The following is a 72,089-nucleotide window of genomic DNA, read 5'->3' as shown; positions in this document are numbered from 1 at the left end:
TTCAACATACAGAAAAAACTGCAGTAGATCAAAGGGTTACAATCAGTAGGACGATACAAATGATTCATTTACAGAATAGTTTTAACAGGGATTGCGATGGTTAATGAGGTAATGTAAAGCTTTTATGCAGATGTTCCAGTCTTCACCCTCCCAGAGTCGTTGCTCTGCGGTCGCTCACCTGGGCACTGTCACCTTTTTTTAAACCATCTACATATTCATCAGAAAGCTCATGAATATTGATGAGTCGGCTGCGGGCGCTGTGGGTGCCCAGTGGCTGCAGGGCATTGTGGGGAATTAGCCGCACCACTAATTGTGATCCACCAACACTCCAGAGTGTCAATCAAAATCAGGAAGGATGATACTTTTGGGGGCACCTGTAGCTCTAATATGCATGAGGAGCCGGAGTGTGTGTGTGTGTGTGTGTGTGTGTGTGTGTGTGTGTGTGTGTGTGTGTGTGTGTGTGTGTGTGTGTGTGTGTGTGTGTGTGTGTGTGTGTGTGCGTACATTCAGGGCCACAAGACCACTACGTTGTCATGGAAACCTCCACCATCAGAGCACACAGGACTACGGCCGTGGATCTCACCGAAGGTGACGGAGGTATGCTGTGAAAGAAACAAACATAGATTGTTTCCATTGCAGAGAAAAGCCAAGGGGGCGGATGATGGCGCTGTTTTATAATCAAGAGAGTCACATATTTTAACACTCAGGGATGGATTAAGAGTAAAAGAGAATATTGTGTGTTGGAATAAACAACATTAATTGACAACTGTTGCATTGTTGGGTGTTGTGTGACGTCTATGGCAACATGATGGTCAGAATATTTGCAGATTTGAAGTTAACTTTACTAACTACAATATTTGCATTTCTGTGCTGGCCCGCGTCGCACTGCATTAGCTTTGCATTAATATTACCATTAGCTAGCATGAGCATTAACATTAGCATTAGATTAGCATAGCATTACCAAAGTTTTAGCATTAGCCTACAGCGTTAGTGAGAGCATTAGCCTAGCATTAGTATTCGCCTAGCAATACCATGAGCCTAGCAATACCATTAGCCTAGCAATACCATTAGCCTAGCATTGGCATTAACCTAGCAATAAGGTTTAAAAAGGTTGAAATGGGTTGAACAAGTTGAAAATGCTGAAATTTCAAATAGAAATGTAATAAGTCAAAAAGTTTAAAAGTTACAAATTATAAAAACTACAGCATAAATCTCGGGAACTTTCTGAATTGTTTGATAGCTTATTTGTCAACCTCGGACACCGAGCGGTGTAGGAGGAGTTAACGCAGACAGAAGAAAAAATGGATAACAATAGTGAGGATGCAGGAGGCAGTGTTTGTCATTTGGTGGCAACACATTAGGAGTAAAAACCAACCTAGGTTTGACATAATGCAATTATATTATAATCCAGTATCATAAGAGCCTGTTGGACCAGTTTAGGAGCAGTGTTTGGAATAACAGCATTTAAAATAATGGCGTTAGGTAATCTAACTAATTTTTTACACCCTCACAACACAACACCGTTAACATTACTGAACGTTAAATGCGGTGCGTTACGTGCATTGATTGAATAAACTGTTATCTGAAAGCATCCCTGGCTTCATACGCAGCTGTAGTGAGGAGGTGGGTTAAAAACAAGGTGAGCGATTATGATTGGCTAAGGCAGGGTCATGTTTCATTGTAGCCAATCAGAGCCAGTGTTTTTACACGTGCCAGCACACGCGCAACACACACAACCACTACAGATTTGATGAAGCAGCAGAGATGGCGAGTGTGGAGCAGTCTGATGAAAAGTTGTCATTTTCAAGGTGGCGATACAAACACTACTTTAAATTAATTGTGGTCAAAGGCAAGAACGTACATGTGAAGTGTACAATATATACAGTGAAGTGAAGATTTTGTCGACATCCGTTGTAAGCAACTCAAGTTTAATGAAGCACCTCACAGCGACACACGCATCTAAAAACATCTGAATTATTTGACATATAGCAACTTTTTTTTTAATGTAACGCAAATAGTTACTTTCCTTGGTAATGACTTACTTTTATTAAAGAGTAATTCAATTACTCACTCACTTTTTGGAACAAGCAGTATAACTATAACTAATTACTTTTTTAAAGTAATGTTCCCAACACTGTTTAGGAGACAAGACTATCTGGAAAAAAGAAGACATTTCCAGTTCCAGCTCAGCCGTACATAATGAATCAGCCCTCTTACGTCGTCAGCTGTGTTTGGTTCAGCTTTGCTTATAGATATTGCAGGCCCAGCGGACAACACCATGTTTGTTTCTACTTTGCTCAGATTTGTCAAGTTTACAGTTACATAAAATAACAGAAAGTTGCATTTAGCTTAAAGTAAAAAAAAGCTCTATTTCAGAAGTGGCAACTTACAGTAGAGGAGCAACATGTGGCTCTATTTGCTCCTAATTGAACCTCTTACAGAAAGATCCTATTAAAGTCTTACCAATCCTCTATAAAGCCTCGGATGTCCCGTCAATAGTTTTGTTTACATCACTATGTTGATAGCAGAAGAAGCAGCTACAATGAATGGCACCAGTGTCCGCTTTGAGCTTCAGAATTCACTTTGCATTTTATTCACATTGATATCGAACAATAGCACAGTTTAATAGGTTTAACATAACTGACCCGCATAATGCATCTGGCTTGCTTTTTACATCTATCGAGTCCGCCATAATGAAGGACAACGGCTTCATTGACTTCCCATCATCCAACTCGGGAGAATCTTTGAGAGTCAACAAAAGTCTGGAGAGGCACAAATGGACGATATCTGAAATTTAGTGTCTACCTGCTAAAGACAGTATCCTCATCACTGGCAAAGCAAGTGTTCCTTTGTGTAACCCGAAATAGCGTTAGCATTTAGCAGCAGGCAGGGTAACGTGGGTAACTAAGGTAATACCAACACTTTTAAATTTACAGAGGAATCATTCCCAAAGATTTAAAGACCCTCAATTGACAGTTAATAAACTTTTAAAACATATTTCTGACAATTTAGTTGCAAAGCATTTTGTCCCAAATATCTAAAAGATAGAAATTGACATGGTAGATAAAGGGGGAAGTGTTAAACCCAGATGCTGAGGGATGAGATGGAAGCAGAAACAAAGTCCTGTAATTGAATAAGCTAAATCCCAGAATGTGCTTAAACATAGAAACAAACTCAAAAATGAAATTAATTACAAATCAAAAATATCCATAAAACAAAAGCATTCACTCAATAAAGTAGTACAAGGAGCACTTCTTCTTCTTCTTCTTCTTCTTCTTCTTCTTCTTCTTCTTCCTCTTCCTTCTTCCTTCTTCTTCTTCTTCTTCTTCTTCTTCTTCTTCTTCTTCTTCTTCTTCTTCTTCTTCTTCTTCTTCTTCTTCTTCTTCTTCTTCTTCTTCTTTTGTTCAATGGCAGGTGGCAACCAGTGTTACAGATGCATTACTGACACCTGGTACTATACTGATATATATTTCCCTTAATCTATAAAACCCCTAAATTCTTTCCTGCAACTCACTTTCTTTTAAAACATTAAACATTGCTTTATATTTACCTTCCTCAATGTTAAACATATTATTAAGATTAAATCATTGTCCATAATGCTTTAATTAGTCTAATAAGCCTTAATAAGTCTAATTTGTCTAATAAGTCTTTCTCTTAATGTTCTTGTTTCTCCCACTTTCTGCTTCATTTTATACAAATGGCATCTTTTAGTTCCTTAATCCCAATATTTCAGCCACTCTTTCATTACATTGGTCCTAATTATTGGTTTAGCTTCGCTTTTACCTCCATTAGCTCGTTCTGTGTGAGAGTGTTTTGCCAGAGCATCTTCCATCTTGTTTCCGTCAATGCCTCTATGAGCTGGGATCCACAAAAATCTAACTTCTGTCCCACTATGTCTGAAAAGTGAATCATGCATTCTATTCAGCATCTCCGGTCTGTTTCGTGATAACATGGTCTGCAATGATAACAGGGATGATAATGAGTCTCAACATACTATAATCACACTAACACCTAATACCTCACAGAAACATTTTCTGCGCTTTAAGGTTGAACCACCCATTTAACTTTATTTTATTTACCTTTATCTAACCAGGTTAATCATTAAGAACCAATTCTCATAATGACAACCTGTGGCAGAAACACCAATAAAATGACTATTAATAATGGCTTAGATTTATATCGTGCTTTTTTTCAAGGAGACTCAATGCACGTTCAGAAAACATTATACATTCATACCAGTCATACCGGTGGTGGTAAGCTACAATGTAGCCACAGCTGCCCTGGGGCATACTATGAAAGAAGTGTGGCTGCCATTTTGCACCTAGGGCCCCACTGACCACCACCAACACATTCATGCACAATTATTACCCATTCATGTGAGGCAATGTGGGTAAAGTGCCTTCCTCAAGAACACGACAATGACAGATCGGGATTCGAACCCCCAGCCCTTTGGTTACTAGATGACCCAATAACCGAAGGGTTTTGTCTGGTTTGACGAAAAATAAAACGTTTTCTACGGAGCATAATATTCCACATATATTGCCAGACTAAGGTTTGTCTAAGATCTTCTGTCAGGTGTGAGTTCACGCTCGGCTGCACTGAAAACTTTCTGAATCCTAAATGAGAACCGGCTGTTTGGCCTTCGTTTCCAAGCGCACGTATCGATGGTAACTCTTGTTGTGAAGAAGTTCAAATGTAGGCCAGGATGCAATACTGGCTCATAATTGCAGACATGCTACACTACACAATGCATTTAAATATGCATGAAAGCATCCAATATGTGCCCGCATGCAACGACTCAGAGGATAATTTCATGAGAAATTCATGTTGGATCTGTGTTCTCTGTTGTATCTATCGACCTTTACTGTGACATTTTCTGTTCAATGTAAAGGTATTTATAACTCAGGATTTCAGATTGCAACATGAATAAAAACCCAATAAAAGATATTTGCATGTCAGAGGGTGAAAAACCACGACACGTGTTAAATATGTGCTAAAATTACACGCCATCTTGCATTTTTCACCTCTTGATGTGACACCTTTTGATTTGTGGCATGTGTGTGTGTGTGTGTGTGTGTGCAGTGAAGACATCCAGTGTTACTTCACCAAATCTTTTCCTTTTTTAGTGGAAGTTTTTTCAGAGCTGCGTCTTGATGAATTGCATGGCCCGGTGTTGGAAGTGCAAGATGCAACAGTGTATTGCAGGTGAGTGAAGTCATTAATATTTCCTCTGTATCAATATAACTGGCGAAATGGGTGTGTGTGTGTGCGTGCGTGCGTGCGTGCGTGCGTGCGTATGTGTGTAAGCCTGAGATTGACAGGTGGATGATCTCAGCGAGTGGAGCACCCTGGGATCGACTGCATAATCAGGGAGACAAAGGAGCAGAGGAAGAGACGAAGAGAGGGAGAAAAAAAGGGTGAGGGTAGGGAGAGGATGTGTGTGTGTTACTTGTGTGCGTGTGTGTGTGCGCGTTACTTGGGTGTGTGTGTGTGTGTGCGTGTGTGTGTGTGTGTGTGTGTGTGAGAGAGGGATGAGAGGAGCAGAGAAGTGCGGAATAGTAAAATTCCCAGGGGGTGAAGGGGGTTGTGCGCTTTCGTTTCTGTTTATTTCCCTGCATTCGTTTGAAATGGTTTCTGTGTGTGTATGTGTGTACGTTCCCCTTGGTTTGTGGGTCTATGTGTGCACCTGTGTGTGTGTGTGTGTGCACTGCTATATGTTAACCATTAGCTTCTCTGTTTATGTGGCAGGTGTTTGATTGTGTGCCGCTGTAAATGGCTTCATTGTGAGAACAGCAAAGGTTCCATATCAGGAGACTTTCCTGGTAATTACACCAACCAGAGCAGTCACACACTTCACACACACACACACACACACACACACACAGACAACACACACACACCACACACACACACACACTGTTGCAGTAGCATGTTTCCTCTCTATTGTGGTGTGGCCAGGTGTAATTGTGGGTGTTTGTCTTGCCATAAAGCAGCAGATATCCGTGTGATCTCAGATGCACTGGTGTACGCCGCTTGCTGTCATTGGCGCTGGTTGTTACATGGTAAACAGGATTTCCACGGCAGCTCTGCGATTCATGAAAAACATCGCAGGAGCTTTTACGTCCGAGCAAAAGCTCAAAGCTGGAGGAGTCGCTTTTAATTGATCAACTGTGCTTTCAAGTTTCACTGCATCTCTGAGTCCTCGTCGCCTCGTTTCAGCCTCAACTTTATCCATTTCTGATGTGTCACTGTTTAATATCATAGGATAAAGTGAAAACATTGCAGGTCAAATGGTGAATAATAAACTAATAATATCTATTAAAACTCAGATAAGTCAAGTTAACTACATTTGTAATATGTAGAGGATGTGAACACAAGGGTTGGCCAGAGGTAGGCAGAAAGTATCCATGAATATTGTTTCTTCCTAAACCCTAAGTTTCAGAGTAACTTTCTTCCAAATAGACCAAATGATAGTGTGATGTGTGTGTGCGTGTGTGTTAGCAGGCAGAAAGAATTGTTGAGGGGAGGTGATTCAGGGAAAGACTCTGTGTGATTTATTATATACCTGGAAATTAGCTGGAATGGGAGAACTACCACACTCCTGCAGAGGAGCAGCGCAGCTAAGTAGAGCCGAGCTAACAGAACTGTGCAATGAAAATCCAGAAAACCTACAGCTTTTCTGTATGCAGTGTCTCCAACCCTGAAAGTTCCCATATTATGCTATTTTTCACCCATTTCCATAGGAACCCCAACAACATAGTATTTGAGGTTTGTAAAAACGGGCTGATTTGCGGCCTACTTATGCATATTCATGTGTAGGTGTGTCTGTAGACTCCACACACAACAGCTGATCACTAGCGATTATCTTTTGCTATGCACACACCCGTTTTCAGCCAAAATAAACTGCACATTACAGTAAAACACATGGCTATGTAAGCAGCTTTTGTGATTTTGAGACAAACACTGTTTTATGAAGTGAAGGTGGGCCTTCATCCTCTCAGCGGCTGAGCGTCCTCTTCCTCCTCAGGGACACACACATCAATATCCTCACTACAAAACTGCACCTTGATAGTGATGTAACCCAGATAACAGTCAGACCACCTCCTTTCCGCTTACCGCTCTCCGTCGTCCTGTCACCGCGTAAAAGTTGGAATTCGTCCAATTCCAAACCCGAGTCCGGGGTTAGCGCTGTGAGCTATGACTCCGTAAACATCCCCGTGCGACATTCCCGTCGTTTCCTCTTCACTTCACAAGAAATGTCAGGTTTCACTGAATAGGCTGGTGTAGCATTAGCACGTAGTGCTAACAGCTGATGGGTGTAAACTATAGTTGCACGATACCCAAAATACCTACGGTACCCTGAGGTGCCAAATTGTAGCGGTTTCTACAATACTAAATATTCTACACGACGTTACTACCATGGATTACGATACTACCGGTACCAGTTTCCGCTACATAGGGGCTGCCTCTACTCTCCTCCCGGCTTCTCACTGCACAGTCTAAACTCACTGCACGCTACTCACTTGAAAACAAAACCAACATGGCAACCGAACTCCAACTGCTAATGATTGGCTGTTTACCTGTTTCTGGTGATGTCCAGAGATATGATAGGCTGTTTCTGCACGCCGGGTCCGCCCGTCTGTTCGCTGATTGGCTGTTCGTGTTTACTACACTGGCAAGAACGAACTCCATGAAGACAGCTCCGCTTTGACAGAAACTCGCTTCAAAACAAACAACAAGTTAAAGTTCTGTCTCGCCTGGACGCGTGCATGGCTTACAGTCACAAACACCAGACAACACATGGCAGAATCACCGGCCCTCGCGGCGAGTCTGTCGCGGCTGTGTCGTCGTCAGTGGCATTACTAATTTTGCTCAAAAAAACCAAACTCCAAAAGTCTCATTTGGAACTATTTTGGCAATAAACGAGGCAGAGACGGTAAAGCAATAGGAGATCTACTGTGCAGGCGCTGTCACCAGCTATAGGAGCCAAAGGAGGGAACACTTTTTGTTTGTTTTTCCACACAAACTCAGAGCGATCTTATTTTTTTATTTTATTTTGTTTTAATTTATTTACAGACATATTCATGTTCAAACAATATTTACAAATTAGTTACATACAAAGGACACATTCAATCTCAGAAAAATCTCAGAAAATTTTCTCAGGGAATCAGTTCCTGTTTATTGCATTTTATCCTCTATGGTTTATTATGTTGGAGAATTTTTTGGGTTTTTTTTTTAAGACAGTGGATTTGTTATTCTAATTTGATTATTTATATTAGTTAAACATAAATTGATGTGCAAAGGAAACTGAATTATCTTTTTTTTATTTCAACTATATAAATTCTAACTTCATTTATTATTATTTTTTTTATTGCTTATATGCTTTTATTCATGTACTCTTATCATGCACCAAACAACACTATAAGTAATTAATAAGTATTTCTAACTAGTACAAATACACTGCAGATCATAAAAATAATAACAATTTTAAAAAAAAGGCTTCAGTATCGCGATATTACCCGGAACTGTGATACTTTGGTATCATATCGTGGTTACTCATTTTGGTATCAGGACAATTCTAGTGTAAACAATGGGGCCGTGGCTATGAGCAGTGACTCCCAACACGATCGCAAAGATTGCAGACACAAGCAGCAGAAAAAACTAGTGCAGTTTAGACTTCCAGTAGTCCAGTTTGTATTTACATATATGTCAATAAAGCGAGGTAGTTTGAGAGCGAGGAGCTCACATTCTGATCAGGAGGCGTGTATTATGTCCATGGTAGGAGGAGAGAGGATTGTCAGGAGGAGGAGTTTTCTGTAGGTGACGTCAGGTGCGGGGGAAAATACAACTCACCCGTTTGGAGCTGACTTTTTACAAAATGTGGAATACCAAGGGATGGAGGAAACATAACTTTTTCAACTTTGGCCCTCTGAACGAGGCTAAAGGAAGTCTTGCTATGGAGTTAGTTTGATAATGGACATTTGACAGATATTTGGCTACTCAATCTTTGAAAAAAGTTGTTTGAATATTTTATGAACTACTTTGGTAGTTGGTTTGATTAGATATTTGGAAGAAAAAATAACCATTTTATCCACTTGGGTCTAAAATATGGAAGCTATTGAGCATTTTCACCCAAATATCTACCGAATGCCTTCAGATTGGGTTTCTGTCTTCATGCTTTCCTTTCAGTTAAATACTTTTCGATGTTAATGTACATACACAGGAGCCATAAGCAGGCTCTGTCACTTTAGCCAACCCGTCTACGAGATCCTAAAGTAGATCCTATAGTAATCGCTTTGCTTTATTTAAAAATGTACAAAATGTCACCAAACATATGCAAAATGTCAATAAAAACATTCAAACCCTTTGTTCTTTCCTGTATTAATGCTTAGATTGGTCATTATTCTAGACGCTGACATGAGGTCCTGAATCATCCATCTGTTTTCTGTCCTGCTTGCTCTGTTTTTCAGGGTAACAGGGGTTTGACGGTGCCTATCGCCAGCTCTCAATGGGCACAACATACATACATCTACTCACATTCACTATATGGGCAAGTTAGAGACTCAACAGTCAACCCAACAGTCACGTTTTTGGATTGTGGGAGGACACCGGAGTAACCAGAGAAAACCCACGCAAGCACGGGGAGAACATGCAAACTCCACACAGAAAGGATCCACCCCAGGGGTTTGAACCCAGAACCTTGTTGCTGTGATGCGGACATGCTAGCCACTATTCCACTGTGCGTGGCCCACAATCAGACAATCACATTTTTGCTTCAGGCTAACATTAGTTTTCATCCTTTAAAACTTCAGTTTGATGATTCAGATCCTCTCAGTCCACATGGGAAGAACTCTTAAAAGAAAACATAATCGATCAATTGATTAACTAATGAATTGATGATCAAACCATGCATTAATATTTATGGATATATGAAGACATTCTCACAAAGGTAGGTATCAAATAGATTTTCATCAAGTACGCTAATAGAAAACTTTTGGTTTGAATTTTGCCATATGAAGTGAATATATTATAGATCCTTTTATTTTGATGGAGCGACAAAGGTTGGAAGACAAACATGATAAATACTGATAACGATAACAGCTTTGCGTTGGAGTCTGAACCACATGGACACAACTTATATTGTAATAAATCACATTTTATCATAAAAACAACAATTGTGGTTTATCATTTATTCTCTGTAAATGCAAATCTCTCATGAAAGAATTAAATATGTACTCACAGTCGGCATGTGGACACATTATTGTGTTTGCCTGGATTCATATTAATGTCTCTTTGCATGTTTCCAATCTAACCTCACCTGTTTAACGGCTCATTTGTGCCATGTGAACAATGTAAGACATTGTTAGTGTGTTTAAACATGACATGCATCAACAGAGGAAGAAACAAATAGTTTCATGATTACACACCAACATGTACACATTTTTACATATTGTGGAAAAATAAATTATTGAAATGATAATTTATTTATTTATTTATTTAAAAAAAAGAAATATTGTAATACAAATAACAATATTAAACAACAAACACAGATGTGCTTGCTTGTTTTCCACATCGGCAGTAGCACAGCATTGTATATTCACTGTGTCACCTGATGACCAAATACTTTAATAATTCCACAGGTAAAACTAGCAGGAATAAACAATATATCTCTGACACTGTAATTTATTTATTTAAGTCATTTCCCCCTGAAATGGTTACATATGATATAAGACAAAATAACCCAAATAAATCCTGATTACAAACACAACACGACAAGCACTCTTCAAACTGAGAGAACCATCAACCAGGAGTGTCCCCATCCAACTTTTGCAGTGACACAAAACCGATAATTCAGCCTTTAGCATTGGCCGATAACAATATAAGCATGATTACAGTATTATAAGCTTTTATTTCTTATTTTGAAGTTTAGAATGTTAGAAATGGCTCGTGTAAGTAATTTTCCTCAAACAAAGAATAACAGTCAGCAACAGTAAGTAAGATACAATAAATCCAATTAAAACAAAAATAATCTTACAGTATGTTTAAAGTGCTCAGGTGGTAGAGGAGGTCGTCTTCTGATCGAGAGGTTGGGGGTTTGATCCCAGTCTATACCTGTCTATGCGTCAAAGTGTCCTTGGGCAAGACACTGAACCCTAAGTTGCTCTCAGTGGTTGACCAGCGCCTTGCATGGCTGCTCAGCCCCATTGGTCTGTGAATGTGTGAATGAGCTGACATTGTAAAGCACTTTGGGACTACTTCAGTGTAGTTATAAAAGTGCTATATAAATCAAGTCCATTCACCATTTAAAATAACCTTAAAACTAATACAAACAATTTATACTCTGAAAGTACTAAGTAACCATTCAAGTTCAAAGAAGTGCTGGGGCGGAGTCTGAATGGACTGTTTGTTTTGGAGGTTTTAGATGCAGGCCCGATATTATCGGACATCGGACTGATTTCTGACATTACAGTTTTTTACGATTGAATAAACACTAAAATCTAAAGTGTTGCCCAATTATCAAAACCTTACACTCAAGGAGCAAAACTTGGCCCCAGATGTGCACCACTGTAAGCACAATGAGTCCGTTCACACTTTGTGCAAAACAATACACACCGTGATTTGAAACACTAACACACACGTCTATGCATTAGACACAGAAGTATATCAAGATGTCACTTCCTTGCAATTCCAAAGCACTGACTGTCAAATGACCACACCTATGAGCCAGTTGATTGAACACTGCCATCAGGTGTGCAAACACAAGATTGCTTAATTGTAGACACACCAATCAGGTTTAAGCACTAGAACAAATGCCAGCAGGTGAGTTCACCAAGCTTAACCAAATGGAAGGAGGAGGAAGAGGAAGAGTGAGGATGAGAGGGGGAAATCGGAGGAGGAGGAAGAAGAAGGAGGCAGAGGCCGTGGCGAGGAAGAGGAGAGGAAAGACCTCAAGCAGGAGTCGGTGAAGCTCAAAGGAGAAGAGGTCCAACTTTAAGCAATGAAATTCGCGCAACTCTTGTGGACCATGTTGTGAACCATGGATTGACGCTAAGATTTGGCTGGACTGAGAGTCCAGCCAAATCTCAGCAGATTCACCGTGGCATCTGTCCATAAGGGCATCAGGACTGGAAAAACAGGTAAAAAAAAATTACCTGTTTACAGCTTCTTATTGTATGCACCCCATATCAGCACTTTTGATACCCCTTCCTGTGACATTTTACAGTAGGTAATGTATTTTGTTCTACATAGGATTGAGTGTCGAGTACAACGAGGAGGAAGGGCTCCCATTTTCACACCACTGCAGGAGAGGGAGATTGTGAATATGGTTTTGGCAAATAATGCCATCAGGCTTGGTGAAATCCAGGCCAATATTATTGAAGACCAAATCATCTTTTATAATGTGAATCAGGTCTCTCTTTCCACCATAGCTCGTATCCTGAAGGCACATCAGGTACAAATGAAACAGTTGTACCGAGTGCCTTTTGAGAGGAAACTCAGAGAGGGTCAAACAGCTGCAGCATGAGTATGTGGAGGTATGTATGGTTCAACTTTAGCACTCTGATGTTGCATACTGCACACATAACCTTTTTTTACATGTAAATGTACTGTACACTAAATCTATGCTGAACTACACACTGTATTTTAGAGAGTTTTACAAATGGATGCTGAGGCCATTCAGCATGAGTTCATCTACATAGACGAGGCGGGGTTCAACCTCTCAAAGGTCAGAAGGAGGGGAAGAAATGTAATTGGCCAGAGGGCAATTATTAGTGGGGGTAACATCACCCTTTGCGCGGCAATCACCCAGAATGGGGTCCTCCACCGCCATGCCAACATGGGTCCGTATAAAACACCTCACATCCTTACATCTTTGGACAGAGTATACAACCTCACAATCATAAATAACATGCAGATCCAGTACATGTTTCATTCCACCGCTCTGCTCTGGTTCAGAACTGGTTTACGCAGCACCCACATTTCACCATATTCTCCATTTCTTAACCCAATTGAAGAATTCTTCTCGGCATGGCGGTGGAAGGTTACGATCTGCACCCCCTGTCGCGGGTAGCCCTCATTCAGGCCATGGAGGAGGCCTGTGACCAGATTGAGGCCACAGCCATACAGGGGTGGATACGGCATGCACGGCCATTCTTTCCCCGCTGTCTTGCAAATGAGGATATCGCCTGTGATGTGGATGAAATTCTCTGGCCAGATCCAGCTAGGAGAAGAGACCAACAGTAGCAATTTATGTGCTGTGTTTCTTTTTCGCCATGTTGGCTTGAGTATATGGAAAAAAATAAATAACATTGTCAACAGCATTAGTCTTGTGTCCTGTGTGGTGTCTACAGTAATGCATACAAGTGTTCACTGTGTGTATTGTTTTGCAAAAAGTGTGAGCAGACATTGTGTTGACAGTTGTGCAAATCCGAGCGATTCTTTGCAAATTCACTGTGTGCTTCACCCATACTACTCTATGCACTTAGAAGCAGAATTAGCCCAAAGTGTTTAAGGTTTTCAACAGCAGAGTGTAACTGGTGCAAACAGAGTTAAGTCATATGCAACGTGTGTGTTTCATTTGGTAAAAAAAATATGGTTTTGATTAGTTAGTGTATAGTTTTTACAAGAGTGGTTCATTCTGCAAAGGAGTTAAGGTGTTTTGCTAATTGGGTATGTGGTTGGGCTATTCGTGTGTTGGGTTTTGCTAAACAAAACAAAACAATCAAAATTGTGTTTATTCAATCGTAAAAAACTGTATCTTCTGATGGCTGCTTTCAGTTATTGGATAACACCCAACATCCCAAAGCAAAAAATATCTTGGGTCTGTGTCCATGATTTGAAGAATGAAAGCAGTGCTGAAGGCCACACAGACTGTCCTGCTGTAACCAAGTGATAAAGTGGAAGGCCTGTGTGACCTTAGTTTGATCGTCTGAGAGCTAAAGATTCTCTTCAGCTGCTGTCTCTGCCTTTTCTTCATCCCCTTAATGCAACGTAGAACATCACACTCACACAAACACAGGCCATACGATATACATCCAGAGCTGTGCTTTAAAAGATTACAGAGATTACTCAGGAATTACATGATCAAAGTCATTGAACCTGCGTCTCCCTCCTTACTTGTGTACACTTAACAGCTCTGGAGTGTGTGTGTGTGTGTGTGTGTGTGTGTGTGTGTGGTGTGTGTGTGTGTGTGTGTGTGTGTGTGTGTGTGTGTGTGTGTGGTGTGTGTGTGTGTGGTGTGTGTGTGTGTGTGTGTGTGTGTGTGGTGTGGTGTGTGTGGTGTGACCTGCAGGTTAATCCACCCTCAGGCTGCACCATCAGAGCAGCGCTCTCTGCTGGATGGGACAGGAACAGCTGCAAGGAAAGCCAATGAAACCATTTTTTCAGTACATCAACAGGTTGAAACATACATAATTAAGGGATTTAGAGGAAATAAAAGCACACTTTACATAATTTTTTTCAGACAGAGTGGAAATATTAGATAAGTTTACTGTCTAAAAACTGGTGCACTCATGCGAATATTTGTGCACAAATAATGTCGTTTGCGATTAAATTTTGAGCACAAATTTTTTTAAAAAAAAATTATAAATTGGCCAATTTTTTCATTGAGAATTAAGGTTGCATTTGTGGCAAAGTGCCATAGCCCTAGCCTATCTTAAGTCAGGTCACAGGCATTTTGTGTGGATTAACAATCTGTGATACAAATATCGCACATGCAAACTAATTGCATCTTTTCAAAAAGTATGTTAAAACTTTTAATTTCCAAAATAACATCTTATCATTATCAGTAAAAGACACAGAGGAGTTTGTTCTTTATACATTTCAAAGATCTTTACTCGAGACATAATGCCCGTTTTCATCCTCAACTGATTCGTAGCCACAAAAATAAAATCCACAAATCTGTTGCCATTTCAAAATAAAAGCTTGTAAAACTGGAAACTTGTAGAGATGAATTGTACTATTTGACCATGAATATTTGCGAGTCGTTTTGACAGTAATCTTGCCCCATGAAGAAGTCACTGAAAACCCATCTAAGCAAAATGAGAACATGTAAACTCCAACCTGGGAGTCTAAAAGCAATGCCCTGTGAAGCAGAGGTGCAAACAGATTCACCGTAAAATTGACATAGACATGTTTCAAAATAAAATAAATGATGAACAGCAAATTATGTTAGTCTAAATGTACAATATTTACTGTTATCAGCTTTTTAAAGCCTATACTTATAGTCTATATAACCATAGTCCCCCTTATTTCATTATCACCTAAATGTTACAAAGATATTGAGTAAAATCCCTTTAACCTTAACTGTGTTTTTCTTTCACATCTGAATAAAACTCAATGATCTGATGATCAAATTTCATAAAGATCGGTCAATTACAAACTGAGATATGGAAATTTTGCTAATGATGAGAGATATCGGGATTTTATTTTTTATATTTTTAAAACTGATCCAGACTCAGGATGTTGATCTGGATCATCTGCAAAATCTAACCAGTTGTTCCCTTTTTGTATATTTCCTGAAAATATCATCAAATTCCATCCATTACTTTCACAGACAAAAAAATAAATAAAATAACGGAAAAACATAAAAAAAAAACAACCTGCTTGGTGGAGGAACTAATTACAATCTAACTGCAGTATTACAGCGTTTGTCTCATTTTGGTTACACGCTTACACCAAAATCACCAAAGGAATCTCTCTCCACTTAGAGATCAATGTAATGAAATGGAGGAGTGTCGTGGTCACTGATCAGTCACCGACAGATGATTTACAGCCAACTTCAGTTTAACCACAGTGATTCATGAAGCTGCATCTGCATTCCTGCTCTGAATGAATAACTGTGCAAATGTGTTCTCAGCTGATGAATGGCCACGTTTACATGGGAGCTTTAATTCCTCTTTAAAGTGGAATAAAAGTTAATTCCTCTTTAACCTGACCTTGTAAACAGTTCATTCCTGATGCTAATTTAATTCTGAATTAAACTTAAATCCAAATTAAGAGGCTGGTCTATTCCAATATTAATTCCGAATGAGATAATTCCTCTTTCTTGTAAACATTTAACTTGGTTAAAGCCACTTTAATTTAATTCTGCACTTGCACAACTTGCGGCGATGACGCGCTGGTGATGACATAATCCAAGATGGCGGCGGCCTGGACTCCAGCCGAGACTTAAAAGACATGGATATAATAAAAAGAGTGGATGGACATGCAGACTTTCACACGAACACCCACAGACCTCGGTAAATGGAACAGGCTTCACTGGACAGCTGGCACTAGGACACGGAGGCGGAGTAAATGTGTCCCCGTACAGGCTGTAATAGCACCAAGTTTTTACCGGTTGTTAGAGCTACTATCTTAACTAGCTAATATTTATTCCTGGTGATTGTTTTCCAGAGTTTTACTGGACTTTATTTACCCGTGATTAGCTCCTATCTCCTTCCGCTCCGCAGTCCAAACTGAAACAGTGTGTTCTCATGTGGTCTTCTGTGTTATAGCCGACAATAAAAAGTTTGTTGTGTGTTTTCCCGATAGACGTGATGCGTCAAGTTTGCCCAGATTTAAAGTGGAATTGAATAAAGCCAAATAAACCGGTTTTCCATGTAAATGTCAGTTCGGGAATTACTATTTCCATGTACACACGAAGCAGAACACTTTATTTCTGAATGATTTTATTCGGAATAACTAATTCCGGATTTAAAAACATCATGTATCCGTGGCCATGTATGAGTTTAAATGTTATTAGGAAGAGAGGAAGAGATCAGACAAATGCATCTTACATCATGTAGAAAACATGCAAACTGCACCGAGGGAACAAGAAACAGAAACGTGTTAGATCTGTTGTATTGAAATATCACAGTCTGCACGTACTAATGCACAGCCTGTTGTCATATACATGCAAAGCCTGATGGGTAATCTACATCCCAGTTATTTTAAATAATTCAACTGTCTCCATAACATGGAGATTTTCTGTGTAATCATTAATCATGGTCGTACTCAGCAGTCAAACTCTGATTTGTCTTTAATATATAAAAAAACTGTTTTAAAGTCAGTTTTACTACATTTTGAGTGAAACTGACCGTAAAGAGGATAGAGAGAAAAGAGTCTAAAGAGCAGCTCGACTCGTGACTCTAAACTCACCAGGAAGATGAAAGTTGACTTCAGAGCCTGGAGCCATTTCTAAAGCGATTACTGCACATGCATAACATGATTATTCTTTTTTTTTTTTATCCTGACACACGGCGCAGGCAGCCACAGCAATATGACCACCTGATGTACCTCAGCCTGTACAGCACTGAAGGACAGGATGTTTGCACTGTGAAGGTATTAAAAACAGCCATTGGCTACTATCATTGGCCACATGCGACCCTCGCTCTAGGTGGCCCCCAAAATAAACACACAAATGACTCCAAACACACAAAAAGACAGGAATATGCACAAAACAATAGCAAAAATAAATCAAAAGAATAGAAAAATGCATAAAAAGACAACCCATACACGAAATACTGTAAGTAGGAAAATACAAATACACTCAACTAACAGAACAATATATAAAACGACTAACACATCAAATGACTCCAAACAATACACAAAATGACAAGAGGAAGACAGAAAATTACTCTAAAACACACAATAGTCAACAAATAATGAATAAACACACACAAAAAAACACAACATACAAAACAATGACAAAAACACAACAAATGACCGAAAAAAATACAAGAAAATACAAAGAATTATTCCAAAAACACACAATAGTCAAAGACTATAAATAAACAAAATAATAACCCAAATACAAAAAAATGGCAACAAAAATACACAGAACAGCCATCGCTATGATGATATTGCTCTGACAGGCTGTAGATTTCCTACTCTTAGTTCATCTATGACATCGATTCCCAAAATAGGGTACGGGTACCACCAGGGGTACACAAATTGTCATATGTGTTACGTAAAAAAAAATTTTTTAAAAAAAACAGCTTGACAACATTGGAAACTAGATTATAAATAGAGCAGCAGTCAGGAGCCTCCATTCATTGCCACTAATTTTCAGCCTGTGTAACACTATCCTCTCGTGGTGACAGAGAAACAATCTCGTCAAAAATAAAACGCCAATGTGGCCAGAGCTACATCTTTGTGCTAGCCAAACGGGCTTGATGCCCTTTTGCTAGCACCTGGTATAAAAGTGGATTTTCATCTTTGACAAACATGAAAAAAAATACAGAACAAGACTTTACATGGAGAAAGATTTAAGACTCAGACTTTCTTCAGACTTCTCATTAACATTGTAGTGAGTTGTACAGTATTTCACAGTTTCAGGGTGATGAGTAAGGCTGCAATGATTAGTCGGCATAATCCATTATGTCGACAACATAAATTAGTGGACGTGGATTTAATAGCGTCAACAGTCCGCGGCCGCTTTCTGCTTTCTTTCTGCTGCAGTGCCTTACACTGACTGCTAGAGACAACAACTTTGTGCAAGTAAACAGCAAAGAAGTATGGCAGAGTGAGAGGAAAAAACTGAAAAAGCTTAATGCGACCGTAAGTTTCTATAGCTTCAGAACTTTTCACCGAAAACAAACCAGTGAAAACTCTGAAGACCCTGAAGTTCAGCTGTCAATCATTAAAGCACGATGGAGACACACGGACACCCGAAACAGAAACAGCGGAGCTCCGGTTTGTACACGAACCGAGAGAGGAGTGACGTCACTACAGCTGATATTAACCCAATTTTTCATTTCTAATCACATGCTAATGTGTTTGTAAGCCTGTGATTCAAACAGGTAATAATTAATATTAGGTATTAGGTTTGAAAACATGTTTATCACTGCACTCATCAGTGAGTTAGTGACGTACCGGCTTTTAAATAGTTGGCAGTGGCTATCCTTACGGTTGCCACGTCAATATATCGACATTCCATCCGTACGCAGCGCCCCTCATTGACCGGTTTGGTCACGTGACTAAGACTAAACTAAACCTAACCGTAAACCTAACCCTAACCCTAAAAATTGTTGCGATATAGGGTTATAACCTAACCCTAACCCTAATCCTAAGACGCTACGTACGTATACTTCGGTAAGCGTACCCATAACACCAGGGATTGTCCGTACGGCAACCGTACAAATAGACACTTTCTAAATATTTTTTCTGCCTCCCGTTGATACAAGTGTTTATTCTGAACAGTAAACCACTTTCATTTATTATCAACCATGTGATTTGGATAACTTTATTTCAATTCAATTCAACTTTATTTGTATAGCGCAATTTACAAAAAAGTCATCTCAATGCACTTATGAAAATATAAAGCTCATAATAAGAAAGAAAAAACCCAACAAGTTCCACATGAACAAGCATTTAGCGACAGTGGCAAGAAACAACTCCTTTTTAACAGGAAGAAATCTCCGTTAGAACCAGGTTCAGAGGTGGCAGACATCTGCCTCGACGGGTTAGTGGACAGAAGGACCAACAGAACACGATAGAGAGATAGAACATCAGAGTGTCCCAGACTAGTTGAGCCATGAACCACAGATCAGGAACTGCCATCATCTGCTTCACAAGACCTGAAACAGAGCAGAGAGAGAAGGGCGAGGAGAAGGCACTGACTGCAGAAAAACATGATACAGTATTATCAAGTCAGCCTGCATTGGCCTTGGGCCTCACTCCCAGTGGCCTAGTCAATACTTATTGTAAAGGTGACGAAACTCTTCCAGTTTATTGGTAAACTAACAGCGACTCCAAGGTCTGTAAATGCGACTGTTCACAGGTAAGCCCATGTTTGCTCTAGTGATTAGGTTATGTTATTCAAGTCTTTGTACTAGAATTATTTCAAACAAGATGTTATTATTTATTTTTCTTATTTTATGGACTTAATTTCAGTAAAAGCAATTCTGTGATTGGTTTAAACCTCATTACCTCCACAACCTGCAGGTTAGCTCCAGTTTTTTAAAGTTACGTGTTTACAGACTTTGTTACTATTACTATTTTGTTGAAGACAACTTACACTTAAAGTTTGTTTAATTATTTATAATTTTATGTGATATCAATTATATTTTATGTGTTAAATATAACAACTACGCTACAAATACATGGTTTATGTCATTGTTTTAATTCCTCTGTAAAAGATGCTGTCACTGTACAACAGTTACACGTTCACAGGTGTGAAAAAAGCCGTCCAAAATATGTGCTTCAAAACAGAAAAATAATCGTGACTAGTCGACTAATTGAAAAAATAATGGATAGATTAGTCGACTACAAAAATGATCCATAATTGCAGCTCTATGAATATGTTCAATCAAAAAAAATGTTTGGTGAATTTATTTTTTTAAAATAAAGGAGATTGTTTTTCACTTAAAATGCCAGTAGGCTAATTAAATAAAGTGAATGATAATTCTGAATAAGATGTTTTATTGTGTGCTACAGATTATTATTCTTATTATATATTATTCTTCAATGAGATAGGTACATTTCAGAGACAGTTTATATTATAGGGCTACATTGTATATACTGTAACATTACATTATTGTGTTTTTAAATTGTGCATAGAGGGACTACTACATGGCTCCAGGTTAAAGGTCTAGGGACACAGGACTGTGAAAAGTTTGTCAACCACTGATCTATGAAGTATCTGAGTTCAGAATAGTCTAAGTATAGTGGCTTGCAAGGGACAAACATTAGGTGGCATGCATTAGTTACCAACTTAACTGCAGGAATATTTCATTAATCTTATTAATAGAAATTCTAATGGAAAGTGTTATTTTCGCTCGCTGCAGCATTTCCATGCTCACAGAGAGACAGGAAAACTACTGTAAGTGAGGATAAATATGTGAAAGTTTACTTTTCTGTTTCTTCAGTTGTACAAAATAAATAATAATAATAATAATAATAATGTCTATTATTATTATTATTACTATTATTATTTTTTGTAGTAGTAGTAGTAGTAGTAGTAGTATTAGTTTTATTATTAGTAGTATTATTATTATAATAATATATGGAATAAAAACTTCCAAAACACTTTATAGCTGTTGTGTGAACTCCAGGAGCAGAAAACTCCTGAAAAGAGAGGTTAATGAGCATCGATTCGCGCGCGCGCACACACACACACACACACACACACACACACACACACACACACACACACTGGGGCTTACTGATCCGACAGCTGCTGAAGTTAAATTTGGGGAGATCAATTTTATAGCTTCGGTTATCCACGCATGACGGCTGCAATCGTTATTGTGTCACACTGTTAATCAGCAGCAGAAGCAAAGCAGCTTTTTTAATGGATGGCGTGACCGGGAAGAAAAAAAGCGCATTTATAAAATACATTTCAATTCAATTATTTATTTATTTCATAGAAGGATTTCTTGGAGGAAACAGTCCATTCAATCAATGCTATGGCTTTATTCGCCATGTGCGCGCTTTAAAAAGGACTATATGTTGTACACGCACGGGCCTGGAGGATCCGTGCGTTCTGCTGCCTGTCTGTCCGTTGGCACCAGATTGGCCTTTTCTTTGGTGTGATGGCACCAGATGACACGTGTCTGACCCGGACTGAACTTAGAAACTGACTTCAGGAGTAATTAACACACACACACACACACACACACACACACACACACACACAACACACACACACACACACACACACACACACACACACACACACACACACACACACACATTAATAAAGGCCGCTGATTGGACGCTCAAACCGACAGTGATACCCAGGTAACCCGTTAGGGTTTGCGATTGTTGTTTTGGGTGTCTAGAACAAAGTTTCTCAAAAGGTGGTACATGTACCTCTTGGGATACGCGATGACACTACATGGGGTCTTGGTCCCACACCAGGCATGAGATGACTGGAAGTGATAAAAAAAAAAAAACTCTAGAAATAAATATATTCGGGAGCCACTAAATCCACATTTTCAACCTTGGGGTTGCCTGAAATTTCTGAAAAAATAAAATGTTTTTGAGTTATTTAAATAAAACACAATCTTAAACATATTTCCATACTTTCACTTTGTGAAATCTAAATCTAGCTCAACTAATATATATATATATATATATATATATATATATATATATATTCAAGCTCAAACCAGCTCCAAGCTCAAACATGATCAAAAAAAAATGCCTTTTGTGTCACCAGAAATTCTTGATATCAAAATGGGGTCACGATCCAAAAAAGGTTTAAAATCACTGCACTAAATACTGTTTCTTTCAACTTTTTATTTTTTTTATTTTTATTTTTGTACAAAATGAGATTCTTTAAAATGTGTGGTATCACTCTTTCATTCTATCATTATGTTCTATAATTCTTTTTAAATATTTTTCAAAGCAAAATGTTACAGTCGGACAAAAGGGGGTAGTGGGATTCAGAAACAAGAGAAAGGAACGATTAGAATAAAATACTGTATATTGTCAGAGATTAAAACAGTTTAGGAAACAGAAACACAAAAACAAGTTAGAAGCTATTTAAAAGCAGGGAAGGCTTTCCCAGAAGCGATTTGACTGTGTGATGGAGGGAGGGGAGAGAGAAACCAGCTATCTGGGGTGTGGGATGAAGGATGAAGGGGGAAAGTAGGCCAGGATCCACTGATGTGGATTTCCAGGCGGATCGTCCACTTGCACAGCTGCCACCTGTTTCCTCCTCTCCTCACCTCACGCACAGCAGAAGAAATTAATTTTCAGCAAATCTTGATGGCTTGAAAAAAAAAAAAAAAAAAAAAAAAAAAGTGGAGGCAATGACGCCCCTCCCCCTCCCCTCCCTCTCCTCCCCCCTCCTCTGCAAACTGACAAGTAAATCCCTGCAATTAGCAGATCCATATTAGCATATTAACCTGTGCTTTCCTTCTCCTTTATGTAGGTCAGACAACATTTATTATGTGTTTCCTAATTGCTTTTTGCATCGTTTGGTGGATGCAGAGGTGCACGCGGCCCTGCACCGGGTTAACGGACGCGCATGTCTGACTGACGGATTAAAAACCAAACAGACTCCCAAACAAGGACAACACATGTGCACACAGACTGTAAGCAGACTTATGTGTTCTCCTATAAACTCTAATAACAAGTCCCAGGGCCTGTTCTGAGCATCACACGCTATAAGCACAAGTGTTATAATCTCTTACAATAAGCACTTTATTAAAAGCCTATAAGGGGATTATAAATCATAGACTTATGACTGCAGGCTATATATCATGATCTCATCTATTATGAATAGGTTTGACTGAGAACCACTTAGAAAAGATTTTCTATCTTTCTTTTTCTTGTTTTTTAAGATAAAAAATGTGTAGTTTGGGCCCCAAATTTTTTTTAATTTTTTTTTTTTTTTTGTGAAAAAAGTGCTTTTCATCCCAAACCCAAGTCTCTGCTCATTGTGTTTCCAAAATGTTTGGTACGGAAGCAGAATGGGGCCAGTTTTGATGGAGAAATTTTTTTTTTTTGGGCAAATCAAGAATTAAGTCGAATTGTCAATAAATAAATAAAAAAAAAATTAAAAATGACAAGAATAAAGTCAAAATATCAAGAATAAAGTTGAAAAGACATGTTAAAGTCGAAATTTTGAAAATACTCCAAATATAATATTGTGATAAAGTTGAAGGTCTGTTAATGAAGTCAAATCTATGGAAGCTGACAAGGGCCAATCCATCATACGACAACAAACAGCAAATCGTGGTCGTCTACAAAATGCTGTGTATCAATGAATGTGTTAAACTACTTCAAAGTTGGATTTAATAAGAAAGAGATTGTTTCTCTTTTTGCTCATAAACATGCTGATGTATGGACTTAGAAGTGATATTGCCGAAAACTTCATCTGTTCAGATGGAAAGTCAAGTTTGGAAGATGTGTCTATATGGAGCTGTACGGAAACAGATTAGGGCCATTTTTGATGGAGAATTGGCCCTATCAGCTTCCTTAGATTTGACCTTAATAGCAAACCATTGACTTTTATCACAATATTGTACTTTGAGTTTATTTAGGAAATTTCAACTTTAATCTCATCTTTTAAACTTTAATCTCAACATTTAGACTTTATTCTTGATTTGCCAAAAAATATTTTCTCCATCAAAATTGGCCCTAATCCTCTTCTGTAGTTTGGGGACTATACTATACTATACTATACTATACTATACTATACTATACTATACTATACTATACTATACTATACTATACTATAAGACAGGAATAACGATGACATTCATTAATAACACTGCAATTTTGTGTTTTATATCATTATATATGTTTGTGCCTTGAAGATGTTGATGGTGATGTTGATGATGATCAGATGATCAGATAGTTTATCCAATGCATTAGCATTATTCCACTGTGATAATCCATATATTTCTAATTCCTTATATGGCAGAAGACAGAAGATATGCTCGATGTTCTTTGGCTTGGTCACAATTATTGTTGTTTGGTTTTATTGACCAACATAAGCACGTGCCTCACAGCAAGAAGGTCCTGGGTTCAAACCCTGGGGTGGACACGGGTTCTTTCTGTGTGGAGTTTGCATGTTCTCCCCATGACTGTTAGGTTGATTGGAGTTTCCTTATTGCCCATAGGAGTGAATGTGAGTGGTTGTCTGTGTCTGTGTTGCCCTGTGATGAACTGGTGCCCTGTCCAGGGTGTACCCCCACCTTGCGCCCAGTGTGAGCCAGAGAAAGGCACCGGCAGACCTCCACGACCCTGAAAAACAGGAACAAGCAGGTCTGAAAACGAATGGATGGATAACCAACATTTTATGATATGTTTCCATATTCTCACCCAAAATAAACCTCAGCCATTGTTTTTGCTACAACTTTCATCCCATGAAAACACCAGAAAAGTGTTGGGAAGTAACTTTGCCAAAGTTTTTGGGGCCAAGCACAATAAATCAGAGTAAGAATGAAATAAAAGCACTTCTATACATCCTTTTACAGGACTCTGCAGCACTTTCCTTTGGTGCTTGCACAGATACGTTAGAACGATTCCTTAATGTTTTACCCATTTATTTGAACCCATACTGTATATGTATGTTCTTTCAAACTTTTTAGCTAAAAAAAAAAAAAATCATGTTTAAAAAAGTGTGGACTTAATCGTTATTTAAAGGTGACTGAAGCCATTCCGGCCAATCGTGGTTTTATTTTTGGGGATGTTTTAGGTCCAGAAATCCATGTTGTTAAAAACTTTCACACGGTTTGTTCTCCAATACTCATTTTGTCAGCTGAGGGACGTATAAAAGAGACTAATATTTGCTCTGTCACTCCAATGGAGGCCGTTGTAACAGTGGATTCTGTGCATCGCTGCTAGATAAGTTATCATTTTCTCCTAAGTTTGCATGTTCTCTGCAATTTCCTCTTTCATAAAACCTTTGTTAGATTTATTTAAAATTGAAATCATTAAGAAGACCATGTGTCTGCATGTGTTATTCCTGTGATGATGATGATGATGATGATGATGATGATGATGATGATGATGATGATGATGATGATGATGATGATTATGAAGTTATATGTATATTTTAGATCAAACACTTCTTTTTCCTGCTACAGGGAAAGCTATATGAATGTGTCACATCCCGTTTATTTTTCTTATATCCTTTTAACATGTTTCATCAAAAATGATATATTTAGTGAGAGGAGCAGATTAATGCGTAAAAGCAAAAACCTAAATCGTGGATCGTGGATTTGAGAAGTTTTTTGTTTTTGTTTTCCAAATCTAAAAGTACAAAGTTTGAGCTCTTATCGTTTTTTTTGTTTTGTTTTTTTTTGAGCTCTTATCTTTTGAATGAGTGAACCTGATTGGTGCATTGTTTATATATTTAAAGATGTAATTTGGAGGAACTAAACTGTCATTCAGTTATTGTTTATTAAATGCATTTTGAAATTGATTAAGGAATGCTGCTGTCAAAGTGACTCAAACTGCAGATTATGAGCACTCAGCAGTGACTGATTGGATTAAATTTAGGGGGAAGCCTTTGACAAATGTATCTATGATCAACCTGAACCTCCTTCCACTGATGGAACCAAAACTCCATCCTCTTCATCAGCTCTTTACTTTTGCAGTGACAGAAAGGCCTGTGCTTAAAAGCTTCCCTGGCTGCATTGGGCTTCACAGTGCGGGTTCCGGGCCTTTCCCTGCCCCGTCAGGCGGCAGATGGACGGGCTCCTGCAGATCAGTGCAGCGCATCTGCTGCGACGCTCCCAGCCCCCGGTAGAGCGGGTAGAGCGGGGCCACTCGGCTGCTTTAAGCCCTATTAGGACCGTCTACCGTGCAACTGGTGCCTGCACACACACATAAATACAGCCTAGATCAGCAAATCCTCCAGATATGAATAAACTACAGCTGATTTATGGGCTGGATGATGTGTTGGGACGCTGGTGCAGTCAAGTGTGAGCTTGGATCCCTTTAAACACATGATTGGCTTTAAATGTACTTTACCAGTTCCAATGTCGTTAAGACTTTTGAGTTTAATGTAAATTAGAGTAAATTTGTGTCGCTAAACGTTTTTTTTTTTTTGTTTGTTTGTTTCTCTTTTCAACTTTTCCAGCTTCAATAACACAATCAGGTTATTTTTTGTCACTCCAAATATTAAATACTAATAAACAGCTCTCTCGCTCTCTCTCTCTCTCTCTCTCTCTCTCTCTCTCTCTCTCTCTCTCTCTCTCTCTCTCTCTCTCTCTCTCTCTCTCTCTCTCTCTCTCTCTCTCTCTGGCCTTCACAGGTCTGAGGTTTCCCGCGGAGCCTGCAGGCAAAAGCATCTTTGTCGGTTTATTAGAATATTAGGCCTTGAGAACTTTTAAAGGGAGCAGTTTAAAGGGCGTCTGCACCGCTTGTTTTCATTATAAGGAATATTTTTTTATTATTATTGTTTTTATTTTTTTATTTCTCTGTCCTCCTCCTCTCTCTCTCTCTCTCTCTCTCTCTCTCTCTCTCTCTCTCTCTCTTTAAGGACTGCAAAAAGGAGGTAAATTAGGGGGAAATTAGAAAAAGTGAGACAAAATCTATAAACTGAATATTTTTATTTCCAAAACATTATTATTATTATTATTATTATTATTATTATTATTATTATTATTATTATTATTATTATTATTATTATTATTATTATTGTGGACTAGGGCAGAGAGGCAGACGTATGCAGTAACAGATGGGAGGGAAATAGTTGCTTAATTAAAGCTCAATCCGGCGTCCCTGCGTCAGCTCGGTCACAGTCTGCACTTTAATAATCTCAGGGAGTCGCTTTGCTTACAGTTACAGCTGAGGATGGAAAAAACAAGACTGATTGGGGTTTATCAGTCAATATATGTTCTGCTCCCCCTCTGCCTCTCTCTCTCTCTCTCTCTCTGTGTTGGTTTGTTTTGAAAAGCAGCTAATCTGACTGACAGGAGGATAACTCTCCTCTCCTCCATCATCATCATCATCATCATCATCCTCATCATCATCATCATCATCATCATCATCATCATCATCATCATCACCCTCTCTTACCCCCATTTCGCTCCTTCTTCAGGATGTGACCAAGCATTAGCGGTGCCCGGGTGGCCTTAGGGTACATGATCCATCAATGTGGTTTCTTCTCTTTATTTAAATCCCCTTTTTGTTGATTTTACACCTGATAATACATCAGAAGCGTTTCTTTAGGATAAGATAAATGATCACGAGTTTATTTAAAAAACAGAATCTACGGAAATTATTTAAGATATTTGATATTATTATTCAACATGCTTTGTTTATCCTGTATAGTGTGTGTTTTTTTTGTTTGTTTGTTTGTTTGTTTTTTTTTAATGTTGTCTAATGTGTCAACGTATTGTTAGTGTTGTCCTGATATTTTTTTCCTATCATGTATGTTTGTCATGTTACTGTCTTGCTTATTTAACATCATGGCCAGTGGACTATACAGATGAAAAATAACCTCCTTGGCTATTTTTTTTTTTTTTTTTTTTTTAACTCATGTTTATTAAATTCCACTGTCTCTTGAAATAAACTAAACTGAAACTGAATAGACAAGAAAGAAAGAAAGAAAGAAAGAAAGAAAGAAAGAAAGAAAGAAAGAAAGAAAGAAAGAAAGAAAGAAATTGTGCTGCATGCCTGAAAAGAAACAATACATTCAGATCATTCAAAAATAATAATAGGCTAATAGTAATTTATTCTCATGCATGATACAATATTCTTGGTTATGCATAAAGGCAATATCATATAACTACCCCATCCCCCAAAACAAGAATAAAGTGTTTATGTATAATTTATTTTATTATTAATATTATATAATTATAATAATGTTATTAATTTAAAGTAAAAAGAAAACGTGTAAAATGCATTTATTTTAATTCTGAAATATAAATAATTGTTTTTTGTTTTTTTTTTGGCGTTTAACATTATTACATTTATCAGTTGTGTGCCATGGTTAAAACTGAGATATTATTTCCTATAAATGACTGAAATACAGTATCTGTCATTATTTTTGCGTATCAAAAAATTACTAATAAAAGTATGACAAATTCCAGAAGCGTCTTTACGTATTTTAATTGTGTAAAAATTATAGTACAATCGTAAATTAATCTATTCATGCACTACAAGCATCGAGTTATGCCGTTTCCCTTGTTTAAACTGGATAAATTCAGCTCTGCTGCAGAAAACTAAAGAAAACCCGCCTTTATTCCGTTCTGAATTGGTTTAAAATATCACAAATCAAACTTACATTTCCGATGAAAATCCGCACATTTCTGTTAAAATAACAAAACAAAAGAAAAAACAAAAAGGTGACTTTAGTCGATGTGAATAAAAAAAAAAGAATAATGATGAAAGCGGGAAGGAGACCTGGTGGAAAAACAAATGAGTCAAAAAGGGAAAATGTCCACAAAAGGCGTCGAAAATGTTGAAAGAAGCACTCGGTTCCTTATTAAGGCGAAGATACAATATTTATTCCGTGTCTCCTGGGATGCTCCGCTCCGTCTATTGTCCTCCCATTCCTCAGTGCTGATGCTTAATTTTCAAAACTTCTATATTACCAAGGGACCTACGACATCAGCCGAGAAATACCCTGCAAGTACAAAATCCGTGCGCCAGCCCCGTCCGTGCAGAGGGGAGACGCTCGCCAGCTTTCACCGGCTTATCGAGAGCAGCGCGAAGGGGGGACTTCTCTGTTTCTCTCTTTTTGGAGGATTTTGTGGGCATTTATTATTTTTATTCGATCGGAGTCGGACAGGAGAGGAGGTTAAAAAAAAAAAAAAAAAAAACCAAGACGGGTTACTTTGGAGAAAGCAAAATGTCAGCGACCTTCCCCGGACTTGTCCACGACGCAGAGGTAGGTTAATTCAATTATATTTAGTGGTTGATAAATTACAGCGTGGCTGTGGAGGAGATTTGAAGTGTTTGTGGAAGTGTAAAGCGCACAGAGGCGCTGTGTGTGTGTGTGTGCAGCTGAATGATTGGTGCGTTTTTGGGCTCTCCGCTGCGTCTCTCTCCGCTCTCCTCTCCTTTCCTCTCCTCTACTGTGAGCTGCTGGGACTGGGTTTTCCAGCAGCTGGGTAATAATAATAATATCTAACAGCACGCCTTTTAAAAGCAGCGAGCAGAGTGACAGGCGTGCCAAAGGGAGGCTCCTGTTGCCGTGCGGAGGTGACATTTCCTTCAGGAGCTTTAAAGAGGAGCCTGTGTTTTGGAGTGTGTTTGGAGACACGCAGGCTGAGGCTGATGCTAAATGACACAGCTCATGTATCTCCCCGTCTCTTTATTATCTCTCAGATACGTCACGACGGATCAAACAGCTACCGGCTCATGCAGCTCGGCTGTCTGGAGTCCGTGGCCAACTCCTCGGTCGCCTACTCGTCCTCGTCCCCGCTCACCTACCCAGCACCGGCGGGCACAGAGTTCGCCTCGCCCTATTTCTCCGCCAACCACCAGTACACGCCCCTGCACCACCAGTCCTTCCACTACGAGTTCCAGCACTCGCACCCGGCCGTGGCCCCGGAGGCCTACGGCCTGAACTCGCTGCACTCGGGTCAGTACTACCAGCAGCTGCACCACGGGGAGCCCGCGGACTTCATCAACCTGCACAGCGCGCGCTCGGCCCTCAAGTCCTCGTGCCTGGACGAGCAGCAGCGGCGCGAGCTGGGCTGCCTCGACGCGTACCGGCGCCATGACCTGTCGCTGATGACGTCACATGGCTCGCAGGCCTACGGCATGCATCACCCGGACCAGAGGCTGCTGCCCGGCGGCGGCCTGGGGCTCCCCCCGCCCTCAGCGGACGACCTGCAGGTACCGATGTCCTCCATCAGGCCCTCATTACCACACCCAAACACCTGATTAGAGTTAGTCATTAAGGGCCCTTCTGCCTCTGGGCTTCAACCTTCCTGGAACTTCTCTGTGCGGAGTTTGCATGTTCTCCCCTTGCGTCCGACCTGCACAATCCAATCCAATAAAAAACATAAAGATGTTTAGTTGAATTGAATACACAGCTGATGAATGAAGGAGAGGAAATGTTAGAATATATGTAAATGAGAGTAAAATACACGAAACAATAACACAATGTCAACAATGAGTTATTTTTGTGATATGTTAAGGTTTTATTTATTCAGACAACTGTTCCTCAGGAAATGCCATGGATTTCCTGAGGAACAGTTGTCTGAATTAATAAAACCTTAACATATTTTTCAAAAAGAATCTTGTTAGAATTATTTAGTTTTTTTAGTCTGATATACACCAAGTTTGGTTCAATCTGTGTCCAGATATCAGTAAACTATCAACTGGTTTCTGAGTCTGGTCCCAAAAACACTTTCACAATATATTTTTCAGTCTGTGGCTAAAATCCCAAACCAGTAAATTAAAATCTAAGGTGATAATCAACAATATGGAAAAGAAAAGTGCATTTATAAAGTCTTTTTATTGAATATTTCAAAATAAGATGATTAGCTGCTTCACTTATTATTAAATAAATTTAAGCCTTAACGTGCTAAACAGACGAGTACAAATTTATCTCCCTTTAATTGAATAGATTATGTACTGGACACTGAAATATCCTTTTTTTTTTACAATCACTCCCAAGTTTGTTGTTGCTTCTTTTGCCCCTTAGGTTCATACACCTGTTTTTTTTTTTTAGTGATTTATTTATTTTAAAGTTATTTTTCTCGAACTTTCAGTAGGCTCATGCATGTAAATATAAAGCTGATTTATGCATGTATGTTGTTTTGGATTTTTTAGAATTTGTATTTCCACTTTGATGTGTTTTATTCAAGTTGTGTCACGTTTAAAAAATAATAACAATAATAGTAATAATTAGGAACATTTTTTCTTTTTGGGGGGGTGCAGGCAACTCAAACATATGTCCTTTAATACTTAAAAAAATACTGACAAATGTTTCTACATACACGCCCCCAGGGGTACACGTACCACTGTTTGAGAATCCCTGTTCTTTTGTCAAAGCAGAGCAATTCACAGACAGTCTGCGCAGATGTCTGTCTGTTTCAGGTCAGGTTCGCACAAACACATCCTCTCTGTTTAAAGGGAGGAATTATTCCGATATCATTTCCAGACAAAACGTGACAGTACACAGGCTGAACAAATGTCAAGTGCACGCGCACAGAGGCAGAGCCGCTCCAAAGGTTAATTGACTGGCAGTCTATACAATCCCATTGTGCAGTCCGCCCTTTATTCTTTATTCCACCATTCACCAACACACGTCAGCCATACTTTACATAAGTCTCACCATGTAAAGAAATGATGAAAAAAAAAGTGTGTGTGTGTGTGTGTGTGTGTGTGTGTGTGTGTGTGTGCGTGTGCGTGTGCGTGTGTGTGTGTGTGAGAGAGTGGGTAAAGAAAAGCCGCTGGTTGCTCTATTCTCCGGTAAAGGGCGGATTAACGGATCGGGGGTTGAACACACAATGGCAGGCTTGAGCACCATAAAGCACCGTAGTTTATCCAATTACCGACTTAACGTCAATCAACGCTGTTTAACGTATGCGGCTAAATCTGTGCAGCTTTCGCTTAAAAAGCAGGTTTAACACGGGTGAGACTTAATTTTAGACGCGTTAACTGTTTACCAAGCTGAGCAAATCTGCCTCTATTATCGTCATTTTTGTGTAATTAAGCTGCAAATTAATACAAGTCTTATTATCTAAAAAAAAAAAAAAAAAAAACCCAATAATAATATTAATGCTAATAATAAAAAGCATTAATTTTGTCATGAAGATTAAGACTAAATAAACGATAACAAACATTCTTCTGACGTTTTTTTTTTTTTTTTTCACACGTATGTTATTTATTTAAACTTTGTTTTGGTTCCTGCGTGATGTTAACACTGAATTGTGTAGTTATTTAAAAAAAAAAAAATCAATTTTAGTAGCACCTAATCATACTTTATATAAACATAATACCTTATAGCACAATTTAATTCGTTTCATTTGGCATTGTAATATTTGTATTTAAAAAAAAAAAAAAAAAAAAAAGTGATAAGGAACGACTAGTTTAAATAGTGACACAAAATGATGATTGAAAAAAATATTATTATCATTGTTAATATAATTTCAATAATAATAATAAAATAATAATTTATTAACAATAATATTTTAGTATTTTAATATTACATTTTGGTGGTTAAACTATCCGTGTTGTGGGAACATAAGGGAGCGCAGGTTTGACCCTTTCATTGAGCCAAAGAATGGAGCGGTCCGTGAACCTGAACGCACCAGGGCGGCTCTATGAACGGGAACAGATGCGCACGCGGTCTTGTGCAGCTCCGGTTGCATCCTTTGAGCGCGTTAAAGAGATTTTCATGGCGCACAAAGGCAGCTGCCACACCTTTCGCCCGTTCCTAAGCTAATTCATGCAGGACCTCTGTGCGTTTTGTATATTGATTTTATAATCACTTTAGCTCCGGAGTAGAAGAAAAGAAAGAGAGAGAGAGCCGCGGCTGTTTAAGAGAAAGCTACAACATGCAGCACCTTATTTTAATCAGGCTTCTGCTGCTGCTGCCTCGTGGGCCTCGAGGCTCGCACGAGGGATTACGTGTTTTTCCTGAATAAAAACTCGCGTGCTCCGCTTTCCATTGTTGATAGCACGCGGGTGTGACGATGATCTGGACCAAAATGGCGGCTGTAACAGGTCTTTCCGTGTGCTGTTGCACACAGTGATGCCCCAACAGGTTGGAGGTAAAGCAGGCGGTGTATGTGAGCCGTGGGCTGCGTTCTTCATTCAGATGAAGCTTCACAAACGCTCACAGCATGTGGAGGGATTCACGCTTTCTAATAAAAACGTTTCCACCGTCAGAAAAAAACATGCACAAAGATCTCAGGGCGTGAATCCAGCACGCAGGGCCTGGTGATGGGCTGCTGTTCTTTTAGTCTCCAAGTATCCTCAGGCTAGACACCTTTCAGACACAAATCCGCTCCAAGTGGACACATGGCACATTGTTTTGGATTTTTGAGTTTTGGGCAGAAAATGGTAAATGTAAGGTCACATATTTAGGATTCCATTCATGTTCTGCTTAGGTGAGGTTTGCTTGTTAGCCAATTGGAATAAAATAAGATGAGATAAAATAAGATGAGATATGATGGGATGAGATAAGATGAGGTAGAATAAGATAAGATATGATAATAAGATAAAATAAAATTGGATTGGATGAGATTAGATAACATAAGATTAGATGGAATAAAATGAGAAAAGAAATGGTTGGATAAAATAAGATGATAAAATAAAATGGGATTAGATTAAATACATAAAATGTGATAAAATAACATAAGATTTGATGGGATAAAATGATGAGATTAGATATAATTTTAAAATGAGATGATAAAATAAGATATGGGATAAGTTAAGGTATGAAGGGATAAAATATGATAAGTTAGTATATGAGATAAGATCAAATATAAGATATGATTATGGGATGAGATAATGATAAGATGAGATGATAAAATATGGGATAATATAAGATTAGATAACATAACATAAAATAAGATATGGGATAAGATAAGTATAGGATGTGATGGGATAAAATAAGATAAGTTGGTATATGATTGGACGAGATGAGATAACATATAAGATATGATTATGGGATGAGATATAATAAGATGAGATGAGATATGGAATAAAATGAAATGAGATAAGATAACGTAAAATAAAATACGATGAGATTAGGTATAGGATATAATGGGATGAGATGAGATAAGATAACATAAGATATGATTATGGAATGAGATAAGAAATTATGATAAGATGACATGAGATAAGATATGAAATAAGATCATATATGATGGAATAAAATGAGACAGAATAATAGGACCAGAATCACAAACTGTTTTATTGCCAGTTATATTTTACACAATACGATTGGTGAGTTGGTGCAAACAATAAATATAAATATAAAAGTCAAGATGAGAATGATAACTGCAACCAGTAAAGATAGATGTAGAATAGATCTTTATTGCCATTCTTTTCAAAAACAGGGGGGAGTGTTTAGTAGCTCTTCTTAATTAGCAGAGATATACACATTAAAATAATAGAATAATAATCTAAATTGAACACCGACATATTTAAAAAAATATATATGATCTTAATTACAAGATATTTGGGGGGAAAGTAGCTCATAATGATCTTATCTCAATAGAACAATTAAATGCTATAAAGAAGGCAAATAAAGATGCAATAAAAATAAGAAAATAATGTGAATAACTGCATTCCTGCACATTTAAAGGCTACTCTGATTGGTAAAGGAGAGAAATGAGACTGTTTGTGTATTCCTAGTGTTGAACAGTCCAGTCCCAGCTGTCAGACAGCAGCAGTTCATGCAGGTTCAGGGTTTAAGGGTCCTACACTACGTTGTCAGCATTCCTGATGCTCAGAGGGTTGAGCTGGGCTTTCAATAGAACTGAGGGAGGGACTTTTTCCTACTGCAGGAGGTGGACTGGACCCACACACACACACTGATACACACGCTTTTGAATAATGTTGGACAGTCCTTGTCATGGACGGCTGCAGTCCTGCAGGGGTTGAATGTCCCTTGAATCGAATGTTGTTTTAGAATTCACCACAGGACAGGGGGGTTTGGTCCAGACCTTTTATATGTGCCTGTGTACAAAATGTTTCAATTTTAAAACAACAACAATAAAATCGGTGCCAACTTGAAAGTTGAAATGATTCTATATCTTTTACTAGTGAAGTTTTCATTTTGCAAACTAAACATTTCCGTCATAGTTTTTGTCAAGTGACAATAACTAGACTAAAACTAATTTAAAAAATACATTTTTGTCGACTAATAAAACAAAGCTATAATTTTGTCCAATCAGAACTCATGTGATCATGTGACCTGAGTCATTGATGAGATCAAATCTGTCTCTGTGTGTTTATGAACATTAATACCATCCATATCAGGTTTATCAATGCTAATGGAATCTTACATATATATATATATATGTATCCCACTAAAATTATTGTCTGAATTTAGCATCTTCTTTGAATTGCTGCTGCTTTTGTTATCTTCAGCATGTTTTTATTGGTTTGAAAGTGTTATTAAAGGCCGAACAAAAGTTGAATTGTGCTCTTTAGAAAATATGAAATCACATTGATGTTTTTTTTAAAGTAGAACCATTTATTAGGGTGTCCCGTTCTGATATTGATATCGGATATCGGTCGGATATTAGCCTGAAAACAAATATTAGATTAAAATTTCCAGATTGTCCGTTATTTTTTATTTTTAATTTTTTTCCCCAATTCATTTTTTATTTATTTTATTAAATTGTAGAATACTGTAGACATTATATTGAAGGTTAAAATGTATGTAACCAATTGGTTAATAATAAATGGGTCAGTTTTTCTCATACCTACTGTTGCTGACTATTGTTCGCTGTTTGATCAACACTTGATCATTGTTTTTATTGAAGAAAGAAGAAGTATGAATGATTCATGCTGATATCGGATCAATATCGGTATCGGCCGATACGCAAGGCTGCAATATCAGTATCATTTCGGAAATGAAAAAGTTGTATCAGGACATTGCTAATATTTATCATTAACTTCATAGGAAGTACAAGAAAATAGAGATTTTTTTTAATCGTGTAAAGATGAATTCTTTTTTAAATGCACCCAGTTTTTTAATAAAAGTATATGTGATCTTAGCACGTGTATTGTTTACAACCCTTTACACAAAATGAAGGAAGATATTAAAAATCTCAAAATGTTTATGGTCAAAATGTTGCAGTTTGAAGTTGAGATGATAGAGAATTTTTTCATTTTAAAAAATCACATTGATTTAAAAATTATATATTTCATGAGGTGCAGATAGTTCACTTTTACCCTCAGTTACATATGCAGCCATTTTTATATTAATAATAATAATGGCCACCATTGTTATAGAGCTGTGGGTTAATATTACAAAGCTGCATTAGATGAGTCATACATTTCTTGCTCTAAAACACATGTTCTCAACTCGTGGTTCGAGACTCAGAAGGAGTTAATGGACCCATTATTATTTACCTCTACAAATGAATATAATTTGGTTCTTTTATTTTGAAGCTGACTTTACGGAACAGGATTAGAGGCGATTTTGATGGAGAAAATTATTTTGGGCAAATCAAGAATAATGTCGAAAATAAACTCATAATACAATATTGTGCATGATGAAATTCAAAGGTTTGCTATTAAAGTCAAATCTACGGAAGCAGACCAGGAGCAATTCACCATATATGACAATATTCTTCATCAAAACTGGCTCTAATCTGTTTCTGTACACCTAGCCATAGACGGACTTCATTAGCAAACCTTTAGCTTTTATCACGGTATTGTGTTTTGAGATCATTTTCGAAATTTCGACTTTAATCTAATTTTTCGACTTTAATCTCGTAATTATATTAAAACTTTTCGACTTTATTCTTGATTTGCCCAAAATTATTATCTCCATCAAAATTGGCCCTAATCCACTTCCGTAAAGTCAGCTTCAAAATAAAAGAGTAAAATTCTATTTATTTGTAGAGGTAAATAATAATGGTCCATTAGCTCCTTTTGAGTCTCGAACCACGAGTTGAGAACACGTGTTTTAAAGCATGCTTCACTGTATTAGAGAGAGTAATATATTATGTCTAACACTGATGTTAATGGGTCACTGAAGGTGGACAATAGGAAATGATTTACAGCTGAACAATAGCAGCACCTTAAGGACTCACTCTGTGGGAAAAGCAGCTCCAGCTGCTGTGGGAACATCTGGGTGAAGTGATGTCACCTCCTAATGAGTGCATTTCTCCACAGGGCTCCGTGGAGGCGCAGTGTGGGCTCGTGTTGAACGGACAAGGAGGCGTCATCCGGAGAGGTAAGCCCCCCCCCCCAACCCCCTCCCCTCCGTTTCCTCCCTGTTTGTTCCACACGCACTCGAGGCCGTGAACGCAACACGACGCAGCGTTCAGCAGTAGACAGTGAACAAGGCGGAGCACTGCTCTCTGTCTACTGTCAGCGCAAACACGCACTTTACTGTCACTCAGCACAAGCCTGTTTTTACTCATCACTACACACACACACACACACACACTCAGCTCTGCAGACACGGAAACGTCAATAAACCTGCAGAAAAATATGACACAATTTTAATTATTCATAACAGAAAAACACACCTAAACGTGCATGTTGTCACATGCAAAATGCCAAAACTCAAATGTAAACACGGATTGACAAAATAAACAAACATGTCATTAAATCATATTAATAATGATAATAATATGAATGAGTATTTTATGCTGCAAGTCTGTTTATGTCAAAGCAAAGAGAAAACTATGAGATAATGACAGAAGTATAGGGAGAGAAAAAAAAAAATCACTATTTAAAAATAAAATAAAAATAATGACCATAAATGTTGTTAGAATTAAATCAGATTGAAAACTTCATCATGACTTTAGAACTTCATGCAAAAACTAAATAGGACAAAGAACAAACTGTGTTTTCAGAGCATATGCATTGTTTTATTGTTTTAATGAAATATAGATATTATACTGAGTGACTGCAGCCCACACAGTGCAGCTGTGTCTACAGATGTAGTTACTCACCAGTGTGACTGTCCTTTGAATGTGGTCGGAATGAATAATGGATTATACTGTATGTAAAGTGCTTTTGTCTGGAGAAAGAAAAAAAAAAAACATTGGAAAAAAACTGAATTTGAAAATACTGAAATATTATTATTATTATTATTATTATTATTATTATTATTATTATTATTATTATTATTATTATTATTATTATTAGTAGTAGTAGTAGTAGTAGTAGTAGTAGTAGTAGTAATTGTGAATGTGTCTACACTAGATTCCAGCGACGTCAGGGAGGAAAGTGCACGCACGCGCACACCACCCAAATAAACCAGTGCAGGCCTTCAGGGTCAGGTCTGGACACCTTGAGGTAAAAGTCAGCTCTGAATCAACCAAGATCAGGATATTTCCCCGCATTGGTTTGTAAAACTCCGTTGATTTTATTCCATCAAAAGGCAGCTCTGAGTGCGTGTGCGTCTTTGTGTGCGTGTTTTCTGCACAGAAAGGAAGGCTGTGTCTCGGGTTTAATTTTTCATCAGCTCTGCCGAAGTGTTGGGGCTTTTCTCTTGGATTGACGCGGGAATCCCTTCGCTATCACTTTCGCTTAATGGTGCTCCGTATTTGGCCCAGAGCTCAGCCGCTGCAACCATCACAACCAATAATCTTTGCTTTACCTCCCGCTCCCGTATCGATAGCTTCTCTCGCCTCGGGCGCACGCTTTGATATGCTAATGCCGAGCGGGGCCCCGGATTCAGCCGAGATCATATTAATGTTGTTCTTTCTGACTGCGGCTTTGGCTGCATGAATATTCACATAACCCCTTTTCAAAAGAAAATCACTCAAGAAATGCGGATCCTACTTAGGACGAGTCGTCTGTGTTTTTAATCAGCATGCGTTTCTCTTTTCCCTGCTCCACTAACATCAAGCAGGATCTGTCAGATGCGCGCCCCCGCCACTACATCCCGTGCACGCTGGTTTCTCTCATTTCCCTGTCAAGACACTGGCGGGCGTTTTATATTTTCACAGATAAACACTGTTGTTAAAATAAGAGGAGGATGGCATTTGGCCCTTGTCAGTTTTTGTTCTTTTTTCTCCTTTAATTTTTCGCGGGAAACTTGTTATAAAAAAAAAAAAAAAAAAAAAAAGGCGCTTGATTCCACGTGTGATCCCGCCCGCCGCTCGCGCCGCAGCCCGAGGCTACTCTCCGTTACTTAAATACCGTTATCGCCTCTGGGCCCGCGCTCTGCTGACTGCACTACCGGCAATAGCTCTTGTCAATTGCCCGTGGCAACATAAAATACAAACTACTTTGGATCAAAACATTTTTGGAGGAATTAATATGACGTTAAAACCCGCGGCTTTTACTGGCGCGTGCCCCGTTCCCTGTCAGGGCGCGCGAGCCTGACAGGAACGGTCTGCCTGCTGGGTGTCACGTGGGTGGACAGCACACGTGTGCAGCCACACACAGGTGAAGCCTGATTACACCTTCAGTTTAGGGGTAACAGGCCTTGAGATGGAACATCATATATTACACGTCTTTAGACTGGGTGTGATTGTTTTTAGAACTTTAGGAAATAGTTTCTTCAAAGAAATTTCAAACTATAGATTCATAACTTAAAACATTGACATGACAATACTAAATATGTTTTGCTATTGTAGAATATTTTCACGGGCGTTTACTACTTAATACTTAACAGATTTTGACAAATTTTCAACCAAAGATAGACCCTATACACAATGGAAGATTCCATTGAATAAACATCAGAGGGAATCCGGTTTAATATACTCATTCTGGATCAGGTTTAAAAAAAAAAAAAACCTATCTCTCATCATTGGCAAAATTTCAAAAATCATATCTCAGTTTGTAATTCACTGATCTTTATTAAATTTGACTCGGTTGTGTCAGGTTGGTTTTTTTAATTAGACCACAGAGTTTCTACTTGATCAGATACAGATTACGCATTTCATCACATTATACATATTTTTTTTTTTAAATTGAGGTTTGGACCTATTGTATTATTATAAATAGGGATATACATTTCTTACAAGCCGATCCAGACATTTGGCACTTGGTGGAGATTTACTCTTGTTATACCATGAATCTGACTTTCCAGACTTTTGTTGTTTTTCTACTTTAAAATTCCAGATAATCCACATGGCAGACACACTCTGGTTCAATTCCACAGTCCAAAAACATGTGTTAGTGTAACTAGAGGCATCAGGTGTTATGTGTAAAGTATACATTTTTATTTAGTCAGTCTTATATGTGTCATTGCAGTTTGTATTAAATTAATTTTGCCCATAACTTAAAGGCAGGGTAAATAAAGACTTTTCCATGTCAGCAGGGGGGAGAAGTTACAGTATATACTAAATGATTCTGTCCAAAATATGCTGTTGCAATATCAAATGAGTTTGTCAGACCACCAAGTAGTAATAAATGTAATTTTTGTCATTGTTTTCCTACATATCATGACGTGTTAACAAATATAACATGCAGTTTGGCCACCTGTGATTGAGCTCGGTTCTAAAAGTTTCACAGACATTTTCCATGTCATGAATTCCATATACATGTGAGCTCAGTCAGAGCGAGTGTGTGCTATGTTTCTCAGTACTTTTCTGTGGTATTTCAAGCATCAACTTCAAAATCAAAATCAAAATATTTAAAAAATAACTTTATTGTCATTTTAAATGTCTGCATAATTGACTTAATTTTGTTTCTATATTCATTTTAAATTGACATTTTTTCCTCACAATCACAAGTTGCTGTAAAATGAAGGGAAAAAGGCTTTCACTCTCCTCGTGTGAACTGGTGGAGCTGCTGTTTAGGGGCTGCTAGATAACGGCATGTCGCTGTCTGTGGTCCTGAAACAGGATGTCCTGTTTTATTGTCTTGCCTCTTTATTTCTGAGGAAGCCTGTCGAGCACATTTCTGCAGATTGTGAATAATACATCTCGAGAGTTGAAATCTAGGCTACAGCTGGTGATCCAGAGGGCTTAGTTGGGGGCCAAATCGTCAACAATGCCCTAAAAAAAAAGGGTCTGGCGTCAGAAAGCAATCTTAGCCTGCAGCACTGCTCTAACGTGGCCTAAATGGCATCCTCTTTCTTCTTCCCATCCAATCCAGTACAGGCCTAATAACAAAGCGACACACCCTGCTGTTAGATTTGATAATGAGGCGGATGAATAATAGAATATAGCCTACAGTACATCTGACAGAAACCTTGTGTTTCAGCTGCTCGGGACGTTAGTTCAAGTGAAAGTTTATTATAATAGAGCCTATTCAGAGCAGTCAATACACTCCACTGATTCAAATACAATTAATAATGTGAGAGCGCCTCTATTATCATTTATTTACAGATTGAGGAGCCTCGAGTACACATTGAAGTCAACCTGAAGGTTGTGAGGTGATTAAATGATGCCCCTCCTGGGATAACAGCTCATACACACAGACAAATATTGAGCTGAAGCTGAAATATCAATATATGTATAGTAAAATGTAAGAAAAAAGAGCTGTATGTAATATTTAGCTTGTGGAAAAAAGCCTGGTTAAAGCTAAGAGAAATACACCAACATGCCAAATGCTTCCAGAAGCTATTCGGATATATGATGATATAATGAACATTTTGCCCAAAAAAACAGTCATTATTAGATAAATGGTTTTTAAAAAAAATGCTCCTACAGGTAGAGGAGTTTGTTTTGCAGCACTTTTCCTTCACAGCGTCGTTCCACCTGATTGATTCGGAGCAAATTGTTAAACGAAGCTACGCTCAAAAACTAATGCGAAAACAAATTGGAGCCGAGGTTTCCTGATTGATCTGTTCTCAGCTACAAAGTGGGATGTTGGTCTTCTTTGTTGCACTCCAGTTTTTCACTTTCTGTCTCAATAACGTCACAGACGACTCATACAAGGAGCATCGGAGGATTTTTCTGCCAAACTATTATGATCGTGCTCATATTGTCACTTTTCTATAGTGGATGATTACTCTACTTCACATGAAAGGAGTGAATGATAAAGTGCATCATGTACTCACCATTCAGCAACCTCTTTCATACTGACAGGAACAGGAGACCCTCATTGTGTTTGGGAAAATAACTTTTCTTTGCTTTAAACATATTATTCTGATCTTGTTTAGTTTTTAAAGGAGAGGCTACACATACTGTATCCTCTATAAATTAAGACCCCCAATGAATACTTTTATACTGTAGCTTAGTTGGAATACGATGTTGGTTGATCAACTGTATACGTTTATGTATCTGCCCTTATATGCCTGGATGTTAATAATACTGGTAATACTTTGCTGCAACCTCAAAACATGAAGGTATATACTATGGGTCAGACGTATTTCATTATTTACTAATCATTTAAACATAACTATTGGAAGAATTGTGTCTAAACCTTCATTTAATCTTCTGTGTCGTCAAGGCGGGTATAGGTCCCCCTACCCTTCATGTGTGCTGAAGTCTGTGTCAAGGTTTGTAGTGGGCGTGGCCTAACCCCCCTCAAGACCATACCCCAGCCTTGCCCCCGTCTTGATAAATTGTTTTTCTGTGCCTGTCATGCCACTTTTTCAACAAAATCCTAAACACTAACCTAGAACCTATACTGCAGTGCCAAGAACGCAGAAACATCTCAAACTCTAACTCATAACTCTAGTGCTAACTCGAGCACACAGACCAGTTCATTAAAGCTCTAATAAGATGTGCATCCGTGTTCTGAGGTCATGCTAAATAATACACTCTTTATGTGATGAGGAACTTGTCAGTCTGCTTGAAAAAAGATGTAAACGATTTCTCAAAGATTGCTCAAAAGTTTGTTTTGATCTCCAATGTAAACAGTCATTTTATTGACATTGTCTGAAAGGTTTTGCGCATTGCATTGTGAGATTGTGGCCAGGTTTTCACTGTAAATGAGAACTGGTTCTCAGTGGCTAACCTGGTAAATAAAAAAGGTAAAAAACATGAAAAGTTGAGTCACGTGGCCAGATGAATAGAAGTGTCATTCTTGGGTGGCTGTGGATCAGCGGTAGAGTGGGTCGTCCAATAAGACAAAGAGTTGGTGATTGGAATCCCACTCTATCCCAGTCATTGCTGTTGTGTCATTGGGCAAGGCAATTTACCCGCATTCCCTCGTATGAATGGGTATGAATTGTGCGTGAATATATCTCATCGGAAACAGTCTCATCGGAAAAAAAGGACTATAGAAATCAAGGCATTATTATTATTATTATTATTATTATTAATAATAATAAGGCCTACACTAGTATGTATTAATCTAACGAAAACATTAAAATAATTATTGCCTCCAGCAGCTTTAAAGCTGCAGTATGTAGAATGTGAGGCGCTCCATGCTACTCCCTTCTCTCCTGAACGAACCTCATCGGTCTTCTTGTGCACGTGCACAACTGTGGAACTCTTTGCGACTGTTTTCTCCATAGAGACTAGTAACAAATGTAGGGACTTTCTCTTGTGTTTTTGGAGAGTTTTTTGATGTTTTAGAGACATGAAAGCACGTATCGATAGTAAGAGGCTTAGAGCCACGCTGATCACACGCAAGCAGCTGAGCTCAGCTGATCAGAGCAGACACACTCCGTCCACACTGCATATGAATTGGGTCTGTTCTTTCCACTTTAGATCATTTTTAAAAAGCTCATTATTCCATCTGTTCCCTCTCTTTCTCTGACTCGGGGCAAACTGCGCTAACTGTAAGCGGATTGGGTGTAGTTTGCCGCATACCGAGTCAGAGGAACTTCCACGGAGTCCGTTCCTCCTGAACACGTTTGTGCCTTTATTCTGTTGCTTCTCCACCTCGGTTTTCCTTTTTCCTCTTGATTTGCCATGTAAATGGGACTGTCCCTACTGTCAGATCAAGAATGCACATTGACTTTTGACGAGCAGCTCGAGCAGCCAATAGTAATGCTTAAAACAGCTCGAGATCGCTCTGTTGGTAGAAAGATCTCTGATAGGCTGAAGTCCAGCGTCACGCTCCTGTATTTCTAAATCTCATTCACAGAGCCAGGAGTCACTGTCCACTCAGAACGCTTTGGATTACAATACACAATACAATACAATAAGATGACTATAGATTTTTGACGAAATAAAACAAAAACAAAAAAAAAACTTACAAACTGCAGCTTTAAGTGATATTATTCTCTTCAGCTATGGGGTCATAATGTTGTGGCTTAGCAGTGTGCAGTAGTGATTGAAAAACGTTTAGCCTGCTTTGCTGTTCTTGTTTGTAAAAACTTGCTCGGAGAAGTTTCCTGACAAAGTCAATTCGCTTTTGTTTTGTTTTTCCTGTGTTGTGTGGTTCAGTTAAAAGTAGTTTGTGGCCAAGAAAATAAAGAGACTTCCACTGTTTATCATCAGCCTGTACACGACTTAACATCTGATCAGCTGAACTATATACTGGTACTTCAGTTCCTGGTTTTTCCCTGGTTTTTTGGCTCTGACCTGTATTGTTTGTGATCTTTATTTTTGTGCAGGAGGAACTTGTGTGGTCAACCCCACAGACCTGTTCTGCTCAGTACCGGGCCGACTCTCTCTGCTCAGCTCCACCTCCAAGTACAAAGTCACCATCGCTGAGGTGAAAAGAAGATTGTCGCCTCCAGAGTGCCTCAACGCCTCCTTACTGGGTGGCATCCTGCGCAGGTCAGCACACACCCATGGCAGCAGTAGACAGTAGTTAGCTGAATTACACTCTCCCTGTTTAACGGGACCCTCCACTGTTTTTAGTAGTTTATTTAAACAGTAACTAAACCCTGAGGTTTTGGCTGTAGTGCCACTAGTGGAGAAACTTAAAAATGCCTTGATAATGGGCGGGGCCCCTGGAGCAGTTCAGACACGCCCAGTCTCTACTTTAAAATCTGCAAAGAACAATCTAAGCTAAGCTAACTAGCTACTCAATACCTCTTTATTCACATTCTCTCATTCCAACCTATTCACCACAGATTGCAGAGTCCCCAGGTGGTACTTTTCATAGGAGGGAAGCTAACTGTAGTGTTTCATGATATAAGAAGCCACCACAACAATACAAACCTCCATTCTCAGCCAATAGCAAAATTTGATTGTAATAGCCAGGTTTCAAGGGCAGATACTCTTAAATTTTTTACAACAAAATAAATACTTTGCTAAATTGAAATACTTTGACCAAAATGTGAAGAGTTGGACAACACTCAATCAACAACAATACTTTATACCTAAAATATGTGTTTTCAGCAGAAAAAAAAGTGGTTAGGGTTTTAGTCATTATGGGGTTTAGTTATTATTCACCGTATCATTTTATTGTTTTTTAAAGATGGGCGTTATAGAGTCTGTGATCCGCGATCTTGATTTGCGGCAAAGCTTTATGGGTTGGGACAGCAGTTCATCATTTACAGTGATGCCCCATTGATTTTGCTTTGTTTACATTAGTAATCAGGATTACAAAGAAACAAACTGTGTCAGATTTTCCCTTACCAGCTGGAAACTGAGTATTTGTCAGATATCTGGCCATACACGCCGGTCGTTGCCCGATCTCGTTAGGTCTCAGAAGCTAAGCAGGTCTGGGCCTTGTTAGTAGTTGGATGGCAGACTACTGAGAATTCCAGGTGCCACAGTGGGGCGGCAGTCATCCCAGTGGTATCTGTCATTGTGTCCTTGGGCAAGACACTTCACCCACTTTGCCTAGTAGGAATGTAGTGTGTGAGTGAGTGTTGGTGGTGGTCGGAGGGGCCGATTGCGCACTATGACAGCCTTGCTTCTGTCAATCTGCCCCAGGGCAGCTGTGGCTACAATAATAGCTTACCACCACTAATTGTGGAGTGAAAGAATAATGCCTTAATTCTGTAAAGCGACTTTGAGTGTCCAAAAAAAGCTCTATATGAAAATCATATATTATTATTATATGTAGTCGCCGCACTCCTCTTTGATTGCCTCAGCCTGGTTAGTTGAAGAGTGGCGCTACAAACTTAGCATTTTGTCGTGTTAATGAATGAATGCACTGCTGGATTAGATAAACAAAGTAAGAGTGACTCAATCGATGATGATATTGGATTTTGGTTCGATATTAGCAACAAACAAAAAAACCATATCGTTTTATATTGGCTGATATAATGTATCCTATTGTTTGTATTAGATTCATTGAGGTTATTTTTCACGGTCGTCTAATTTATTTATTTTTTCATTGATGTGTAGAATATGTATACATTTAAATAATATCACTTGATCGAACATTTTCTAACATTCCACACTACAAAATAAGTAATAATTAGGGATGTACCGATTCACTCAACTCCCAATACGATTCGATTCACGATACTGGGTTCACGATACGATTCTTTCACGATTTATTTTACAAAATGGGACTGTAGAAAAATGATGACTGAAAAATATTCCTTTATTTTTTCGGGGAAAAAAACTCTAATGTTTTCCTTTTATTTTTCATTGTCAAAAGAATCCCTTGATAAACTATTCAAAACAATGCAATTTAACTAAAAATAAATCTTGAATGAAATATATAAAGGAATAATACAAATGAAGAAGAAGCCTATTAATTTAAATTCTGGTTCTATAGTAAACAATGTTAAACTGCATAAAAGTTATTTTTAAAAGTGCAACTGAACATTTATTTTGTGCCTTAACAATTGGACTTAAAAAAACAAAACAGTCATTTAACTGATTTACGTCAGATATTTGTTTGGACCAGCAGAGGGCGCTGGTAACCCAGTGGTCGGTTGGCATGCAGAAATTCTAGTAGTGAAGAAGAGATGCTATGCTAGCAGACAAAGCTAATAGAAAAGCGTGACTTTTACAGATATTCACGTAATATTACAAAAATTTTTTGGTGCTAAAGGGGTAAGGAATCATTTATGAACATGTTTAAAAGTAGAAGGCGGCCAGAAAGAAAGTATTTGCAGATTCCGCCCATCGCCAACACTTCTAGATAGCTCTGCTGGTTAAAAAGCTACTGCGATTAAATTTTTACATTATCGATGTGAATCGTGATACCTATGAATCGATTTTTAACTGCCTTACGATTAATCGTTACATCCCTAGTAATAATTGTATGTACGATTCATGATGATATTGTATCAGATCAATATCGGGATCTGCCAACACATAAGCCCAAAATATTGGTATCGTATTGGAAGTGAAAAAGCTGTATCAGAACAATTCTAGAAGAAAGTGAGTCTGTGTCTGCACTCAATGACACATTTTGTTTGTTTTTTCTCTCTTGATTACCAACCTTAACAAATGAAACTCAAATAATGAGATGACATCATCAAGACAAACAACCCATGATGCTTTGCGGCAATAGATGATGGCAGATAACAAGCTTATCTTTAAAAGGCAATGAAATGAATATGGTTCATATGAAGGGGTTTTCATAAGCACAGATCTTGTAATACATACATTTAGAAGTTTTTAGACCAAACTTACACAAACAGTGGAAGGTCCTTTTTAAGGCTCAGTGCAGCATTGTTTACAGGTCAACTTGTCCCAGTATTTACTGATCCAGTTTCCGTCCTTGTCTGTTATTAAGTACTAACATTAGTATGAGGCTTCATAAGATATAAATGTCTGTAGGCAAGGCAAGGCAAATTTATTTGTATAGTGCATTTCATACACAAGGCTACTCAATGTGCTTTACATGATCAAAAAGTGCAACAGAAAACATTCAGCAACCTAAAATATATAACAACATCAAAGTCGACAGCAAAAAAAACAAAAATGTAGCAAATTAAGATACAGGCCATCATTCACCTTCCAAGCACCTTGGAGATGCTCTCACTAATTTTTCCAAAGCTCAATTCTTGATGCTTTTCCAACCATCTTGCTTTTAAATAAGTGAACAGCTGCTGTGACATGAACTAGTCTTTATGTTGAGGCTAAAAAGAAGGAGATTTTCAAATTGTTTTATTTTTTTGACCTGATTTCATATATCCTTTAACAAAAATCATGCTGGAGTTAGCGAGTGAGTGTGATCGACAAGGATTTAGGGAATGAAATGTATAACTCTAGATCTGGCTTGAGTCTTTGTAACTCTCAGATGAAACAGAGGATATATTGCAGGGCCCACAAAAGGCTATTGTAGGTGAATAAGGGCTGGTGCTGCACGCGCCGCCATCCTCGAGAGCCAGAGGGAAGGCGAGACCAGGCCAAAGCAAACCAGGATCAGAGGAACCAGAGGAGAGCAAGAGTTGCCAGCACTGTATTATTGATGAGCTGGAAAGAAAAGCAGGGGTCGGGAAAACAGTGAAAGCTGAGAATATGGCTAGTCCAACAAGAAGAGGCTTCAGCAGAGAGAGAATGGAAAATCTAGATGCAGGAGAATGTGTTTACTTCATTATATTTAACCCTAAGAGATACACAAAGACTGCACCTTTAAAAGGAAGCACAACAAGGATCATTCTTCAGTGGAAGGATCAGATCTAAATATGAGCTGACATGTTTTATTTCTAAATTTTGGATCTCAGATTCTTTCTTTTCAAATCATTTCCTTGACAATTGGCCAATCACTGCTGCTGTTGTACCCAAAAACCTTCATGTGATGCAAAGGTTTTCCATGTTTGTGCAGAGCTAAGTCAAAGAACGGAGGCCGTTGTCTTCGAGAGAAGTTAGACCGACTAGGCCTGAACCTGCCGGCAGGACGGAGGAAAGCGGCCAACGTCACGCTGCTCACGTCTCTGGTTGAAGGTACCAGCCCTTACTGGTTTACACTAGTTGGACCTATCTGTAGTGCGTCCCTAATCACTCTGCTCAATGTTCTCAGGGGAGGCGCTCCACCTGGCCAGGGACTTCGGCTACACCTGTGAGACAGAGTTTCCCAGTAAGGCAGTGGGAGAGCATTTGGCGAGGCAGCACAGTGAGCCCAAAGAAACCAGCGCACGCAAGAAGATGGTTCTGGCCACAAAGTAAGAGTTTAAAACAAATGTCAAATGCGTGTTCTGTGATGCTCTGAGAGGTACTGCATGCTCTGCAGTGGTTTGTTTTGTTGGAGAACAATGACAAACCATCAGTTCTTCTTTCTGTCAAACAGGCAAATCTGTAAAGAGTTCCAGGACCTGTTGAGCCAAGACCGTTCACCTTTGGGCTCCTCCAGACCAACCCCCATCCTAGACCTGGACATCCAGAGACACCTCACACACTTCAGGTAACTGAGAATCATTCAATTTCTTCAAACCTCCAAATCCAGATACTCTGAAGGCTTGAGAGTACAGATGAGGGTCTGTAGCTGCTTCAGGTGTGAACTGAGACATGTGCACCTTTCAGTTCCCCTTCAGATTGTAAAATAGTCTTAGAGTCAGTTTGCTGTTCTGATCGCGCTCTGTTTTTTTTTCCCACAGCTTGATCACTCACGGCTTCGGCACACCGGCGGTCTGTGCAGCTCTCAGCACCTTCCAGACAGTCTTGAGCGAGATGCTCAACTACCTGGACAAAAACTCAAGCGGTAAGACAAGCGGACCTGCAGACCAACAGATCAGCAACGCCTCGGAAAAGACGCAGCTGCGGAAAACAGCCGAGCCCCAGAGCAAAGACGGCAAAACAGAAAAGACTGAGTAGCTCCCACCCACCCGGTCCCTGTGCCTTGGAGCGCTGCATTTAGGAGTTTATGTATGGGTTTCTGTGTGACTGAGTGTGTGTGTGTGTGTGTGTGGTGGAGGGAGGGGTTGTGTGACTGAGTGTGTGTGTGTGTGTGTGCCCTCTAAGAGGACTTGTTTATACCCACGCAGTAACTGTTTCTTCTTTGGGACAATTCATATTTATTGTTATTTATTTATCTTAAGTTGAAGTGTAACTTTGACAGAAGTGTCCCAAACAAGACGATTGTACGTGTGTGTGTGTGTGTGTGTTTGTGTGCGTGTGTGAGGACTATGAATGATCCGGGACTTTCATTTGTTTACAACCAAATCAAGAAGAAAACAACTGATTTTGCAGGTCAGGGTTTGCTGCCAACACGTTAACAGATAAACATTCATAATCACATCAAATCATTTATTAAAAAATAATTTTTAATTCGAAATATTTTTAAACAAAATTTTTTTCACGTAAATGTTTTTTTTTTTTTTTAAATAATCCACAATTTCAATATAAAATTCACAACTTTTTACTTTTGATTCACTGTATTGACATGTAGCTTTAATATGGCAACACACATTGAAAGTGTGTAGATTTTAACCGATATTATTAGAATTGTTAGATTTTTGTTTTAATCTTTCTGCAATATAATCTAAAGTTTCTAATATCAGTCACAAATTTGGCAAATAATTCAACTTTCGTTCTCTATCAAACCTAAATATTACACACACACAATCGCCCACATGCAAATTTTGCTTTTATTTTAAAGTGCCTTTCTCAGCACTCAATAACAAAATTAATTATGTAAAATCAAGAAATAAAAGTAACGGAAAATGAAACTAAATCAGTGATATTACAGTGACTGTGCTGCTTGAAACAGATTTGTTTTTAGATTTGATTTGAAGAGAGGTAAAGAATCAATGATTCTGATCGTAATATTTCATTAAAAAAAACAATATCCGTAAGATTTCCGGTTTCACAACCAGAAATCACCGACTATGTAACTACTTGTTACTTAAAAAAACATGTAGAAACCTAGAAAGCATTTGAAAATGTGCTATTTTAAATGTGCTTTCAGTCAAATTCTTAAGGAAGAATTTTGATAACAAATGTTTTTAATCAATATTAACACTGAAATCTGTGCAGAGCTTGAGTCAAACGTCCTATTCCTGCACAGATGCATTCAAACAAACACAGAAATACATTCCTAATTTTGGGACAAATGTTCAAACCTTCGCTCGTGCATGAGGGGAGTTTTACACAAAAACGTAAACATTAGATATGTTTTAACATTAACTCCAGAATACATTTAAATGATACCAACATAAAAGTTTTAAAAAGTTCAAGATTCGTGCATACATTATGCATCACACCATTGTTAACACCTTGCTAAATGCATCAATAATGACACACACTCACACACGCACACTCCTGTACCTGCAGAAGCCATCATCCACCTGTGTGTGTTTACCATGTGGATAGAAGAGGAAACAAAGAGACTATTTCTGGTTGTAAGCCTGATGTAAGCCACTGCCTGAGGTGCGCTACACTGTGTGTGTGTCAGAGTGTGTATATGTGTGTGTGTGTGAGAGAGAGAGAGAGAAGGGTCCGACTCAGCCATTTTGTACCAGGTGACTCAGCGGTTGCCCCTCTTCCCTGTGCATGTCTATCTTTGTATACTTTGTCCCCGGATGGCGACGCTAGCGGACACGAGCTCTCCAACTCGCTCCTGAACATTTGTAAAGATATATATAAATATTTAAATTACTTTTCTTGTAGGCTTTCATCTATATAAATGTCAAATCCTTACCTTCTAAAACGCTGGTGTTCAATAAAGACAGTTGCTACATGTTCTACTATTTACTCTTTGTTTTTTATGCACACACCTTTTAAAGGCTGCACAGATCAAAGCCGGCGAAGGTAAATGATCTATATAAGTGTTCAAATGACACAAAGGTTTCAGGGTTTCTTCAGAGCGATGGCCGACATGCGGGGAAGTTCAAAGCCTCCTTTGTGTTTGCTCTCAGTTTGAGTGACTTCTGTCAGCGTTTCTGTTTGTTTTCAAGAGAAAGCCAACGATAAAACAGAAAGAGGCAGCGACTCCATCCGAGCTTTGCAGCTACTCTTTAATATTCCTCTCATTTGAAAGGAGGTCACGTTGGCGGTGACGGCACAGGAACACATCATCAGACAGGATGCATTTACAGTGACGCCTGTGCTGCTTTGTCAGCCCCAATCAGTGCGAGCGAAGCCTCGGGTGGAGGAGTAATGGCGGTAAAGAGAGATGTAAAGGAAGGAAGTGACACAGGTGCTGCACACCAGTATATTCCCAGTCTGGCTGTTATTGTTTGGTCTGCTGTTTGACAGATGGTGTTATCCTGCAAACACTCGCACACACACACACCGCAGTAGTCAGTGATTTCCCTCTGGTTCGCTTTCACAGCAGTGGCTCATCGTTCAGCAGCAACACTTGGCTGTCACTTTTACTGTTGGAGGTTTGAAGCAGCTCCACTCAGAGCTAGTCACTGATGCAGAGTGTAGATATGCTGCCTCTCGGTTATGGTTGGGAGTTTGATTCCAGCAAAGATTCAATACTTTTTTTTTATTGCTAAGTAAACTAACTTCATTGGAATTGGTTTTTGTTTGCTCACATGAAGAGGAAAGCATAAAGACTAAATAAAGGTATACAAAACAATCATATGAAGCGCAGTGTCAAACTCAAGGCCCGAGGGCCAAATCCGGCCCTTCTGAGCATCTGATTCGGCTCAAAAGAGAAAGTGAGAATGTTAGAGAAAACCTGTATTACAAACTAATTCAGTTGTAGATCTCAGCCAATCCAAATACATTGGAACTTCACAATTATTTGTAGGGCTCACCATTTTCCTGTGCTTGTATCACATGATGATGGTAGACATTTTTTTGATTTGCAGATTGTGGAAAGTACTCTCAACTTTTCCAAAATCCTGTAATTTTCCTCAAATTATTCCACTAAATTACCCTATTTTAAATAGAAATTCATCAAAAAATAAATAAATAAATAAATAAGGAAATGTAAAGTCCTGATCTTTGAACATGTTGATTCCTTGAACAAAGGCAACAGGTTCTGGGCCCAGAGCTAGCTAAAAAGTAAAGTGTGTGTTTAGCTGGTTTCTATTCAACATTCAACATTGTTTTGTGATTCACAATAAAAGATAAAGTGTTTACTGACAAGCTGAGGAAACCAGAGAACTGAGCATTGTGGATTTTATCAGCAGAAGCATTTTTTGATAGTGAAAGGATGTACTGTATGTACGGTGTATGTTAGCCAAGATGAACATCACGTGTTAGGTCCTGAGTATGAGAGACGCTAAAGGATACTTCACAGTGGCGTTTAATGTAAGTACACCGCATGTTGTGCATGATAAATTACAATGCAGATGCCAAAAGAGGCATGGAAACGGATCAAAGCACATTTTGAAAGACAAACTTTAATTAAATTTCAAATTTCATTTGAAAACATGTTTTGAATGTGAAACATTTAAAACAAACCAAGGTGACTGATCAGCTGGGAGCACCAGGGCTGGGAGGAATAATCGATGCATCATCGTTCAGACATAATAATCAATAATAGGTGCATATATTTCCAGTAATTGTTTATTTAAATGGTAAATGACATGAAATCTAGAATTATATTTTCAAAGCACTATAGTACTTGAGCTGCTTATTTAGTTTATTTTATATGATAATTTGTATATAATCTATCATTTAGAAGAGCCCTTTTTGTTTATTGTATATGTTACTGTAAGGTTGCTGCTACTTTGGCCCTTTACCATACAGTTCTACCTGAACAGTTTACAGATGTCCTCTGCTGGTTTAATAAATGGTAATGAATATATAAATAAAAGATAAATTTGTCTCCTGGGCCTGAATGCTAATGCTATGTCTGTGAAAAGAAGCAATTCATCAGTGGTCATGGTGAGAAATAATGAAATGCTGTAAAAAAAAAAAGAAAAGAAAATCGAATCATACTTGAATCACAGTCCCTATAACCGTAATTGAATCGAATCAAATGGCCTAAAGATTTCCGCCCCTAACGGTAACTGCGTTTCCATAGTGCAATGAAAACTGGTAATGGAAACGCTTGAATTTTGGAAAAACACTCAAAGATCACAAAAAGTTTTTACCATTTCATAAGGAGAAATTTCAGACGTTTCTTTATTGAAATGTGTCGCAAAATCGCTATGGAAACACTTTTTCTGCAAATACACGTCACAGAATGCAACGTACATGGTCGCATGACGTGAGGTACCTGGTCAGAAGTGGAGACAGGGACTCGGTTTGTGCGGACCTCCGTGACAGCCCACAGTCTGCCCCACGTACTGGTGTCAGAGGGAGAGTGAGATCAGATGGAATAAATCACGTGTTAACCTAAGAGAAGCATATCCAAGGGGGAGAAAACATACGCAATTCATTTGCAGTCGAGATGCAGAGTTATGTGGGTCCGCTGGCCTCTCAATGCAATCGATCACATTTTTTCGACAAAAAGACCGGGCAGTGGTGAGCCAGTGTTTGCGGCCAGATACACGATGGATGCCTGGAAAAAGTGGAAGGTCGTGTGTCTGTCCAAGCTTTCCATGGAGGAAGCGGAGAACATCTACAGGAATGGATTTATGGTAGCAGGGATGCTGCTGATTGGAGCGGGCAGCTTTCTGATCTATTGCAAAGTCTGCATTACTTTGGCAGCTGTTTTGGGAAGGCTGCCAGTGATTTCTGAAGGATGGGGCAGAGCACTCAACACTCAGACTAATGGGATGAACAAACTCAAAAGTAAGCAGGAGGCTCCTTTGGAGCGTTTACGCAAGATTGAAACCAGCTTGGAAAGGCTGTGTGCTCAGCTTGCAGTTAGAGGCCACATTAATGGATTTTAATGCTGGAGACCAAAAATTAAAGAGTACCGAAAGTGTGCTAGCCTGAATCAAAAACAAATCATTTATCATCATTGTCCTCCCCCACACACCAACCGCTCAAGGTTGTCTGTCTTCTAGTCACCAAAGATGTTGTGACGCTCCGTCCCCCCTCCATCTCCCCCTTCTCTTCTCCCATCACCACCTGGACTTGTGTTTTCTTAACCAGATCTACCAAGGTCATCACACATCATCTGACTTTTTCAGAGGGAAAGCAAAAGGTTTATTTTTCAACGCCTTCACCGCCCCTCCGTCCCCCCTCCCCGCAAGCTTCAAGGGAGCATGTGGAGCGCCCCCCAGCGGCTGGCAATCCTTTCCTTTCTCCTCCCTTCAAACCTTCCTTTCTCCACCCCCACCCCCACCACACCCCCCCTGCCCACATGCTATGTTCTCGAGTTTTGTGACTGTGTTCTGCTTTTCCTCCCTAATAGGGAAGTCAGTTTAAAACCTGCTTTTTCCCCTCACTTCTCCTCTTGTTGTTCTCCAATTTTTCATCTAAATGCGGGGTGCCTCCCATGCCCATGGCGACCCACAGTTCTCCCGTTCTTGTCCTCCCATGTTATATGTGACTGTCTTCTCATGTTTCTTTGAACGGGATGTAACTGAAATGTTTTTACAGCACTTTGTGATATTTATCTGTGAAAAGCGCTTTATAAATCAAATTTACTTACTTACTAGTTTCTAAAACATCAGAAAACTCCACAGGTATGCACGTTCACGAGGATACTGGTAAGGGACGATAGGTTTTGAAACAGGGCTGGGGAGGGTGAGCGTGTTTCTATGCAAGTCTCACAATTCTACACACTGCAGCTTTATTAAGCTGCTATTTATTAAGAAAGTGTCTTAAGGGCTTTGAGCCAATAGTATTATTTTCCATGCATTTTGTTTCATTTTGTGGATCAAATGCCAAAACTGTGTCCACAGGGGAATTGAAAGCGGTTGTTTGGCTTTGTCCCTCCATGGATTCATTACTCTGTGTCTGCACAGAAAGGTCACAAGGTCAACCCAAGGGTAAAAACTTTGGATTTTCAATTTTACATCATTAAAAAACAAACATATAGCCTTTTTCTTTACTTTTTTTTTTGTTACAGGTGCACACATCTCCCTCATCTTTTGAGTGGCACATTTCCCAGTTTCTTGTGTGCGCTGTTGTGAGGAACATCAATCATTAGAGAAGATTCAGCTTGGAGTATAATCAAACTGGTGCTGTGTGTGTAGATGTAACAGTGATGCCTGTGAAGCACAGCAGCTTCGCTAAATTGGCTCTTTGATGGGTTGCTGCATCTCACTGGAGGGTAGCAGCATGTACACACACACACACACACGCAGCTAAAAACACAGTTCAATCATACTTGTGTTTGTTATTACGAGTGTGATAAACATGTAAAGGATTTCCCTGCTGACCCCACATCAGAATTATACACATGCGGATCAAAATTAGCTGCAACATGAAATCAATACGTCTCTGTCTGAGTTTCTGCAAAAACTGACAAGAACCATGCACAAGTTTGACAACAGCAGTGCATAATGGGATGGAGTTAGCGATGCATTATTCACACACACTATTGATCACACTACAATGCAATGCTCACTCATGTCCATATTAAGCATCAGAGGATTGCTTTACTCTTCCTGATTGGATTTATTTATGAATTAGTCCAAACCAAGGCAGCAGGCCATTTGCATGCAGGACACACAGAAAGACGTACATCTGCAGCCCAGAATTGCAAAGTGATGAAGGCTGCCATTTAAACAGAAGTGAGTTCAACAGTTCCAGGTCTCAGTGGGAGTAAAACTCCTGCTGACTGAGCCCCACAGTCAGGAATACCAAACTCTGCTGACTTCTGAGCCACGTCTCTCTCCTCTGAAGCTGTAACCCTCCTCCTCCTGTCCCTCAGCATCTCTGCTAAAACCTGCTCTTCCTCTGTCCTGATCCCGAACAGTCTCAGGAGCATAGAGAGTATCACAACCTGTCAACTCACACATACACAAACTGCACACACGCACATGCCAAGGCTGTGAAACACCAAATCCATGAGGAAGAAACAGCCTGCTCCCATTAAATGATGATCAATGGCTTTTATTTATTGTGTCTTGGAGGCGAATAGAAGCAGGCACGATTAAGTCACGATGGTTTGTTGTTGTAAATAATCAAAAACCTCAATTGAGACACAATTGTTGAGCTTTTCCAACAAAAGCAACTGATGAGAAACAAAACATCAGTAGATGCATCACTTCCTCACCAATTCAAGCTCACTATCCTGAAGAGAACAGGCAAACTCCACTCAGAAAGACATTTACATTTCAAATTTCAAAATAAATGTTCTTCTTTAATCTGTTTTTCCTCGTGACAAGTAGTCCATAATGTTTTTGTGGTGAATGTGTCAAGTCAACGCTGAACTCTTCTCTTTCTGTGGTGTTCTAGTGCATTCTAGTGGCCAAAGACAGAAGTGCAGCTAGGTCCCCCACCCTTACCCCTCCCCCCTTATCAGTTCCACCAACAAACAGCCATCAATTGAAATAAATACTGTAAAAGAACAACACTTTTTTTGGTATGAATTTCGGGTAGTATTAAAATCTTGTGATATTGGTAGAAAATTTAACCCTAACTCAAGACTTTATACGTCCCTGCAATGTAGGAATGACTCTTCTAAGATGAGTTGATGAGGAGATATCTACACAATAGTTAAATAAATAAACACATAAATAAATAAATGTGACAACCACAATAGATTAGATGTAGCTGCAGCTTCTGTTGTTGTACTAATCGCAGTTTTTAAAAAGTACTACAAACAGATAGAGTAAATGAATGAATAGTAGCAGCAGCAAACCCAGTAATAAAAGTAGCAACAGTATCAGCTAATAGTGGTAAATCTGGTAGTAGTCTGAGCTCCATTAGCACTTGTAATCTTATAAACCTTTTCATACTCTTAGAAATCTTGCTCTTGTTCAGTTCTCGTGCATGAGGTCAAAGGTCAAGAGGTATAAACTTGCCTGAGCTGACGTGTAGGCAGCGAGTCTGACAGAGATTTAGATTATTTTTCCCGTTAGAGCGTTGATTCCTTGAAATAAATTTTGTGGAAACATAAACCGAGTTAGCTGCTAAAGCTAATGCTGCACACAAGCTGAAAATTCAGGTTCTTCCTGCTTTTCAAACAGTGACCAATCAGCTTATCAGTGCTGTTTCACTGTTTAGTGTTCATCTTGTGCACTTCCTTCAATTTTGTAAATTGAATTAAATCAATAGCCTAATAAAAAATAATCATGGACCTGGTTAGTGCATGGTGTACCTCGTAATCTTTTCAAAGTGAGAACTCATACTGTCCTTTTCACACTCAGAAAAGTCGCTTGTCCCATCAATAATAATAATATATTTTATTTACAATTGCTTTTCAAAAACTCAAGGACACTTTACAATTGTTAAAACAATTACACAAGTCAAAAAAGAAAGTAACAACAAAAATGGTAAATAAAGAAAACACATAACAAACACAAGTTAAAAGCTTGGGAGAGGAATAGGAAGCAGAGGAGGTCTCTCGCTTTGATACTGTTTCTTCCATCAGTTTTACAAAAGTGCTCAGGTATGAGCATCATTCCCGGGTAGAGTCCGAATTCCGCCCGCTGGAGACCCAGGTAGTTGGTGTTTTTTGCACAAGGTAACCTGTGTGGAAGTGAGAGGATTGCGTAATATTAATAATATAAACACTATTTAAACACTAAAGATCTCTGGACTTATGACCTCTGACCCCCCCAGGTCGCGCATGCACAGTTCCAGAGTGTGAAAAGGCTTATTGGTTAGAAGGATGTTAGTAGAATTCTCCTAGTAGTAGTTGTTGTTACCTAGTGGTAATAGTAGTCAGCTGCAACTTTGATTGTTTTGTATTTGGGCAAATGATGTAATTAGTTAGTAATGATGAGATGAAGCATATCTTTCCATCGATGCTACATCTCGTTTCATCTGCAATAGACGTAGTCAATGTCCAAAGGTTTCAATGGCTGCCAAAAAATGTAAACATGCTAATATTGTTGAAAAAGAATGTGTCCATATCATAAATCTGAGCTGTACAGACTGTTCCAGTTTGATGTTGTGAAAAGTTGATCCCCAGATAGGAATATTTATTGAAAAATATCATGATGAGGACATGATTTGGTTTAATTTCAGAATGCCGTGAACTTTTTCTTTTTGCGTTCTATTTGCAGTGTGGCACTCTTTGCACTTTAAACAGGAAAAAATGCTCTTATTCATGTTATTTTTTATTTCATTTTTATATTGCTACTGAGTTGAAAAGTTCACACCCAAAGTAAGTATGTAACGATGTCCAGAGTTAAAGTTGAATAAACTGCAATTTCTTTGGGTCTATTTCTCCTTTTACAAACTATTGTTTTTTTTTCATCTACCATACATACTGTGAACTTTGTCTATCTTCCCACCTCTAGAAATTTGTAGTAGTAGTTAAATAAAATAGTAGTATTCTCTGGTAGTTAGAGTGGTTCACAAATAGTAACGGTAATAGTTATGATTATTGTTATAATTATAGTAAAAGTAAGAGTTAATAGTGGTATAATAATGGTTGCAGTTATTGTTATAGTAACAGTTGTAGTTGTGGTAATAATAGGAGTCATAGTGCTACCATAGATAGATGCCGTCGTGGGAAAAGAAGTTGTAGATGTATATATGCTTAATCTGATGCTTGAAGGGAAAGTTCTTTATTGTGATTGCTCTATGTTAGTCAAAGTGGAGGTTTGGATGCCACATGTAACAAACCTGAATGTAGGTATGATAAGGAAACCACAGGTAAACAAGAACATACAAACTCTACATAGAAAGCTAGAAAAACAAAGCCACTGCTCAATCCTGATGGAAAACCCAAACCCAGTGAAAGCCCACAGCAGCATTGCATCGTCCTGCCTGGCACAGAGAGAAGGCAGACATTAAAATTGAGGGATCTCCTGTGTGGATGTGTGTGCACGAGCCGGGTGTGAGCGTGGCCTCTGAGAAATGTATAAATGTATGCTGATACATGGTGTGTCAAAGCCCTGCAGGACAAGCATCCCAAACATGCCCCAAGACTCCCAGACTGTCAGGACATCTGTTACTACTGTGTGTGTGTGTGTGTGTGTGTGTGTGTGTGTGTGTGTGTGTGTGTGTGTGTGTGTGTGTGTGTGTGTGTGTGTGTGTGTGTGTGTGTGTGTGTGTGTGTGTGTGTGTGTGTGTGTGTGTGTGTGTGTGTCTTTGGCAGTGGGTCAGTGTATACCACTCTACAACAGCCGTGCTCCTCAAACATTCATGCCTGCTACAGTCCATTTTCTTTGGCGTCAGGAATCAAAGCAGCTTCACCCTGCAGTCATCAAAGCAAAAAAAACAAACAAAACAAAGACACACACACACATACACACTGAATAGGAGAGTGGAAACTGCTCCACTGACGAGATATCAGGAGGTAATCAAGCTCCATGTGAGTTCCGGGCATGCAGTGAACAGTAAACTGTCACACAAGGTAGTAACTGAAGAAGAGTGAATAATGGGATTTAAAGGACATTTTAATCTGGCAACTAAGAGACAGTCGATAAATACTTGGTGCACTAACAATCTTTCAACACTAGGTGGTGCAGTTTACCCATGTTTTCTGACATCATATCACTCCACCAAGTGTTAGACAGCAGCTACAGAGTATGTTCTTCAGTCTGGTGCTGGAGAGCTCCTGTCCTGCATGTTTTAGAGCAGGGGTGTCAAACTCATTTTAGTTCAGGGGCCAAATATGGAGCAGTTTGATCTCAAGAGGGCCACAGATTTTATGCGGGAAAACGAGTAATTTCAACATTATTGTTCTCTAGTTTGCGCTTCTACGTATACATAAAATAAAAAATATGTAAGAAACCAACAATATCCAAGCAATAAGTGACAGATATCAGTCCCATCAGGATCTTCACTTTAAATTTCCTGAATTTTGTGACCCATTTCTATTTGATGAAGGGAAATGTCATGTAATAATCTGAGTTATATTAAAACATTTTGGAATCATTTATTTTGAACAGTTTAACATTAAAAATCACTGCAATCATGCAATATAAGCGCCAGGAAAACTGTGAGTCCCTGTAAATATTACTGAGTTTCAGTCACACAATGGTTCATGTTTTTTCTGTCATTTTTAATTTCTCCTGCAGGCCGAATTGGATGCTCCGAAGGGCCGGATTTGGCCCCCTGAGGACCAGGATAAAACAGCCCTAAGCTGGAGAAACAAGGAAGAAAAAGGTCAAAAAACACTTAAGACAAAACATGTCAAAATAAAGGTTTCCTGTAGAGCAGTGTTTCCCAATCTTTATTGCCCCATGTACCCCTTAGCCTTTATTTCTTATCGCATGTAGCCCTTAGCTCATGTTATACATTATTTATTTGTGTCTCTAGACTCGTCTAAACTCTTTCCTGTGTCTTGTCCAACATTAACCTTGAATTTAGGCCTTTTTATTCATTTATTTATGATGTTTTGCTCAATTTAGAATTTGAACTTCACCTTTTGGTGGATTTTAAAGAGTTGTGCCACAATTATTATTGATGCATGAGGATGAGGAAGTACAGTATGTGTATGTAAAAAAAAAAATCTACTGTGTTAAAAAATACACTGACAAATGTTTCTGTAGGCACTCTTTTTCTCTACTGCGTATGATTGAGAGGGAGATTTTTGGTCACGTTGTTGATGTAATGTGTTTGTTGATGACTTTAAATGTTTGGTTTTTTTTTCTTTTGTTTTTTTTTCTTCTTTTTGTCGACTTAAATGTTCTTATAGATTTTAAGCTGTTGAATGTTTTCTGTTGCACTTTTTGAAAATGTAAAACACATTGAGTTGCCTTGTTTATGAAATGTGTTGTACAAATACATTTTCCTTGCTTTGCCTTGCTTTGTACCTCCTGATAGGTGTTCAAGTACCACTAGGGGCACACGTACCCCAGTTTGGGAAGCACCATGAAACTGTTCCATGACTTCTTAAAGGTGCTGGACACAATAAAGACATAATGTAGGTCTCATCGATCAAAAAATCAAATATAATTTGCATTAAAAAAAAAGATGTCAAATTTTGATTTCTGCTTGAATGTTTGTTTTCATCACCATTAACATGGTTTAGCAACATTTTTTCATGCACTGCATTGTGGGACGGGGTGGAGTTGTGAAGACGGGTGCATAGAAGTGTTTTCACTTCAGTTTGATATTAAAAATTCACAGTAAGAATGAACGAAAAACAAAAACACTCCACATACCACAATGCAAAGCGCTAAACTTTTCAAAGGGTGTCTGTAAAAGAGTATATAAGTTGGAGACAAAATTTCCACCTTTTTCATTTTATTTTTGGAGTAAATGACATTCAAATGTATTGAGCTGTGAGGCATAAGCTATGATTCTCATCTAGTACAAAATGATTGTGGACAGTAGCTTTAATGTTAAGTTTAGTCTTTATATTGTGTAATTGTTTCTAGATGTAAAACATATTGTTTGTTTCCCATCGACTGGTCATCAGTGAACATGAAGAATCATGTTCCTGGACTCAAACAGCCATTGAAGAGTGGCTGTTTGTTCCACTTCTCACTCACTAAATGAAGAAGAAAAGGCTTGTTAAATGTTAGCGCTTTGTTTAATGTAGTGGTGCATGTGGATGTGCCTCCTGGATGAGGAACTACCCTGGGACCCATGAGCATGTATGTTATAGGTTCATCAGAGTTCCTGAAAATCAAAACCTGAAATTAGAACACCTTTTAAGAGTACATGTACTATTAATAATAAACAAGGCGGATATCATCCCACTTTTTAATGTTAAACAGATTTATCATGCACATGTCCCATATTTAAACCAGGGAAATCACACACGCTATTTAACTTTGCACTCGCAAATAAACCCCTTTATAACACTACAGAGTTGAGTATGTACACCTCTTTGTACATCCAACCTTTAAACACATACTCATTTGGCCATAATTGACAACTCTACTTAAGCTCCTCCCACTATATAAATACATACTTCCAATGGGCACTGTACCAGTATTTTGTTTTTTAAATGCAGTGTACATATGAGTTACCACAATAAAGTATTAAAGAGTTTCTGAGTGTGTTTCCTCACAGTATGAGCTTATATGGACACCAGCAGACCCCTACACACCTGCACTGATTATTTTAAAGAGTGACACAGTTATGAAAGAGACAATTCATATGCACTGTATAAAGATACTGTAAATGTCTAAATATGGAAGACTATTCCATCGTCAGTCCTAATGGCTGACCAACCAATGCAGCATCAAACACATATTAAATATTATGTTTATGTTATTGTTACAATAAAACAATAAAAGTAAGTTTCACAATGTCCAAATTATTGCACATTTGTGTGTGCTTCAAAGAAATAAATAGAGCAAATGAATGCATGGTGATGTTTTATAATGATCATGTATCTCATGTACCTTTTTTCAGCAGGAATGAATTTTCTGCTACAGCCTGAAGAGATATGACTGATGTATTGCATTATGGGAAAATCTAAATTCTTTGTAAACAGTGTCATAATTTAACATCGTCTTGTGAATTTTTTTTAATGTTTTTTTTTTTTGTCACCAAGTAAATAAAAAAGCTTATTTTCTGCATTATGTTGTGTACAGAGATATGGTTCCTCCAGTTGATATTTCTACCCAACATTTATGTCAAATTCAAACATTTAAATGAAATTCACTATTTCTTCATATTTTATTAACATAAAAGAGAAATGTTCTTTATCATAATTGTGGGTGTGTATTAAATCTAAACTGTAACAGTAGCTCTAAGACTTGAATATGTCGTTCACTGTTCCTTTAAGCATGAGTAAAAGCAGAGATGCTGAGTACAACTTGCATTATGTGCTTTTGTGCGTCGTTCACATGCACGTTGGCAATCACGCACTCATTTCAGGGGTTCCCCATTCACAAAGCCTGCCTGAGAGCATGGGGGGCGGAGGAATGAGGGGCAGGGGGCGGGGGATGGATGGAGGGATGCAGGAGAGAGAGAGAGAGTTGACACATCATCTCCTCACTTGGCTGCATTCGGTTTACCGACACCGGAGAAGCGACCATGCTGTGGAAACTAGTAGAGAATGTCAAGTATGAAGATATTTATGAGGTAACGTTGCTGTGCAGCTGTTTGTGACTTGGGGGACTGTGGATTTATTAGACATGCTGATGATGGACACATTGAGGTGGTTTTCATGAAGCTGTCGGCCTGGGATTTTACTGCTGACTGTGAGCGTGATTTGGTGGAGATATTGTTATTGAACCACATGCAAGTTGATGGTGTCAGAAATGTTTTTTTTTTTGTTTTTTGTTTTTTTTAAGCAAAATGGTTTTAGGTTTTTAGTGCTAGATAAACCCACTTTGGTTTCACACTGCATATGATGGAGTCCATAAAAAAGAAAGAAAGAAAAAAGAAATCTAAGAGCCATGCAATAAAGTGTCTGTATGTGTTTAAAAGAGTTACGATGTACTCAGGTATTTTGAACCTCTTTATTATTATTATTATTATTATTATTATTATTATTATTATTATAATAATAATAATAATAATAATAATAATAATAATAATAATAATAATAATATGTAGTTATTAAAAAAATACAATATGAAATGTTTTAAAATGTGCGAAACGTTTAACTAAGTATACATTGAAAAAACAGGAAACATGTATAAATATTTGGAAGGAGAAAAAAGCCGATAATAACGCGGTGTGCGCAGGGCGGGAAACCCCAGCATTGAAAGGGCTCGAGCACAAAGCGCGCGGCAGATAAAGTGCTGCTCGTGAGGCCCTCTCGACCCGACACGGCGGGAAACCCGTTGTCTCGTGCCGCACGTGTTTTTTCTCCCACGGCGCGAGACTGGAAGGAGACGATGATGTTGTCAAACAAGTGAGTGAAAGGAGTGAAACGAAAAGGGAGCCATGGAGAGTTTAATGACTTCTTTTGAGCTCCTCCGCCACCATTGGTGTTTCCAATGGGGTTTTTCACAGAGGCACAAAAGGCAGCTGTAAACCCTTTGACCCTGACCGGGTCCCGGAACCTACACTGGGTTGGGGGTGGGGGGTGGGGGGAGGCCAATGGCCATGTAGGCTACAGACCTGCACTAAATGCATAGACTCATTACAGGTGGCAGAGCTACATGTTTGTGTGGAACAAATGCAAAAGTAGCTGTGAGGCAGTGGTTCTTTACCCACTGGATAATATATAGCATCTGTTTTATTTTTGTGTGCATTTCCTCTCTTTACAACCAAACTTAATCCATGAGGGTTAGCCTTGTTCTTTTGAATGAAATTGATTCTATGCTGATTTTATTGCAAATATAACGTACATTTTGGATAATTCAAGGTACTTTACAAAGAAACATGGACACCAAAAGATGCCTTTTCAAAACAGCTCTAACAAGGATATATTTTCATCTTGGAACATTTTAAATAGCCTATTAAACTATTTCTTGATTGATTTTATTTCTTCAAAAAGTTTATGACTTGTGTTGCAAATCTAAGCTATACAGCTCCAAATCAATCCCTGTTTTTTGTTAAATTGAAATGTAATGCATATTTGTGTAAAAATCGATCTTGTAAAAAAAAAAAAAATGATAGCAGCTGCTTATCATCACACTTTACATTAATCATATTTTAATTCCATAAGATTTAACTGATGTTTAAACTTTTTAATAAAATGAAATTGAATCGAATATAGAAAGCAGAAAAAATGTATATTATCATCATTGAGTGTTTTATTATTTTGTTTGTATTTGTTGCAAAGTTTAATGGGTAGCCCCCCAAAAAACAAAACAAAAAAAAATGACAAAATGTGCTTGTGAGGGACCGGGATAATGTTCCTCTGTACAAAACACGGTATGGCAGACCAAGTTTTGCAACCACTGGTACAGAAGAGCTGTGCAAAAGTTATAAGCCCTGGAATTTGGACACATTAGATGATTATTATTATTAGCACCTTTGGATTTCCATCCCTGGTTTGGTCCTTTGAGCTTCAAGGCTTTGTGTAAGTGTGTGAGTTCAGTCCCTTGGTGATGGGGTGGTGTTGGGGGGTATTGGGGGGGCATCCCGGGTCTGAGCTGCATGTAGTCCTCTTTCTGTTTCCGGTGTCGTTTCGGGGCTCCACTGGCTTTAAACGTCACTCAGGTTGTGGAGGGCTTGGCGCCTGCAGTCCATGCCTCCCGCACATTAATATTCCTCTAAGTCGCTGCAGTCATGAATAACAATCGCTCGGTTTATCGGGGGTAGAGGCGGGAGCAGCGGCGCTCACAGCTCAGAGCAGCTCCGGGCGGACGACGGTTCGGACCGTGCCCGCGGAGACACGCTGTGTTCTACCTGGGATGAGTTAGTCTGACACGGCTCAGCACGGTCTGTAGCCACTGTTTCCCCGTGTTTCCCCCGTTAGAAACCGGACAGATGTTGGTTCACTCCTACTCCAGCGCGGTGAGTTTCCTTTTCCCTGAGCATTCCTGAGTTTACCGTTGTTTAGATAATACAGCTTTCATTACCCCCCGGTAACGCGGCGAGGTCCCGGGCAGAGCCACACATGCCGGGGGCCTCGGTAATACTGTGTTAAGGTTTCCCTCAGTGATGGAGCTGATGTTTTCATGTTCTTCTTTCTTGCTTAAGGACCGGCACGACGGCGTCTCGAGCCACAGCTCGCGCCTGTCCCAGCTGGGCTCGGTGTCGCACGCGGGACCCTACTCCAGCGCCCCGCCGCTGTCACACGCACCCTCCTCGGACTTCCAGCCCCCGTATTTCCCACCGCCGTACCAACCGCTCGCTCACTACCAGAGCCAGGACCCGTACTCTCACGTCGGAGACCCGTACTCCCTGAACTCGCTGCACCAGAGCCAGCAGGGGGCATGGGGGGCACGGCAGCGGCAGGACCCCGGCGGGGACCGGATGGATGGCTCCGGTCTTCTGGCTCAGCCCCGGGCCTCGCTGCCTCAGCTGTCCGGCCTGGACCCGCGGCGGGACTACGGAAGCGTGCGGCGGCCTGACGTGCTGCTGCACTCCGCTCACCCGGGACTGGAGCACGGGATCGGGGACGGACTGCTGCACGGGCTGCACGGCATGGAGGATGTTCAGGTTAGTGGCTTTAAAACCACTTTAGAGCCGAGAAGGCAACTTAAAGGCCCAACCAACTTAGTTTATTTCTTTATTATCATTTTAAATGGATGATATAAAACACGACTTTGCATGATAAAATGTGCTTTGTAAAATAATATAATCATAACTTGTTTACACATAAATGGCATTGCAAGCTTTGACTTCAGGCACATTTTCCTGTAAATGATGATTGTAATTATAATCGTATTTTTTCTACTGTATTGCTGAATTTTGTTTATAAAAAAAATGATTGGAGGTAGCCTATAGGTGAAAGTACTTGTGTGATTATACAATCATGCATTTTTTGTTATTATTAATAATATGAATCAAATAATACAAATCACACAAATTATCTTATTCTGATGAAACAAAAATGCTCTTGGGCTTTAAAAAAAAAAAAAAAAAATATATATATAAATATAATTTTATTTATTTTTTGTTCCTTCACTAAATCAAACACATTAAATATTTTTTTCTAAATGTAACCTATATTATTATTATTATTTTGTTATTATTATTATTATTATTATTATTATTATTATTATTATTATTATTATTATTATTAATACATTTTTTCAGGTAATTTCAGAATTTCAATTAGTCTTTTTGCTTTTATAGTCTATAGTAATTTTTAATCTTCCCCTGGTTTCCCCCTCAGGGCACAGTCGTCACATTCAGTTTTCCATTTCCCAGCCTCCACAGATTGTCATTCTTGGCGTCTGTTATTTGTTCCATGTATCTATTAGTGATCTAATCTTATTTCCGTGTAGTTTTATTTTAAGTCAACACCAGGTTTGTCAGACGATTTGTTCAGGAGGATAAATGGATCAGATTGATAAAATAATGTTACTGATGTAAAATGATCAAACAGCATCACTGTGCAGGATTTAATTTTGATTATATTTTAATAGCATATACACGAAGAGCCAGATTTTAACTGTTTTAATTTTATTTATTTTTTTTAAACAGACCATCGAAGATGCAAATGGCACATTAGACCAATCTGTGATTAAAAAAGGTGGGTTTTTACACACACACACACACACACACGACCATGAAAAAATATTTTTTTTTTTTATTTAATAACTGATCATATGAATCATATGAATTTGAATTTTCAAATATAGGCCCTTTGGTGATCACGTTAATATATCTTTAATTTATTGATTATTTAAAAGTGACAATTCACATAAATAAGCCAGAGTTAGCTAAAAAAAGAAAAGAAAAAAGGCTAGTTTTCATCTGGTGTCCCTGGCCACATTTTAAAAGGCAAAAAAAGCCTGGACTAAAACTCTTAGAATGGCCACACAGTAAATTACAGCTGGAACACAGTTCAAACAAAATAGTCAATCCATACTTAACACAAGAGAAACAAACAGTGTACAAAAATAAAATAAATGTCTGTCAGTGTGAACATAATTGGTGGTCAAGGAGCCAATTTTGTTGATTTTGATTTGAAACAAACTCAGTTTAAATGCTGACAGATTTTATTCTGTATTTCCAGGTTATAATCACAGGCCTACAGGCTACAAACGGTGATTAATAGTGATAAGTCGTGGTCATGAAGAGGCCAATGTTTTGCTGTTTTTGGGTTCACGGTGACGTCTAAAGCTGGGTTAACGACCCCCGTGTATTGACTGGCAGGCAGCTGTGATGATGTGCGCTGATTTAGTTACGGGGCGTTGAGTGACTGAGCTCCCCGCGGGGCATTTAAGCCGCTGATGTAATAAATGGCAGCGCTCACGGAGCTCTGCTGAGCTCGTTTACAGCTAATCTGCGGCATTATCCCCCGCGGAGCCATCACAACCTGTGCGTGGAGCCACGAGGCTTGGCTGCACCGCCGTGTTTCCCTCCTTAAAGCCCATTAACGAGGCGCATTAACGGCCAGGGACGGAGCGGCATCCACAGCCGCCGGTGGGAGTTTAACCGGCCGTGGAGAGAAGACCGAGAGGTGGTTAATGCGATCCGAGAGCGCGAGCCAATCAACAATCGATGACGGCGTAATGAGAACGTCGCGCGACATTAAATAACAGCAAATGCCGGGCACGTGGGCTCGTCATTAAGGCCAGGCCTCCCACAGAGCGCGCGTGGCATTATGCGCCAAATAAGGCTTGGAAGCAGGAAAAACTCAGAATAAAAAAAACAGTGTTTCACCTTGATTCTAGATTACTATTGTAACTATAGTTATACATTGACCCTTAGGCATGTAGATGACGTCACAAATGTATTTTAATCCCCCCACATTTATTTTAAATCGGGCTGTATTCAAAATAATAAACTGCACCGTTATGTCCACTATGTCATTTTGGAGACTCCCTATGAACCATAAACTAAAAACTAAAGTTTCCTACTTATTCTAAACCTATTTGGGGCATTCTATCAAACACATATTCTCTTCAATTATGTAAACTTTTTCAGCTTTTATGCAAAATATTATGTTTTTATGAGTGTACAACTCTACCAAGATGTGTTTGCTAGCCATATGCTTGCTAGCATTATTTATTTATGCTCAAAATTAGCTAGAATAGTCACTAACGAAACATATGATGACGTTTCGATAGTGACATGATCATTTCGGTATAGTGACGAAAGGAAATGGCAAGTAGTTTTGAAATAATTGTGTTCACAAAGGGGTTTATACTAAGTGATTGTCTTCAAGAATCATCATTTAAATCATCTATTTAAAGCAAATAAGCATGTTTTTGTTTTTTTTAATGTACTGCTGGTTTGTGTTTGTAATTGTAGAGTTCAGGGAGAAAGAATCAAGACATCAACATGCCTTAACCAGATAAAAAAAAAAGTGTAGAAGAAAGGTTGAGAGAATACAGGAAAAGAGTGAAAGCTGACCCAGTTAAACACCAAGATATATTTGAAGCAGGAAAGAGAAATAAATAAGAAAAGAAGGAAAGTTGAAAAGTGTCAACAATTTATCAGCCACGGAGCAAAAGAAGGTCAGACGATCATGACCAGAGAAGTACGAGAAAGGCAAAGACGTGTAACGACAAACAATTACAAAAATTAGTGCAGGCGGTCAAAGATGCGCAGCGCAAGGCAGCAAAATAGTTTGAGATTAGTAATTGTTTGACAGTTTTTTTATGAGAGTGTGTGTGTGTGTGTGTGTGTGTTCCCTGAGGTTATTGTTTTCCTTTTTGTGGGTTTTTGATGAGGCGTTCATGATTAGTTCATCCTTTCTGATTTAACTGCACAGCATACTGTGTATTTTTCTTCAAGAAGTTGAATTTATTTGTGTGTTTATTAGTTACACTCCCTTCAATGAAACATTGGATAGTGTTCAGAAGCCTGACAGTTTGTTCTTCTCTTTTTAAAACTGAACCCACGTGGGTAATTATTTTCAATTGATATGAAATGGTTATGGATTAACAGTTTTCTCCAAAAATAAATGATTTTATTGACCGCAAAACATATGTGTTTTGTAATATTTCCAACATGAAGCATGTTATGAGTTAATATTAAACAATAAGGTTGAGGGAATATGATACAACCTTGCAATCAAAATACTGGTCACTACCGAAACGTGTACAGTCACTACGGAAACACTGTTTACATAACAAATAAAGTGTATTGAGTTATCAACTAAAATATTATGATACTGATTGGTTAAATGTGTTTCATTTCATAAATCATGAACTCTGAAATCAATCTGATCAGTGTTGTATATTTTAGAAAGAAAGATTGCACATCGATTTTCAAGAATTTTATTAATTGAAGTAAGAACATTTGTTAAAATAATTATTGTGAAAAACCTCAATAAAAAATTGTAACAATAATCTTTACACAAGGGAAGTAAACATTATATTACCAAAGTTAACATAATATTTTTTGTTTCAGTAGTGACAAATTTGAGGGGAGGAAAAACATTTTCAAACAGTCTGAAAATGCAATATAAAAGTTGAGCCTTCTTTTTCTAGAAATGTGTACTTAAATTACTGTACAATATATATAGGGACAAAGTTTGGGAATAAAACTTACAAAATTTGAAAATATTTCCCACCTCACTTTGAACCAATTTGGTAGAATGACCCATTTATGAACACTAACCAGTTAGATATTTGGCATTGAAGTCAAATAAAACATTGTTTTTCAAATTGAGAGATTATGTAGTCGTTTGACGTCAGTAAGACCTGCTTGTGACCTGATTTATAATTTGGGAATATGTAGGAAGTACAGTATGTTGTTATCACGTTTATTTGTACTTGTTTCTTTAAATTCATGTACAAAAAAACATGTGACTAATATTAAAATCCTAAAATCCAATGTAGTTCTTTCATAAATGTTTTGCTATATTGTGTGTATTATCAAATAAATCAAATTGACAAATCTCTCGGCCTCTTTTTAAATAAAAAAATGTGCAACACGTCATAATTATATCTGATTAAACATGATTCATTAACAAATAATCAATATTGGCTTATTGACTTTTTTCAGTTCGTACACAAGAATGCAGTCGTATTTAAATGAACAATTTAATGTTGATGATAATGTGGCCTGTATGATCATTGTTTTCCTAATTTTCCCACTCTGGAAAATCCTCCTGCATTCCAGATGTGACTCTGAATGTCTGGATTTGGTCCGTCAAGTCTTTATTTTGACACATCAGTGAATGTTGTTTGTTCATCTATTGATTGTATGTGTTTGAAGTGTGTAATGAACATGTCTGCATGGATTTTCTGTGACTTTTGTTTTTGTTTTCTAACTGTGCTGTATTTAAGGAGGCCAATCATTTAAATGATTGTTGATTATAGAACTCAGTCTAACCACTACACAGATATATCAGATCCATTTATAACATTGAGATCAGGTGAAGTGTTTCACATGTTATTGTTTAGTGTTGATCAGATGTGACGGAAGCAGGAACTATTGAAGGAAATTTAAACTGGTGTGGTATTAAAGCTTGTGTATGTGGCGGTAGGTCTAATCCATGCAACATTAGTGTGTGTGTGTATTCAGAGTCACTCTAAATATGAATTATAATACCCTTTCATACAAATATATGTGAGGCAAAACACAGGCAACTCTCAGCCTGAGAGCCAAACGCGGCCCTCGGTGAAATTTTGTGCGGCCCGCAAAGTAAACACACAAAGTTACAGAAAAAATATCACAAAATGATTCTAAAAATGTACAAAATGATAGAAAAATACACAAAAAGGACAGCAAACAGAAACAAAATTAAATCACTCCAAAAACACACAACATAACAAAAATATACAAAACAGCCACAAAAAGACAACAAAAACCTTTGTTATTTCCTGTATTAAAGCTCAGATTGGTCATTATTTTCAATGCTGACATGAATGTTGAAGACGTGGCCCTCGGATCTGACAATCCCGTTATTGTGGCCCTCATGTGATAAAAGTGGCTGCTTTAGAGTGTGCAAACATATTTAGTTTTTGTTTACAGTATATGTTACAGAACTTTTGATATTATTTTCCTATGGAGTGCATGGGCTGTTATGTGTAATGTGATTTGTAT

General features: G+C 38.6%; 2 protein-coding genes and 1 long non-coding RNA gene across 5 annotated transcripts in view; 2 read left to right on the top strand and 1 right to left on the bottom strand.

Moving 5' to 3' along the window:
* Positions 1–26,119: 26,119 nt before the first annotated feature.
* LOC114457769 (uncharacterized) lies at positions 26,120–28,932 on the bottom strand. Its single transcript, XR_003672956.1, has 3 exons — positions 28,673–28,932; positions 27,463–27,586; positions 26,120–26,255 (listed from the first exon to the last, which is right to left on the bottom strand). It is a non-coding gene; the product is annotated as an uncharacterized LOC114457769 (long non-coding RNA).
* A 136-nt stretch (positions 28,933–29,068) lies between these two features.
* LOC114457768 (transcription factor AP-2 delta (activating enhancer binding protein 2 delta)) lies at positions 29,069–49,563 on the top strand. 2 transcript variants are annotated; one of them, XM_028439823.1, is made up of 8 exons: positions 29,069–29,278; positions 29,719–30,231; positions 37,207–37,267; positions 44,453–44,618; positions 48,526–48,644; positions 48,721–48,862; positions 48,988–49,101; positions 49,295–49,563. In XM_028439823.1, exons 1-8 carry the CDS (start codon positions 29,240–29,242, stop codon positions 49,509–49,511), a joined length of 1,371 nt encoding a protein of 456 aa, XP_028295624.1. In that variant the 5' UTR covers positions 29,069–29,239; the 3' UTR covers positions 49,512–49,563. The 2 variants fall into 2 exon arrangements, with proteins under 2 accessions (XP_028295624.1, XP_028295623.1); XM_028439822.1 differs by lacking the exon at positions 29,069–29,278 and having other exon boundaries at positions 29,627–30,231.
* Positions 49,564–63,523: 13,960 nt separating this feature from the next.
* tfap2b (transcription factor AP-2 beta) overlaps positions 63,524–72,089 on the top strand; it is a 17,678-nt gene continuing 9,112 nt past the window's right edge. The window contains exons 1-3 of one of the 2 annotated variants that reach the window (XM_028439547.1): positions 63,524–63,599; positions 66,117–66,578; positions 67,569–67,617. In XM_028439547.1, the coding sequence (XP_028295348.1) occupies positions 63,552–63,599; positions 66,117–66,578; positions 67,569–67,617 (559 nt within the window). In that variant the 5' untranslated portion in view covers positions 63,524–63,551. Of the gene's footprint in view, positions 63,600–65,629; positions 65,931–66,116; positions 66,579–67,568; positions 67,618–72,089 lie in introns of those variants that run through there. The other variant, XM_028439548.1, reaches the window with a different exon arrangement.

This window comes from Gouania willdenowi, chromosome 24 (assembly GCF_900634775.1).
Source record: "Gouania willdenowi chromosome 24, fGouWil2.1, whole genome shotgun sequence".
NCBI lineage: Eukaryota > Metazoa > Chordata > Actinopteri > Blenniiformes > Gobiesocidae > Gouania > Gouania willdenowi.
This window is presented reverse-complemented; position numbering and strand designations above follow the sequence as displayed.

Excerpts from the sequence above, each read along its gene's own strand:
- LOC114457768 (XM_028439822.1), top strand. The coding sequence starts at position 29,668 with ATGCTAAATGACACAGCTCATGTATCTCCCCGTCTCTTTATTATCTCT. Across the intron at positions 30,232-37,206 it reads CCTCAGCGGACGACCTGCAG|GGCTCCGTGGAGGCGCAGTG; the intron begins GTACCGATGTCC and ends ATTTCTCCACAG. Across the intron at positions 44,619-48,525 it reads CTGGGTGGCATCCTGCGCAG|AGCTAAGTCAAAGAACGGAG; the intron begins GTCAGCACACAC and ends ATGTTTGTGCAG.